The following is a 59,610-nucleotide window of genomic DNA, read 5'->3' as shown; positions in this document are numbered from 1 at the left end:
TAGTCTCTTTGAATTTTAGGATTTAGTATTTCAATATGCAAAACCAAAGCTGTCTTGGTGGAAATGGCACGGTTTCATTTTTTCCTAAGGTTTTTCTGCCTTGTGGAACTCTGATTAAATCTTTTTGGGAGGGGAGGCCTCTCCCTATGACTTGTGCTCTGGAATGTCAGCCAGTCAAGTGTTTCTCCATACTGTTTGCCTTGTATGTGTGTATAGGGACAACTTTTGTTTCCATAACTGGTCAAGATACACATGTATGAATGGATGTTCAGCTTTACACAAGAAATTCCTAATGCTTTTCATTAGGATGACATCTGAACTGTCTGCTGTGACCAGTATATTCCTGTATGAAGTTACTGTGTTTGAACAGTTAGTACACTAAGGAATACATGAAGACTGCAAGGTTGTCATCATTTCACCAATTCCTGTGATGTTGCTGTCTTTGGAGAGAAATTAAAACTGCAGTGGTCCTTGGGGAGGGAAAAAAAAAAAAAAACAACAACAACAACAAAAACAAACCCAAATAAAGCAAAAGAAACAAAAAAAAAACGGGAGTTCAGTTAGTTTTGCTCTAATTATCGGAGCTGGAATCTGTCTTGTGTGGGTAGAATGTGCTAGCAGCTCCACTGTCTGAGATGTCTGCTTTAGCTACTACTGGCTGCATATACATTTATGGAGGAAAATCTTAAATTAATCCCTGCCATTTTTTGCCTGAAGGTCAAGAGTATAGTTGAGCAAGCTGATTGAGAAAGCAGCTTGTCTTGAAGAAGCCTTTTAAGGGTCACATGTGAACTGAAACATTGCCAAAAAAAAAAGTCTTTCAAATCTAACATTTTTTCTGTTTAAATCTTGTAGGACGTTAAATGTCTGGGATTAGCACAGAAAGGGAGCAGAGCTGCAAGTCTTCCTGGAGTCAGGGTGTAAATAGCCTTTAACTGCAGCAAACCTAAATATTTGTATTGAAAATTACTTTAGTGGTGACATACACCATATGTGGATGACAAGATATCTTAAGCAGCAGTTAAATTTTTTTTTTTTATTATTCTGTTTTGGTAAGTCTGATGCAAATAATAATAAAAGTTTTGTTTGACTGCTGTTGCTGACCCAGGTACAAGCCTTTGCATAGATGTGGCTTCTGTTATTTTGAGAAGACTGTATTACTCTTTGAAGGACAGAAAACAGAACCTTGCTGACAAACATCTGCATTGTTACAATGTATTCATCTGTGGATGCTCAAAACTCTTGTGCAAGCGATGAGTCTTTACCGCTATGCTTTGATGTGTTTGTTTTTCCATTTCCATTGAACTGCAGTTGCCAAATTCTTTTCTTTAAAGGCATGGACAGATCAACTAGTCTGGTAGCAGATCTCATTGTACTCTACAATTAGTCACACAGAAATCAAGATTTTTCAGGTAATGACAACCAGATGGCACTAAAGCATTGAATTCATGTTAGGACTACATTGGGGAAAAAAAGCATGATATTGATTCCACAATAATTTGATTTTTGTGGTTTCATATTGGCTGATACACTTACAAACCAGTAACTTCTACTTCATGAAGGAAAGTGACCACTTTTCTATGAAAAAAAAATCAGTGGATTATCATTGTTCTGTTGTATGGAGTATCACTTGCAGCCCACAGTCAAGATTCTGTGCTCCGTTGAACCTACAGCCTGTGTAAACATGGAACAAGCTCTTTCTTCTTCTTTAATGAGAGGCATCAAAATTAAATGGTCATATATATCCTCCTAAAAAGCTTGACAAGTGCTGACTTCTAATGGAAAATGGGATTTAATTTGCTAATAGCTGCTTTTGGAGTGTAAAGTCTTTAAATGCACTGTAGTAAGAAATAATGCTTCTGAAGCCTTACAGGTTTTCTTACTGCATCTTTTGTGAGTTTTGTTTTTTGGGTTTTTTCTTCTTGGAGTGAAGAAAAATAGGGATAAATATCCAAGCCAAAACACTAAGGATACTTCTTGTAGAAGAACCTGCTAACTTTACTGTGGCTAAGAAGTCCCAGAACTTCAGCTTGATCCAGAGGCACTACTGAGATCTGTCATAATGAAGCAAACTTGCAGCTCTAGCGTGAACTGTTCAAATGGGTTTCCACAATATACAATATGATTGCTGCACAGTTTGCAGGAGGTACTTCATAGTTAGGGAGGAATGTGAATATTTTTTTCCAAGAAGTTTACAATCTACATGTTCCTTTATTAAGAATATAACCATTTATATCTCCTTTCCCTTCTCCCAATATGCAGAGAAAGTCTGCTCTAAGGCTGAAGGGATGGCCCTGAAGTTGACTTGGGTATAAACGTCCTCATTTTTACTTCAAAGCCTGTCTGTTATGGTCTCATTGTAGTGTATATGGTTCAGATGTAGTTTGAGAAGAATATTAAGGTGCCTTTTAAGCTATTCTTCTAGTAATCTTTTGGAAGAGGCACTAAATTGGTGAGTATGCTGCATTGCTAGCAGTATGCTAACAGTGCATGTGTGTTATGTTCTGCTTGAAGACAAACTTGGAGCAAAATAAAAATTAACTCAAAAGCTAGATTTACCTCAGTAAAACCAGAAATGACTGTTTGACTTCGGTTCAGTTTTGGGGAACTGTTGAGACCTGTGACCTTCAGTGATAAATATTTCTTCATCGCCTTCTTTATCAGTTTTATCCAGTGCTGGCTTGTAGAAGGTTGTCTGAGTCCTGCAGACTTCCGTCCTTCTCTTGTTCCTCAGCTAGACTTAGCAATGTGCTGTGTTGAAGGAAAGGAGTTTCTAGAAGTTAAAACTGGCACGATTTATGTTTTGCTTATGCAAAAATGCTGATCGTATCATGTCATTTTGCACTCTGCTTTGATAGTTTTTTGGATTCTACGTAGAAGTAATTCCATTTGAAAAGCTACAGTTGTTCAGAGAATATCTCTCTCAAAGGCTATTCTTTACTACATCCTCTGATGCAACAGCAGCCAGTGCAGTCAGAGTTCTGGAGATGAGTTCCTCAACAGTGTCTGTTACTGCTGAACAATCTCATACCAGTTGTCTTTCTCAAGGAATATTGCAACATTTCTCTCTTCATTCAGGTGTTTCTTCTTAGCGTATGAAGTTTTTGGTGTTAAGTTCTGTACACAGAAAATATGGGTGCTGTGTTCTTGTGCATGGACAGTTGTTTATCATTCCTAGTGAAACAAAACTTCACACTACTTACAAGTCTGCATGAGGTACAGGGTTAGTAATGAGAGGACTGCATTCTTGCAGGAGTGTAGTTTATTTAAGTTTTTCATCTGGGTGTTTTTATTGACAGAGTGATTGATTTCAAATGTCATTGCCTGCCAAAGACTCTTCTTGCAGCAGCTCCTTATCAGTCTCTTTATCTAGATGAATGCTTTAGGTTAAAACCTTGGTATATTAGCTCCTTCAGTTTAGGAAACTTGGCTTTCTAAGACACAAATGTATAGCTTATCTCCTGTAGTACTCATTGGTTTTCCTTTTCTGGACTCTTGTAGCATTTCCTTTTATCTTAACTTGTCCTTGGCTATGTGCATCAAGATGAGGGACATCTTTTTTCTACAGTGAAAGCTACTTGTTAGCCTTGAGGTACAGGAGAGACAAAGAACTTCTGTCTTGTGATAATTAACCTACTTGGGCATCATTTTTTAATGCATTTTCTAGCACAGGTCATGAACAAATGTGTAATGCACCTCGTGTATTACATAAAACTTAAATGTGTGGTGATGATGAAATTAATTTCCTTTACATTCAGTTCTCCAGCTGGATTAGTCCTATGCAGCAGAGATTGAAGACCTGTACATGGCCTTCAGAGCCTGCTGCGCTGCTATTTTTGAAGTTTCAGACTTTGCTGTAATTTCTTTTTTCTCAGTGTCAAGTTGCATACACCTGGCAATAGAGTTCAGTGTAGCTGAATGTGCACATGGAGTCTGTATGTAGTAGAAACATTATTAACTTTCTGCAATATGGAGGTTGCTTTTTTTTTTTTTACTAGTTTCACTGTTCCCAATCTTTGATACACAAGCAATAATGGAAATAACTAGTTTAAAATAATTAACATTATTGAAATACTTTACAAATATGCATATGGTTGGCATCTTCCCTGGCAAAAAGAGTATAATTAGCCGCAAAATCAAGACTGGACAATATTCTAGGGAATTTTGGGAAGTGTAGAAGGGTAGGAATACATTGTGAAAAAATTAGAATTGAATTCAGCATTCAGTGTCAGATTCCTCTCTTTTTGCTGATTTTCTACCTGTGATAAAAGATGAAGGTTCTGAAAATAGCATAGTGTGTAAAATACTGCTTTTAAAATAGGATAATATGTAAAATACTGCTTTTGTAATTAGGCACCACAGTTTTTTGACTTACACTGTTACCAGCTGGTATTTTTTTGTTTGGCTGTGGTTTTTTGCTGATGTCATTGTCACAGAATTTGGTTTCTTTTAAGAGCAGTTTTGCTTTTGGAAGCAGCATCCTATCTCTGGCAGTCACTGACATGTTGCCCTTGAGCCCTATGCACACAGGGATTCCATCCTGCCCCCAGGATGCATCTGAGCCAAGCTCTGAACAGTTAATGTGGAGCAGATAAGCCCCGTTACCTGAGCAGGAATGGCACAAAGATGCATGTCTTCAGGGATGCTTCTCAGAAATCACCTTGTAACTCCTCATAGAGTAATTAAGTTGATTTTTATTTAGGGGTTTATCCTGTCGAGTTAGTCCTCTTCCATTCTGCATTTGGGGGAATGCTACATCTTCGTGTGGGATAGTGGATGAATCTCTTGTAATTTGGAACTTTGTATGGTGTGGATTCATGTCCTGAGGCACACCGAATGTCTGAAGCCATGTTACAGTTGTATGTATTGATAACATAACTGTGTGCTCAATCTTAACAGTGCAGAACTGAGTTGTCATGGCAGGACACTTTCCCAATGCTTATAGTTCTGTTTAAATGTCTTACTGGGAAAAACAGACATTGGAGAGGCAACTGCATAAAACCTTCCTCCTTATTAATTCTCTGTGCTCCTTTATTTGTACCACGATTTAGAGCTATCATATGTAGAGCTTTCCCATGTAGGACCTGATTTTTTGGAATGCCATATTTACCTTGTCATTACTCCATTACTTCTGCAGATTTCTGTTTTACACCTGCATGATATCTGAGTTACATCTACAGTACTTGCATTTCTCTATCCTCTCTACCTCCCTCTGCCCCAACTTTCTTAATTATTATTTTTTATGTCTGAGAATCGTTTCTTGACTTTAGCTTCCAGTGTGCTAAAGATGTGTTTTGGATGTGGACTTTTAATTCTGTGGTTTATTGCCAGTGGAAAAAGCCACTGAATGCTTGCAAACATATGGCCATTCAATAATAGACTGAATAAAGACAATTGAACTGGCACCAGAAGGCTTATAGGAGCAGCTTTGTGAAATGATGAACTGAGTTTTGCAAACTGCTGAAGCAGCAAGATCCTTGGATCATGACTATGTCTCAGGGATGATGCAAGGGACAGTAAACTTTTCTGAAAAGGTCTTCGGGGCACTACACACTGCTTTCAGGTGATGTCAGTGCTGTGCTCCCAAGGAACACCTCCCACACTGGTTCCAGCATTCTTTACAATGAGAAGCTGATCTGCAAAGGACTGCTACTGCCAGCAGTTGCAAGAGAAGCAGTTGGATGGCCCTGAGGTTGATGGTTGGCTGTGGCTGACATAACAGACCACACAGTAATATCAAGAGAGGGAAGATCTTGTGATGGTTAACTGCAAGTCTACTGACTGACTGAGGTCTTCATACTCATTATTGTCAGAGTATTCCCACATAAATGTTGGCCTATGATTCATGACACAGTCAAGAGCTAAACTTGCTTTTTATTACCAATAAATTTGGGGGCAAATGGTCAGAGATGGTGGTGTGGTGTTTGGAGTATATCAATACCACTATACTTGTTACCAGGGAATGGGATAGTCGTTGGCATTGCTGAGGGTGTAAAGGAAAGAAATTGCTATTTTTTTGCTTGAAATACCCGAAGCAGTTTTATAGAGACAACCTTGCAGCATCTCAGGACAAAGACAATTCTGTAGTTTTGTCTTAGCTACTCAAGAGTTCACACAGCAACAATTTCTTCTGCACCAAACACATGCTCCTTGCCACTGCACTCTTCTCCACAGTAGCTGCTCAAGAAATGCTGGTCCAAAGATAATTCCTCCCAGCATGAGGTGGCCCCTTCTGAAAAATGACATGCAGTCATCTTTATGAGTAAGCCCAGGATCTGCAAGGATTTTGTTTCCCTGGTCAGGATGACCATTCAAATGCAGAAAACGTTGCCAGCAGCGTGCTGGTTACATTGCAGGTTGGAAGATGCTTACACAAGAAATCATACAGGGTTAATGGACATGTCTGCAGTTAAGTGCTGACATATGGGTGAGTATAGTATTGTCGCTTCTTTACATTTCAATAAATAATCAAAGCTCCATGAATTCTTGAAACAGAACATTTGTCACCAGATCACTCCCACCTTGGCCTAGTTTGTTACAGCTTTGTTACAGCCAAGAACCTCTGCCATGAATGCTTTCACTGACTAGACCATTACTGAGATGGTGTTTCGGTGTTTCTTACTTCCTGATGCTTCCAGTTCCTGCAAAAATTGCCCTGGTCTTTCGGATAACATTGCTTATTAAAAGTTTAGTCAGAAATGAAGGTGATTGCTTTGAAGCTCAGGGGCTAGATAGCTGCAGAATAAATGGTTTGAAGTCACGGAACAAAACGCAGTGAAGCTCTGTCAGCAGCAGTGACTGGGTGCTGCACTGGAGCTTTTGCTTTCCCAAGAGGTCATTTGAAGAGTCCACTGCCGAGTAAAAAGCACCTGGTGTTCTGTGCTCAGAAGGAAATGCCATTGTATGGGTACGGCCTTCCCCCAAAGAAGAAACAAACTGAAAAATCTGTGGGCTCACAGCTGCAGCCTGGGACATTGCGAAACATGAACAGATGATAGTTCTGCTTTAAAATGATTGCCCAAGAGGGGCAAGCACTCTGGCTTTTAAAAATACCATTTTACAGCATTACCTTTTTGTAACTGTAGGTACTATTCCAAAAGTGTTTTCTCTAAAACCAGCCTTTGTGTTTGTTTTTATTTGAACACAGGTTGCATTGCCAACCATAGGGACTCAGTACATGCAGAGATGCATAGGGCTGGCCTCACTTTTCCCTTGAGCATGAATTCTTGGTGGTTATTATTTTTCTCCTTATGGTTACTTTTTCTTAGAGACCTGGAAACTAGAAATGAAAAACAACTACTTAAGCTGTTGAATATTCTGTGCTTGCTCTCTGAGAACCAAATGAGGAGAGATTTTATATTGGGATGTATAGAGGTTTATATGCATACATGTTAGATATTTAGCTTATTTTTTTTAAATAATACAAATTATTTTTTATTATTTTTTTGTGTAAAGCTATGGATGACACAAATGTGCTTTGGCAAATCCAGTAAAATACCTTCCTTGAAGTTTCAGGGCTTTTCCTCTATTTGTATTTTTCATGTTCTCAGCTTTTCACTTCGCCACTTAGTTTTAGCTGCTTATTTTCCATGATTGCAATAAGACAAAAAGATTGACGCTTTTGGGTACAGGCTGGCACTTTTAAAAATGATCCTTTTAAATCTAGTAGAACAGCTAGTGAGAAAGCAGTAAACACCAGGAGGGAAGCTGCCACTTTCAGCTCATGCCAGTTGGACTTTATGCTGTGTCATTAAGAGTTGCTTGGTAGGTAATCTGTAGTGCCTGTTTTATTGGATTAGCAAAAACAAGAACAGTGTTTAACCCTTGTACATAAAATAAAAATTACCCTCTGAACTTTTAATCTAAAGCCTAGTGCTAAATAACATGACTAAACTTGGGAAGCCTGTAGAAATACTGCAGAAGATGATGATAGGTGGGATTGCTTGCTGTAAAAATGCTAAAAGCCATCTCAAAAGGAGAAAATAAGACATTTTCTCAAATTTTAAGTCTCTCTAATGTTTTATGTTACCAGGAAAAAGAAAAATGTTGATCATGGGACTTAGTGACATGGGACTTCACCTGCCACTCAGCAGCCTGTACAGTTCAATGAGAGGGAATTAGTATATGAATATGAACTGGATCCACACACATGCTGAGTGCTGACCTATATCTGCTTTTCCTTGAGATCTGTGCATAGCTCTCCCTGGCTTTACTTGAATAGCCATTCTCAAGCATTCTTTATCAGGCCTGCTTTTAAAAATGGATTTATTGGTTTGGTGTTTATGTATGCATGGATATGTGTGCTTTTTCTCTGGCAGCCTGCCTGTCATCTTCTCCCACCTCAGCCACCCCCTCTCCAAGATGAGCACCAACCTGTGGGGTTTGAGTGGTGGAGACAGCTTCCAGCAGAGGCTGACTGTGCTCTCTCTCCTGTGTGTCCCCTTGATCAGAGTACCTCCCTCAAAAGCCCCTGGGCTACACAATGGCCTCCCTGTCATGGTGCGCCAGCCTGTGCTGTCTTGTCTGGGCACAGCTCCCTTTTCCACCGTGCTCATCTCTGCACCTGAGCTTTCACAGCAGGCTCATGAGCCAGGGCACCCTGGAAGTGGGGGCGCAGCCCTGGCTGTGTGGCTCCATTCCCCCATCTCATCAAAACAGGGCTTTTCATTGAGTAAGTCAGGGGAGACCAGCTCTCCTGGCTGCTGCTATGAAGCTGGCACCTGGCACAGCCCCAGTTCCCATCTCCTGGTCCATGGTTCATGCTAATACAGTATTTCTTGGTGTGCAAAAGGAAAAAGCTTTTGCTATCAGCTAGACATACCAGTCTGTCCTGGGTGACCCCATGGCCTGTTTTATCCTTGAGACTGCTCTCCACAGTCTCTCTGTGCATCGCTTCACCTTCTTCCCAAGTGGTGCTGGGTCTGCAGCACAGGGCAGGTCTGCAGCACAGGGCAGCTCTGCGCACAAGAGGCAGAGGAAGGGCTGCCTTCTCCAGAGCAAAAGTGATGTCGGATCTCTCAAATGTGGTAATTGTACTGTAACCTGGATTAATCTGTCCTTTCAATGCATATAATGGGGCAGCAAATACTGAGTTTTCATGAACATGGGCCACTGGCTCACCAAGGGGTACTTACATGGAGAGCTGCCCTGATGTCAAATAAGTGTCTGAGATGTGTATTTGAGGGAAGGACCCTTTCAAGAACATTAGTTTGAGCTGGGAACTTCTAGGCCTGGTTCAGTTACTGTAGACAGGTGCAAGTCATTAAAAGAAGAAAAGAAAAACCAAATATGTTTTATTGTCAGTTTCTCCCAAGCTATTTTGGCACACAGGACAAACATTCACTAGGAACTTCTTCAAGCTCTGATTAGCTACACATGAGTAATAAGGGCTCTTATGGTAAGTATTAACATAGAGGAGTACATAAGGGCTCTCAGGCCCTTGCCAGCTTAGTCAGTGTGGCCACACCTCCCTCTTTTGGCAGCCACAGCCTGGAGGCAGGAATCAGTGATTCTAAATATTTAGCAGCCTTTGCTGCTGTGTAGCTGTATGGACTGAGTGGGTTGTTGTGAATGGGCTAGGAATGTGATTGGAAATGTAAAAGGATAGCCCTGAGGAACTGTTCCAAGAGGAGATAGTTACGGGTGCCTGTGGGTTTTTTGCATATACCACAGAAATTTGGATAGGGAGAACGAAAGGATTTTTTATTTCAAGATGAGACTCAGTCACCAGTAGTGACTGCACTACCCAAATTGCTTCCTTGGCTAATTAGTGGGAAATGGTGAAGCAAGAGCCCACCCAAGCCTGGGAGTCATGACCATAGTCTCTGTGTGTGCAGCTGCTCTCCCTTCTCCCCCCAGCCCTGCAAGCAGACCCACTTTTTCAGTAGAAATCTCTCTGTGATGGGCACCCATTAGGCTTTGTTTGAAAACTAACTTCTGTGTCTGGGTACAGCTAGAATGTAAATGAAATTCCACACCATACCCTGCACAGCACAAGTAGTGAAACCTTAATTTCATAGAATCATAGAATATGCTGAGTTGGAAAGGACTCATCAGGGTCATCAGCATTCAACTCCTCTCTCTGCACAGGACGCCCCAAGAGTGTCTGAGAGCATCTTTCAAATAATTCTTGAACACTGTCAGGCTTGGTGCTGTGACCATGTCCCTGGGGAGCCTGTTCCAGTACTCAACCACCCTCTGGGTGAAAAACCTTTTCCTGATATCTAAACTAAACCTCCCCTGACTCAGCTTCATGCCATTTCCTTGAGTCCTGTCACTGGTCACCAGAGAGAAGAAATCCGTGCCTGCCCCTCCACCTTTTGAGGATGTTGAAGACACACAGCCAGGGTTGTCCCATCCCAGGTGCAGAGTCCGGCACTTGCCCTTGTTCAGCTTCATAGAGTTGGTGATTCCCCATCTGTCTGACTTGTCAAGGTCTCTCTGCAGGACCTCTCTGCCCTCAAGGGAATTGACAAATTTACTTAGTATTTTTTCAACTCCTGAATTGAAGTCATTAATGAAGATGTTGAAGAGAACTGGAGCCCTGTAGAACCCCACTATTGACTGGGCAGTGTGGAATTCACACCCTGTTTTTTTTCCCCTCACGCTTCAGGCTGCATTGCCCCTAGAGTAACTCCAGCTCTCCCCACCTCCCAGCAGATGTACTGCCTTCTCCATATCAGTACTTCTGTGACCTAGATAGGAGGGAAGGCAGTGTGAGCTCCTTCTTTATCAGCTGGCTGCTGCTTTCCAAGGCTCTCACAGGAGCACAAGACTTTTTGACTCAGCTCACTCGACTTCAGCAGCAGAGTTGTGCCTGAGTGCAACCCCCTTGCGTCCAAGCAGACAAGTGGTCCTGGAGGAGGCAGCTGCACCCCAGACTCCCCAGACAGGATCTCTGCTTGCAGGAGGACCATAGGGTGACAAAAAGGTGGGTAGATTCTACCTGTGCATTTCTGTCACTTCTGTGGCCTCTGTCACACTTGGCTGAAGGTAGACAGGGATTAAAAAGCTGCCAGAGAAGACGCCAGCCAATACAAGTGCCCTGTGATCTTGGGTCCTTTGCAGAGTCTCTGTAGCCATGCGGGGGTATTACAGCTGGAGAGGGGGCTCAGCGGCTCTGACCCAGGAAGAGATGACCGGTCCGGGGAGATGGTCCCGAAAGGAATCGCCTTCCCGAGGTCCAGTGTCTTCCCTCAGCTGCTGGCAGGAGGGCCCTTGCAGAGACTGTCAGCTCTTTAGTGATTATCAGCTCGTGATTCCAGCTCAGCTCTGCAGGGCAGCCTCCAGGCAAAGCCAGACCAGAGAGAGACACGAGAAGGTTCGTGTGGCTGGTTCCGCACGGTGGTAGCTTTATTGTGGGTCCCCTCCGGCGAAGGGGGGAGCCAGGGACGGGAACCCTCTCTGGGAGGGGCCCCAGAGAGCTTGCTTTTATAGGGATACAGGGGATCGGTAGGGGACCAATGGATTACAGAGGGTCTGGGATGGGTACAGACCGATGGGTTACGAAGAAATCTGCATAGTGTCTCCCAAAGGATTGTGGGTTTGTCTTTCCTCGCCGTGACCAGAGTGGTTGCTTTTCCAGGGAGTCGTGCTGGGAGATTGCTCAATCTCCTTATCTCAGCAGACGTCCCTCCAGGGCAGTGGCTGGGCATTCCCCACACCGGGAGGCTCTGGGGGGTTTGGTTTGGTTTTTGGGAGGTTTTTTTTTGTTTTGGTTTTGTTGTTGTTGTTTGGGGTTTTTTTGGGGGTTGTGGGGGTTTTTTGTCTATTTTGGGGTTTCTTGGGTTTGGTTTTTTGTGTTTTCTTTGTTAGATGGAAAATCTACATGGGCAGAATTGAACCCATGTATACAACTAGTGAGGCCTCATCACAGGCAAAGGATAACTGATGCCAGATGTTGTTTGTCGTGGTCATACTGGCACACATTTCACAAAAACCACTGTAATACACAGCTCTCTAGTTCCCACTTGTACTTACATGGCAACCACTGGAGCAAAAATACTCCTGTAAATACCCAGTCCAATCCTGTTAAATGTCTTCATTAATGATCAGATTGTAGAGTCCCTCCTTACCTGAAGATACAAAAAACCCCTCTGACATGGTCCTGGGCAACCATCTCTCAGTGGCCCTGCTTGAGCAGAGGGTTGGACAAGATGACCTCCAGACATCCCCTACAATCTCAGCCACTGCATGACCGTGATCTGGGGCACTGCCTTGTCCTCAGTCCCCCACCTGCTGTTTTACTGACACTCAAGTACTTGCACATTACCACAGGAGGCAAGAAACTGCTACCCCCACCAGGAACTTTGTGTAAAAAGGCTTTGTTTCAGCAGGATGCCTCCAGTAAACCTGTACCTTATGTTCCCTAATTATTTAGCTACCGACAGGTGAATTTGCTGACCCTTCCCCAAGCCAGGCCATCATTTCCCTTTCCAGCAGCTTTGGTTTTGCCTACCCAAAGCATTACTTAAGTTCTGAGGTTGTTATTGCCTGCAGGAATGGCACTTTCATGGTACCACCAGCAGCATTTATCCAGTGTTGTACATTTGAATCCAGCACCCGTAAGCTTTGGGATATGTCTCTGTCTGCCTCCAGCCCCCCTCTTCCTGATCCTCACAAGTTGCACTTCAGACTAACCTTGAGGCGTTGAGGTGAGGGGATGGGTTTAAAGGAACTGATGTTGGCTAGTGGGGCCCGCTTGGCCCCACAGAGATGCTGGCAGAAGGACTGCCCTTTTGCTGCAGTGTTATTTTTCCCCAACAAAAAGCAAGAAATTCCTAGGATAACTCTTTAGAACAGAGGTTATCAAATAGATCTATAGGGATGTAAAGGGGTAACTTAAGCAATGTGTTTATTTAAAGAGGAGTCAAGTAAATTTGGTGTTGGGGTTGTAAAATATACAAACTTGGAGAAAGAAACATACAAACAGAGCAGAAAATCTGGGTGGCCACACTCGTGATGGGGGGAACCACTGTCAAACTGCCCCTATTTCAGAGCTCCCCATTGTGTCCTGATGTTACCACATGCTTCCTTAACTCCTGCAGATGCATTGCCTGTGGATCACCCCATGCACTCATCTGATGCTGGAACTGTGATTTTCCTCTCAGGAGTCACTTGCTGCACTCTAGTACCAACTGACATCTTACAGCACATTCAAAATCATCTTGGCCTTCTCCCAGTCTTCTTCTCCAGAGGGTTTTGCATGGGTATGTTGTTGCTTGTCACTGCCCTCCCAGTGCCCTCCTGCCATGCCTCTGTCAGGACTCTCTCCTCTTCCCAGCCTTTTCCTCTCCACTGCCACCTCTGTCAGGATTAGAGAGACCTTAACACAAAACACTTCACCATGCTCCATCAGCTAGAAAAGCAGCCACTGAGTCTTGGTCAGGGGGTGAAGAAACCTCCTTGAGTTTAGAATCCTTACAGCAATGGGGCAGTAGAGATCAGGGCCCAGCTCTTCCCCAGCTTGTGTTAAACCCACAGGGACTCATGAATCCCAAATAACGTGCTCCTCTTTCACCAGGGATGCAGAACAGAGATGCTTGGGGCAGTTTTGCCAGCAGGAAGATGGTATGAGGGGACATGGTGGATGTTTAACGTGGAGCTGTCCTCCCAGGTGATGGGCTGACGGAGGCTGTTTGGAGTGCCAAGCAGTGCTGGCTGTGCACGCTGCTCTCCTCCAGCATCCCAGATAACACTGCTGGGGAGCACACACCTGCTTGGCCACAGCACACAGCTGCATGGAGGATCTTGTCTAACAGCACAGGGGAGGCAGAGGAGAGTGGTATTCTTGCTGGCTACAACAAACACAGTTTTTACATATCCCAGACAGGAACAACTATCCCCACGGGGTGCTTGAAATGCTGTGATTTACCAGCTGTTTTCTTTGGACACTGGTGTGTTGTATCTGGACAGAAACTGAGTCATGCTTTTGGACTGGGCACATTCGCTACTCTGCTGTGCCAAGGAAACTTTGCCCACTACTAGGACCTTTTCCTGTTTCATAAATAGCAAGGCTGTTTGCCCTGGTTTGTGACCCTCTGGAAGAGAGAATGAAGGCAGCTCAGCCAGGGTCATGGGGAGAGCTGGGGATGGGCAACTTCTCAGGCTCCAACCTGATGGCTTCATCTCTGTCCCTCCCTTCTGAGGGTCCCCACCAGTTCTGAGCAGCAGAAAAAACTACACAGCATAAAATCCCAGCACATAAGTCAAGTGATAGGCCTCACCCAAGGAGCTGTCTTACAGAGAGTGCATGGCCCTCAGAGAGAGAACACCCCAACTAACAAGTGCTGTAGAGAGTGCCCCTGAGGTGCTTAGCACATGGTGGCTGCACGCATGACCCAGGGCTGCTTTCACAGAGACTCAGCTGTGGAGCAGTTCCTGGGAGCAGCCAGCAGCTTTGAACCCTTCTGGGATGTCACTGTCCAGTTTGGAAATGATTTTGTAAATGGGTTTCTTCCAGGAGGGGTCGGCATCCTTGCCTGCCCTGACAGCGCTGAAGAACTCCTGCAGTGTCAGGCTGGCCACCTCCAGGAACCGCCCCGGCACCTGCAGTAAGACAGGAATCAGCCAATGACACGAGCATGTCGCCGCTGCCTCCTTACCCCAGCAAATGCCACCACCCCCTTCATCCAGATCCCCTCCTCACCTCAAAGTCATTCCCCTTGTTATAGTGCATGTTGAGGGCACGGAAGAGCTCAGAGTCCCGGGAGACCTGGAGAGTGCAAGCGTCCACAACACCCTCCAGCAGGGCCTGCCGGGCAAATTTCTCCACCTGGATGTAGTAAAACTCACGGAAGTTGCTGAACCACTTGATGAGCTGGGAGGTGATGCAGCGGCTGAACTGGCAGGGGGAGAGCCAGAGGATGGTGTTATGCCAGCTTGGATCCTCCCTACCCACGAGCCCCTGCAAACCCAGCCATGCTCTGCTGGACTCGCCCAAACCCAGCCCTGGCCCAAGGCTGCAAAAGCACCAGCTGGGGCAACAACATCAGGGTGTCCGAGGTGCTCTCCACACCGAGATTCGGATCCCAGCCACCCTGCAATGGGGAGGCACATTTAATCTGAATACCTTGATTGCACAGAGTGAAGACGTGACAACCAAGGTCTGCCTGTGCACCTGCTCCTGGGCAGCCCATGCTGAAATGGGTGCTGTCCCCTATCTCCTGCCAGCAAGGCAGGGGGACACAAGAGCAGCCCTTTCCTCAAGGTTCCCCAGGGAGGCAGGCTAGGTGCCACACCACATGGGAGCCCTGCCCAGCCCCAGCTCTGGCTGCTGCTGTTTTACCTGCACATCGAGGAAGTAGGTCTTCAGCAGAGTGGAGCTGGGGTAGCGGGTGAAGAAAAACATCAGCTTGGCCTTCTTCAGGTGCCCGGGGGTCAGCGCCTCCTGCATCTGCCTTGGGGTCAAGGAAAGCCTACACATAGCAAATCCTGAGCTTGGCATGTCCCTGAGCACCAGCCCTAACACACACATGCCCAGTGCCCACAATAGCCCCTCATGGCCTGTCAGTAGGGCAGAGGAGGTTCATCCTTGACTGGACAGCTACTGGTTTTTCCCTTCAGAATCTCTGAGGAAGCTAACGCTCTCCACAGCACTTCACAGTCTCATGAGGACTGGAATTTCCATGAGACAGCTGTTCATGGTTTAGGGTGACAGGACCCCCAGTATGGCCCAAGAACAGGCTTGGCAGCTCCTGACCTATACCCACAACTACGGTTCAGCATCTAACCAACCCTGAGGAGTGGCAGTGCCCCTCCATGGCTTAGGACTCCTTTCCTGCCCATACCTTTTTAGCACCCTACAGAGCAGCAGGGGCCTTGGCCTTGCAGAGATCGGCAAGCTGTGGCCCCAGAGGACAAGGGGAGCACATTCCCCAGGGACCTCTAGCTGCCCCCAAAGGATATATGGGTTGAGGCAAAGGGCACTCCGTCATTTGCAGCTGGTAGCTCACTGCAGCCATCTCTGCCAGCTGGCTGTAGTGCCAGGCTCTCCCTGTTGGCAGGGCTCAGGGGCAGGGGATGGTGCTGCTGCTGTCTCACAGTCGATGACCTCAGTTTAACAGTTCCCCAGTGCAAGTTGAGGGGCTCTGGACAGCCCCTCTCCAGAGATGGGCTCTCATGAGAGTCACTGCCCCAGAGGCTGTGCTGGCCATATCCCAACAGCTGGCTCAGCAGCTGGCTGTCCTGGACAGGGGTGGCTGAGCCCAGTGAATAACCCACAGTGGGTATCCGAGAGGATTTTCTGACCCCCCTTGAACTGAAGGAGCCAGCATAAGAGCCCAGGCTCTTCCCCAAAGCACCTGTCAGGACCCCAGCCTGGGGTGACCCCAGCGAGCCTGGTGCATTCATGGGAGATGGCTTAGCAAGTGGTTTTCTGCATTTCCCACCAGCAGAATACTCTCTCCTGACATCTGGCCCCAGCATCAGAAGGCTGTGGTGCTGCTTCTGGCTGTGGCTGTCTGCCTTCGGCCAGACAGTCTTCAGGACAGAATCCACTACCTGGGATGTCACCACAGCCAGCTCGTGCTTCAGTGCCTGTGAGAGGACGCTCACTGCCGAGGGCAGGCCACCTGTGTCACCTCTGTCCTCAGCCTCCTCCAGCCCATGCACCTCCAGGACGCTCCCCCTGAGAGGTGCTTTGCGTGGGTTGCTGGTGGCAGTGGCACTGTCCTTGTTCAGTCTGTCTTTAGGCTTTCCAGGCAGTGGCTGCACTTTCTCAGTATCTTCCTGGGTTTGGGCAGCATCCTCAGAGTCACAGACCTGGTAGAACTTCTCCTGAAGCCACCTCAGCTGCTGCTCTAAAAAGCAGAGCTGCTCTTTCAGCTGCTGGCAACCCTTGGCATGGGAGCTGCCCCCTGTGGGAGCCACTCGTCCAACTGCCCCCACACCCTGCTGGGGCACCCTTGGCTTCCTCTTGCTCTCCTGGGGCATCTCAGCACCCCTTTCCCTCTCATGCCTAAGAGCTGCCTCCAGGTTCGTGTCAAATGCCTGCGGGGTTGGTGGGAGGCTCATGCCCTGGATGATGCTCTCCACCCTGGCCCGCTTGGCTCGTACGTGCTGGTCGGAGAGCTGGTCCCGTGGGTGCTGGTTGGAGAGCTGGTCCCGTGGGTGCTGGTTGGAGAGCTGGTCCCCATCACCAGCACAGGGCACAGGACCCAGGGCACAGGTCCTGGGGAAAGCTGGGGCTTGCACTTCTTCTCCAGGACATGCACCGCATTTGTAGTCATGAGGCAGGGCCACTGCCTGAGAGGAAGGGAAAAGGATGGTGGGATCCAGGTTTCTGCCAATCACTGTGTGGCTGAGGAACTGTGGTATCAGGGATGCATTGGAGGAAGGCAAGAGAGAGTCAGTCTGGAAACAGGGCTCCAGTTTCAGCCCCTCGCCATGCCCTGAAGTGGCACAGTCTCTGTCCTGCTCAAAGCCAGTCCTGCTGTCCATCGTATCTTCTTCCTGCCTGGACAGACTGGGAGGCTTCCCTGATGTTTGATGTTTCAGCCTGCTAGCAGTGTGGAACTGGAGAAAGAGCAAGAAACAGGACCTCATACAGCAGTTTTCCAAGCACATGGCCAGAGAGTTTTCCTCCCAGATTTCCATGGCATCCCTGCTCCCCTGCAAAAACTATTTCACAAGGGAGTGACCCAGGCAGAAACCTCCAGGCACTGCAAAACCTGTAAGTAGACTGTCAGGTGTCACACAACAGCAGCAATGCCCTGGGCACTGCCACAGCTCCCACCTAGCAGCCAGACATTCATCGTGCCCAGAGTACATTTCAACTACTTTGGGCCCCAGATGTGCCTGGCGGCACAAACTTCCCACACCACCAGCTGCGTCTGCACCAGAGGCATTTGGGGAAACTGCTCTCTGGGCTTGTGGACTCAGGTACAAGGGCAGGGAGCACCAGGCAGAGCCCTCTGCCACATACACCTGGGCAAAGGGGTGGGTTTGGGTGCTCCTGGGTGTTGGCAGAGCACAGAACAGCAGCTGCATTCCTGGTGAAGGTATTCACGGCACACAGATGGGTAGGCCATGGGTGCTGACAGCTTCTGCCAGCCCCAGCACCCACCAGCAGAGTCCCCAGGGCACAGGGATGGGTGGCAGCACTTGGGGGCTGGGCCAGCACAAGCAGGCTGGTGGAAGGGCACAGACAGGGTAAAAGGGCAGTGTGACCTGCTGCAAGCAGGACACACTGAGATGTTCAGGCTAACACAACACGGGGTTCCTAAGTGCTTGGCAAAACACTGAATAAAAGAAATGAGGATGGGGATTATCAGGGAAGAGAAAAAATACTGAGCCAGCAGCCCGAGGCTTAAAATTGTCATGCTGACTCCAAGCGGGGATCCACCCCCTCCACTCATTCCTCGCTTGGACAGCTTTGCAAAAGAAGGTGTAAAACATTGTATCCTGGGCAATTCCACAGTAACCGGCCCTGTGGGTTGCTTCTTCCTTACCCACATTAATTAGCAGTAGCTTTGCACCACTAAATTAGTTCAGCTCTTGTCTTTTCCAGGCACCTTGAAAGTCTGGGATTCTTTTGCTGTTCTCAGAAATACCTTATCATTTTCAACACCATCAGTCTCCTGTCCCTGTAACTGCTCCACGCCAAATCCTCCAGGCAGTGTAGAAAATGGGTTTCTTCTCAGTGTTTTTTGCCAGGTTGCCTTTCTTGAAACACCCCTGAATTCTAGGCAGGTGTTTGGGAGAGCTCTGCCTTTTGCAGAGCTATAGTCTTGACAAACCAAGCATTTTCTGGGTTATCTGACACCACTTGTTGATCTCCTGTGTTGTCTCCTCACCCTGCCTGACCATCAGGGTTTCATTTTCCTAACAGTCTGCTGTAGGGTCTTTCAAACTGCTCAGTTTATCCACAGCCAGCACAACGCTGGGGTGCCGGCAGCTCTCAACACCACACCTTGCCCTTGTGTTACAAGCTTCCCCATTGCCTGCAGCTGCCTCTTAGCCTGCCATCTGCATCCAACAAAGTCACACAGCAAACACACTGCACTCATAGATTCCATCCACCCTTAATCCTTTCCGCAATGGCGTGGTCCTGTAACCTCACTCATTTTTTTTACAGAAGCACCTTCTTTGACACTTGCTCACAATTTCTCTCACCTGCTGTGCTCAACAGCAAGGTCGGGAGCTTACCTGCCCCCTGTGCTGAGGCTTCCCAGCCCCCCAGAACCTGGATGATACACCCTTTGTAAGCAGATCAACTCGGAGCTGGCAAGGCGACCTCCACTTGCTTAAGGTTTCTAGCACCACCATCTTTCTTCTGGAGATTTGGAGGGAGGGAGCAGACCCTGCGGTCCCAGGCCGTGGCAGCTCGCTGTGGGTGGCCTTGGCTCCCCCTCGCAGCGTCCCCGGCATCGCAGGACCAGGAGGTGCTGCCCTAAGCAAACCCCTCCTGCTGATGCAGCCCTTTCCGCACAAAGTTAACAGGTGCGTGCTTTGGTTCCTACTCTTACTGCCAGCTTTCATTAGTGTCACCTTCCAGAACACTAAAAAGCAGCCGAGACTCCTCTTACCTTAAGAAAGAGACAGGAACGAAATGAAGAAGATGTTCAGAAGAGCAGGGCAGTGTGCCTTCTCCAAAACCGAAGCCACCCCACATGGGCTCCTCGGGTGCTCCTCGGTGGGGCAGCCGTGCACGGAGCAGCGTGCCGTCCCTCCAGACGGCAATTCCCCCCAGAGCCTTCCCCAGCTGCCGCATCCCTCTGTTCTGTGGCAGCTCCCGGGGCCGGGGAGCGCGGGTTGCCGCGGAGGCAGCGCCAGCGCGTCCTCCCGCTGCGCTCAGGGCCTTTAAAGAGGGAGTAGGGAGGCCGGAGGCAGCCAACCAGCTGGGAACGACTTCTGAATATGCAGATGGACATCCAGGAGGTCAGGTCCAACCCCGGCGTCCAGCCACCTTCCCTGCCGTCTCCCACACTTACAGCCCCTGGAGCCAGACAGACAAGGGCTGTCAGGTGCCGAGTTGCTGGCTGCCCAAGTGGGCAGAGGCCCAGAAGAGCAATTTTCCCCTGGAATTTGGCCTGGAAGCCCAATTCAGGACCCAGGGTGGTGAACTGTTGGTGAGACGATGGAAATACACCAAGCTGACAAGCAGTGCCACAGCCAAGGAAGGAGGTGGCCCAGATCCCACCAGCTACCCATCTTCCATGGAAAGTGCCCAGGCATTTCCAGCATCCATGGGGGCACGAAGGCATTTTGGCTGGCCTGGAGGTCTGCAGCATAGGACATGGCCAAGAAATGGGACAACACGGGAAAAGCAGCAACACAGAGTCTCTTGCTCATTGCAGGGTGCTTTGGAGACAGCACCAGCAGAGCTGGCATCACTCCCAGCTGAGCACATCCTGGCCTCAGCCCCAGGACAAACCTGCCTGCCCCAGCAGCACATGTGGTTGTCAGACACTTCTCCTCACACAGGAGCTGTAGATAGGTGGGCAAAGTCTAGCCATGCTTGCCTGGGGCAACTCCTGGGGCTTCATCTGCTTTGCTTCCACATGCCTACTGAGCATGGCACTGTTTAGTGTATTCATTGTGTAGGCAGGAGACTGTGGTTAAAAGTAGATGACACCAGGTGGTCAACACTGTTCAAGGACATTAGCCTTCGAAAGACAGATCACAGAGAAATCCCTGGCAGAGCCTTTCTGGCTCAGTTACCTTTTATTAGAGCAGTCAGCTCATCCTCAAAACCTCAGAGACTATCCCCTGTTGATTTTTATTCAACCTCTTTCCTTTGAAAATGATCTCATATTTTGCAGCTTGCAGTTTACCGTTCATGTATTATTAAGCTGTGGCTAAATTAAGCACATGTGCGTAACCCAGGCTCCTTGAAAGATGCCTGGCTGCCAGACAGCGTTTTATAACTATCCCAGGCTGATTCTGAGAGTCTGTAAATAGGTTCCTTGGGTTTTCTTCCACCTGTGGTTCCCCGCCTGGAAGCAGGCGGAAAACAGAAGCTAGCTGGGGAATTCTCAAATATTTTCAATATACAGAGCACATCTGAGGAACAGGGCTTACTTATGGACTCATTTTCCTGTTTGCCATGGTGAGATGACCTCATTGCCCATTTCTAACCATGCAACATCCCACTGGGTGATGCTTGCGGCAATATCATTCCACACGAGCTCAGCCGCACGGTTTGCCAAGGCAAGCAGGAAAACCATGGGTACAGCTGCCCTGCAGCAACCTGGGGCTGCTTCAAAGACGAGCGTCATGAAACGGCACTCTTTGTAATACATAGGGTTATTTATTACACATATACATATATTATTACGTATAATAACATCTATATATACAGATGCATGTGTTTATATAAATATATGTAACACACAGATATTTTATATGTGTGTAATCCATACATAAAAATATGTAATATAACATATGACATATTATATTATGTAGAATGTGATCACACATGTATTATTACATGTACGGTACTACACAGGAATATTACTAGTAGCCCCGCGTCCCCGGCCTGCCCTGCCCCACAGCCCCGCCCCCCGCTGGCGATGGTCCCGCCCCCGGCTGCTCCCCTCGGTCTGAGGAGGTTGGTCCGGCCCCGCGCGCTTCCGGCTCGCGCTGGGCCTGGTTCCGGTGTCCGCCCTGCGGCCCCTCCCGCCGCCGCCGCCGCCGCGATGGTGCCGCTGTGGCGGTCCCGCTGCCTCGGCCGCGCGCTGGGCCGCTCGCTGCGCGCCCTCCGACAGGTACGGCCCGCGGGCACCGGCCGCGGGGAGCGGGGCAGCGAGGGAGAGCGGCGGCTGGGCGGGCGAGGTCGGCGGCGCCAAGGGCACCGGGACGCGTCCCCTGCTGCCTGGCGCTCGGCACCGCCGCCCCGGGGACACGGCAGAGCCGGGCACGGGGAGGGGCGGCGAGGCTGCCCCTCAGCAGGGGCCGCGGTGAGCGCGGCGCTGCCCCTTCCCAGCGGGTGCCGCTGCCCCGCTGCCGCCCGGCCCGGCCCGGCCCGGCCAGGCCCGGCGGGAAGGGCGGCGGCGCAGCGGCACCGGGCAGCGCTGAGCGGCGGGAAGGGCTTCCGAGCGCCGCCGCTCTCGGCTCCGCTGTCCCCGCCTGTCAGTGGCTGTAGCGTTTGGGGCCCTCGCTGTTGGCAGCCACCGGCTGCGCTGGCAGAGACCCCCACGGCCGGGGTGCGCCCGGTGCGGGAACGGCAGCAAACCGGTATCTGGTTTGTTGTTTGAATTCTGTGCTCGCTTTTCAGGGCAGTCATTGAACCGCTGCAAACGGCGGTAACCTCTGCTGGCTGCAGCGTGGGCTGACAGAGCCCAATAGCTACTTAACCCTGGGGCTGCCCTTGGCCAGCTGGGTCCTGTCGTTCAGTGACTGCTGGACACATCTTCCATTTAAATAGCAAACATGCACAGCTTCATGTGCACACACATATATGTGCATACCGACAGGATGAGAAAGATCAGTTCTCTTCCAGTGACCAGCTGGAGCCTTAGAACATGAGACTTGATTTTAGACATCTGTAAATGTAGGCAAGCAAGTGTTGACAACTGATTGTAAGGTAGTGACAGGTTTGTGTTTATAAATATGTGTGTATACATGTAAAACTGCATTATGAACAACTTACAAGTAACTGTATAGTTACAGTGTGCTATACATATCTGTAGAGACAAATTGATTATAATGCAGTTTAAACAAGCTTATTAAAATGTCATTTTAGCAATATTTACACTTTGTCAGCTCTTAGTGGTGCTGTGTAATTGTACAGACCAGGGAGAAGTCAGATGGAGTATTCAGACCTTTTACAAAACTAGTCTGAAAATAGGAGGTTTTAGGTTGAATGCTAGTTAACCTGTTAGATGTACTGGAAAAGTTGTAGTAGTAGTTTAATTTCCATTTGAGCAGCAATATGGGAAGTAAATTTTGATTGTGGTGTACTACATGCTTTTTGGAGAGACAGAAAGAAATTTCAGAACTTGGCAAACCTCTGATGGCAGAAGTGGGAACAGTAGACATGTACAAAATTCAGAAGTGGAGGATTGAATGGGAGAAGAGTGGAGTCAATGAGGGTGAGGAAGGTTTGACTGCCTATAAAAGAAGAAAAGGTCCTGAATTCATACATCAAGGAGAAACCATGAATGTGCATCAAAAGCCTGTAGCACGTAAGACTCAAGGCAGGGGCAGACAAACACTTAAGGATGACATGAAGAAGTCCAGAGAAGAGCTAGTCTGGGAAAGATTGGTTTGGTCAGGAGCTGCATGCAATGCTTTGAGAATCAAATCCTTCTGTTTATCTGGGGAGGAGCTCGTAAAGAACTTTTGTCCTCTCTGTTTGATCCTCCCCTCATGCTGGAGGAGTTTTCATCCTGTTGTCTTAGTAACAGTATCCTTCACCACTCGGCATTGTTATCTCCATCCCATCTTGGCATCTGCCCTCCCATGCTATATATAATTCTGTTGATATCCATGAAAGCCACGCAGTGGGGTTTTTGTGTGTAGCAGTGGTTTGTGCTCATCCTTGTCGAAGCAGCAGCTGCTTTGCTTTGAAGAAGCTATGGCTGGAGAACCATTTGCTGCTTTGCCTGTTGTTGGAGCTGCACAGCACTGGCCTTCTGGTTTGCCTCTGTTGAAACGAGCTGCACTGTCAAGTTCATCAGATTCCGTACCTGAACTGGTCCCTCACTGCTGGTATACAGGCTGTTCCTTAGTTAATGTAGTCCATCATTTATTTCAGTGCGTAGTGGCCTGCTGGAAGGTGATGGCTCCTTGAAAGGTGTGGCCTGGGGCGGTGTGTGCCAGGGTCACTTTGACGTAATAACAGTTAGAAAAACGATTCTGAAAAGTCACGTGAAACGAGAGGGAAAAATTAATCACTTGGTACATGAGTCACTGGCTAATTAGACCAAGATTTCTTTCCCCACTTTTTAAAGTGGCCCAAAGTGCTAATGCCAGGTAGCAAAACCAAAATACTTCCATTCTTGCTGAAAAAGTCCCAATGGAAGGCAGAGGGCAGATTTAGCCCGGTGCTCCAGAAACGGGTGCAGTCAGAATGATTCCTTCAGGGAAAAAATGGAACAGGAAGTAGCCCTGTCATGTGTCTCCTGAAGCTGCATGTCCGTCTCTGAGGTACTGTGGTTAAGGGAGAGACACACAACAGTTCTGCAGAATATCTCAATATCTTTTATCAGTGGCTTCCTCCTCACTTTAAGCTCTTTCCCTAATTTCTTAACCTAAAAGATGAAGAGTAGAGTGATAGCAATTTTTCCCTTAATTTGCTGCAGTTGTAGAACACAGACTTGCCACCACTGATGGAAGAGAGCTGCAGATGTGTTTTCTCACAGTGATTTATTTTAGGACAGGCCTTCTGAACTTTTTGTTTGTTTGTTTTAACTCCACGGTAAACTGGTCCTGGGCAAATAAAATTGTCTGGTTTTGCTTCAGTCTGAGGCTGTTCCTTTCTTAATAATTTATTGTCTGGCATGCTAGGAAAGCCTTTAACCACTTGTATTAAAAAAGCACCAGGGAAAACATTAATAGGTAGAGGGGAACTCAAGTCACTTGATACTCTATTTGTGATTGACCCCATGTTATCTGGGACACTACAGAAGGTGAGAAAAATATGATCAATACAGAGTGCTGAGGATTGTGGTGCTCTAGACAGCTGACCCAGTGGAGTTAAGTTGGCGTTTGTCTTACTGATCCTGGCTTAGAACTGGCTCTTCACAAACCAGATCTGAATTAGCAGGGGCCAGTGCTGCACCAAGATTAGGCATTGTAGCATTCAAGATGACTCTACAAAGTCTGCACAGTACTTCCTGCTTCCCCTTACCCAGCCAGACTTGGGGCAGGGGTTCCAGCAGGCCCTGCCTGAAGCTGGTTTTGCAGGACTGTTGGTTCAGGATCGTTGATCCCTGCAGTGAACTGGCAAGCAGGGTAGCTGCATGGTGTTGTACTGGAGCTTAGCAGTAAGTCAGACTGGCTGCCTGCATCCCTGGCACAGTTAATCATAACCCTGTTGAATTGTCCCATGGTCATCGAGTTGACTCTATGTTGTTATCCAAGAAGCCAAATCCATTTATACTTGGATAATTAAACCACCAAGGGCTTGATTCCAGGCCTGTTAGTAGTTTTGATACAAAGTGTTCATTGAACGTGGTTTTGTATGCTACAGCACTCAGTCCTGTAGGAGGTGTGCCAAGCTTAAATATATTGTCGGTCCTTGGTATCTGTGTTGTCTTGCCACACAGCTCCTCAAATTATTTTGATATTTAATGTCAGTTATATCCCATCCTGCTTGCTTTGCTGAAGCTGAAATCAGGGCTTGTATACAAACTTCACATGCTGATGGTGTGAAGGAAATCTTAACTTTTACATTAGCTGCTGGATAAGGGTGCTTTGAGCTCTTGAGCTGCTGTTGTTCTAAGCCAGTCGTGGTTACAGTGCTATTTTCCTACTACTTTTAAAGAGTTCTTAGCGTCTTCTGTCCTGCAGGTTTGATGTGAGAGAAATATGTAGTAACAGTAGGGGAAGTAATTGGAATATCTTGAAATATCTTCTGCTTTTTGAGCACTGTTATGCTGAGCTAGGAGTGCAGTCAATGATTACACAAGCGTGAAGTGAAACATCGAAGAATGTGGAATTCCTGGCTTACTGACAGCAGTAGAAATTTTGCCATTGAGAGGAACTCTGGCCTTCTGGAGTTCAAAGGCCCCATAGCTTTAGAAAAAAATTTTAAAAACTCTAGATGCTGCATTCATGACCGTAGGAGTAAACATCATGGGATGTTTTTTCATCATATCCGGTAGCTACCCTTCACCTTCTCATTCATAGCAAATTTTATTGGAAATCTTATTCCTTCTTAAAGAGGAAAGTGTGCATGAGAAGGTCAAAACTGCTGGAGCCAGAACTGAAAAACAAAAGCATCAAATTTAACATCACTGCATCGTAAAGCACCCTGGGAGGAGACAAAGGAAAGAGAAGGACATAGGTGCTCTCCTGCTTTAGCACACAGTGGGGAAGTGCCATGCCTGCAGACTGGAGCATGGAAATGGTGGGTCCTGTGTCTGATTCAGATCTCAGGGAAGAACCAAAGTCCTTCTAGGATGGATTTGTCTTCTTGCAATACTGATACATCCTCTTCTCTCTGACAGGGGAACTGTACTCTGGCAAGATGCCCTTTGTCTGGTGAGTCTTACACTTTTATTTCATTTCAGACAACCTAGAAAGAACAGAGCTGATGATGGAGGTTTGTAATAGGTCTGATTGGGGTTTATTTCTGTCAGTCATGTTGTGAAGAACAATGCAATGAGCTAAGTTTCCATGGGAGTGCCTCGCTTGCCTGATGTACATGCTGCTTGATCCATTTGGCTCTGGTGAAGATTTCACAGCAGCAGCACAATGTATTTCAAGCATTGCAGTGCTTGAAGCACATGCTGTTGCAGAGCCCTAGCTCTCTAATAAACTCTTTTGAAAATGATGGGTGAATATTAGGTAACATGTCAAATCTAGTATGCCTGTGAACTCCACTTCAGTGTTTAAACTGTTTTTCCTTAGAGCTCTGTTTTTCCTAGCTGTACTGTGTTTATATAGCATTATTTCACTCACTTCTGATTCCTCTTTGAGAAACCAGTTAAATCTGCTTATCTCTTGGTTTCTAGAGTTCCAATATAAACTCTTTAGTAGGGGATGGTGTAGAAATTGTATTGCTTTTTTAAAAAATCAAGTGGGGAAATGGTTCTTCCCTCTGCCATTGTGTAACTGAGATAATTATTTTCTCCAGTTACTACGCTGACTCTCTTTAAGATCAGTCTGGAAAACTGCTCAGTACCCTGTAAGAGACAAAGGAGTTCAGTTCGTAATAAAAATTGCAGTGTCAGGGCATATGAGCAGTGTGGGAAGGGGACAGTGGGGTATGTGAAACTGGGAAGCTGTGCAAGTATTTCCCTGTTGTGAGTTTTGGAAAACAATTTCTCTGGACAGGGAATGGGCAGAGAAGAGGGGTGATGGTGGCTCATTACTCTGCCCTACACCCTCTTTTCAGTCTTTTTTTCCTCCTTAGCTGTCTCTGTGACTGTGAGGCTTCCTGCGGGTGCCCCTTACAGGGCTGATACCTTGCTCCTACCCTTTGTATGGGTGTGAGTAACTCAGCAGTCCTGGAGGTGGTTCCTCATAGCTCTTTTCTGGTTTTGCTCTGAATGGGGTAGCTGCTGCTTTGTTTACCCTTTTCAAAGTTATTAGCTTTGTTGTCAAGCTATAACTGTTTTTCCCATCCCTGTAAATCTAGATGAAGACAAGACCACTGTTCTTGGCAAGCTCTGGGCAGGTTTGATGGCACTCAGGTGTCTCTGCATGGATGTATTCCCCACTTGGTCCCAAACTTCTTTCAGGGTGGGCAGTGGTGTCCTCTGCCTTCTTTTATCTGATGGGGATACTTGAGGGCTGGACAGCTGGATAGTATTCCTGTGGGTAACTCCTTTCTCATTCACAGGGGTGTCTGGGAGCCAAGGACTGGCTTACACAAACAGCAGGAAGCTTGTGTAAGTATCCCCAGGAAAACTGTCATGTGGGGAGACTGGGGCTCCTCTAGCCATTATAAGATTTGAGGTCTGAGAAACAGAACGTGGTTGGCTGTCATGAAATCCTTGTGCACATCATAGGAGCGTGGAGCTAGCCCTAACAAAATCTAGAAAACAAGCTTTGTCTGCAACCAGAAACTGAGGCAGGGAAGGGAGGAGAATGAGGAAACTAGCGATAAATGGATCTCTACTCTTTGATTATCTGACCAGAGGTGTTGTTTGCTCTGTGATGGTATCCTGGTAGGTTTTCTGTCAGGAGAAGTGGGGTCGTTCACAGAGCTGTTGTTCGGGGTTTGCATTACTGAGATGATCTTATAAAATATATTTGGGGAAATAACCATAAGAGTACATGCATAAAAGCCTGACATACCGGTCTGTTTGTACAAAGTAGCCTGTGCTAGAGGAAATGCTAAAGCACGTTTGTTTCGGTTTTCCAAATGTGATGTCAGTAGATACAAAAATCATCCTTTGGAATGCTTGGGATTGCTAGCTCCCTGTGAAGAAACATGGTGGAGGGAAATAGGTGGGTTTTGGATGCGTTGCCATAGGCAATTTATGATGCTTTTCTAATTTTTTTTTGGGCAATCTAACAACTTCTGTAGAGATGACAGTCCTGATCTGGAGGTAAAAAAATGGTTACTGCACTAGTCTTGGACATTATGTGGGCTGGCCAGGTCACCCTTTAATTAGTATTTAAACCATGAAGGTTCTCTTGGGTTGCCTGTCTAAATTAAAATTCCATACATGTCAGTTCTCACTAAATTTCTGAGAGCACTAGTGATGGTAGGATGTAATGTTTCCTTTCTTACTGGGTTGTTGCAGCTTGAACAGTAAGTAGGAGTCCTTTGGAACAAATACATCAGAATAGCCAAGCAGCCTTTCACATCAGAGCTTGGTGCTGGCAGCCTGCAGAGGAATGTTCTTCTGTGTTCATACTTTTCTCTCTTTCTGCAGAGTAAATAGCTCCAGTGTCTTCACTGTCCGCTACTTCAGAACCACTGCGGTCCATAGTAAGTAAAAAGTCAGGAATTAGTGTGATGCTTCTTTTGCTACCTCTTGCTGTCCTGCCAACAGCCCAAGCTACCTTCTGTCCTTGGTCAAGGCTCACTGCTGTCCTGCCTGCATGGGTGACTCAGGGTTTATATCCCCAGGGCCCTAAAGATTTTGTCTGGCATTCATGTCACAATGTGGCTTTCAGTCAAATGTGAATTTCTCTGGTGTTTAAATGTTGATCAGTGTTGAAGCAAGGAGACGGATAGCAATTGATGTCTGATGGCCTACCCCCTTTAGCAGAGTTGTGATAACAAGAATGAAGCAATGAAGAAATTTTTAGCTCTAAATGCAGTCAAGTCTGTTTGTCTCTCTCACAGGGGATGACGTGGTTACGGTGAACACACCAGCCTTTGCAGAGTCAGTCACAGAAGGAGATGTCAGGTGGGAGAAAGGTAAGCAATTGCCTCTTCCCTGAAATTCTTATCACTTACTGCTGTGTTGGACACCTTGGGGGTGCATTACAGTTCACTGGCTGACATCCTGCTCTGTGCCTTGCAGTCTGTGACAAATGAGGCATTTAATTGCAGCTCTCCTAAGGGGTAAGGATTGCAGTTACTGCCTCATCACCTCTCTGTCAGGGGTGATTGTGATGTTGGATGAAGGAAGATACCTAAGCTGGAATCAGACTCTTAACTGTGCAGTAGATTGTTTGAGCTAGTCTTTTCTTTGTGGAGAAGTTGTGGAGAACTGGGGTGATAAAGTTATGGGTTAGTGTGGGAAGCTGCTGTGGGTAAAGAGGGGAGGCCAGAGCACACCTGCCTCCTCACAGTGGTCTTCATATCTGTTATTCAGCTGTTGGAGACACAGTGGCAGAAGATGAAGTGGTGTGTGAGATTGAAACAGACAAGGTAGGAGTTTCTGGACCAAAACTTTTTCTAGTTCTGTAGCAGGTACCCTGTATGGCTTCTCTCCTGCTAAGAGCTGCTAGAGCCTGCAGGGCCCTGACTGTGTCTCCTGCTCTCTTCATGGAAAAAAGCTTTTCTCATCTAGTATGAAAACTTGCTGTGCCTTAAGTGAGAATTCTTGATAACCCTTACTCATCCATTTGATTAATCATCACTGGTGTTGATGTTTGTTGGAGTTGTAATTCTACTTCTCCTTCCAATCTGAGTGCTCTAAGTTTTGAAACCTATTTGCATTTAAACAAAGGAGAAATCTGCAAGCCATAGGTTGTCTTCAAATTGTTTTAAATTTAGGCTTTAAGTTTATCCACCCCTTAAAGTACTCTTAAGCCTTGAAGCTCTTGCTGAATTCTCTGCCAAGTTCTGTTTTCAGCCTTGCTGTCAGGAAGATGCTGGCAGTGGGTCAGTACCCTTGACTGTACCCTGGAGATCAGGCTATACGTTCCGCTGCCAGCATCTCCTAAAACTTCTAACTATTGGCACAAAATCCCGGTGGAGGGTGTGAAAGCTGGTGCAAATAGTGTGAGACATAGCTGCTGTCTGTGCCAAATACAATGTGTGTCTGCACATATTGGCATCTTCTCTTGGGCACTTGTTCTCCAACCAGTGTTTGGGAAAATTTCACTGATGTTCTTTTTTTTCAGACATCAGTGCAAGTTCCAGCCCCAGCAGCTGGTGTGATTGAAGCCCTTCTGGTACCCGATGGTGGCAAAGTGGAAGGGGGGACACCTCTATTCAAACTCAGGAAAACTGGAGGTAAGTCAGGCATGTGTAACTTGCATAGGCCTTTGTGTTTCCACCAATTTTTTCTGCAGATGAAAGCAAAGCATTTAGAGGGATCCTGAGAGAGGTTAAATAATTCCTCCATCTGCTTCTGTAACTGGAAGAAAATACTCCTATTCTGTTGTCCATTAGAAAAGTATAATTTTAGTCCTTCTGAGGGGGATCTTCTCTTTTGTTCCCTCTGGAGGAGATTGAGCTCTTAGCTGTAACTAGTTGAGAATTCCCCTAACTCCCTTCTGTGCCCACATCTCTGTAGCATCCAGTCTTCTGCTCAAGTGAGGTCAAGGGTGTCAATGAGTAGAACACTTTCGCAATGACTTTCTCTCCTGTTGACTTCAGTCAGCTCAGTAGTGCTGAGCACATAAAGGCACTCTGCCTGAGGGTTTACTTTTGTTAGGTTGGTTGGATTCACAGATCTCTGCCAGTGGAAGTTGGTGCCCTTACCATGGTTCTTCCTTTTCTTTCAGCTGCTCCTGCCAAGGCTAAACCAGCAGCAGCCCCTCCTCCTCCTGCAGCCCCTGAACCTGTAGCTGCACCTGCTCCTCCCCCCCCCGCTGCAGCAGCAATTCCCACTACAATGCCACCAGTGCCGCCTGTGTCAACTCAGCCCATCGACAGTAAACCAGGTGAGGCAACAGCCATTTGTTCCTGTTCTCGAGCCTCTCTTCTTTGGGGGAGAGTGTGTAAAATTAAAGACAGCAAATAGAGGCATTTGTGGTGAAGGCCTCCCGCAGTATTGCCCTGCATGCTCTAGACTGGATTGCTCAGCTATGCCTGGAACGTTCCCAGCCTAATTCAAGGCTGTTGCCACACTGTGTTGCTTAAGCAAGAAGCTCAAATGTGCTTTCTACCTCAGGGCTTTTTCTACCTGGCTTCCGTTTTTGACTGATGTGTTTTTCACCCTCAGTGTCTGCTGTGAAGCCGGCTGCAGCCCCAGCGGCAGCCCCTCCTGGGGAGGCAGTGCCCACCAAAGGTGCCAGATCAGAGCATAGGGTAAGCTGTGGGAACAGGGCCTTGCCAGCACTTCTTCGGCTAGGTGATAATCTGTTCTGGCATAAGCCTTGAGTTTTCCGGATGTGTCCATATCTACCTGTGCACACCCAGCTCAGTAGAGCTGTGACAGATGGGAAAATTCTCTACATGAGGGAACCACTAATGAGTGGTGTAGAGGAAGAGCTTGGACCAATCTGGCACAGGTCTTTTCTAGGCAAAAGTCTTGTCTTGAGCTCTGCTGACTGAGGACAGAAGGACTCAGTGTGATCCACTTGGTCTGTCCACAAGCCCTCAGCAAAGGGTTGAGGCTGCTGAAGCTGCCGTGTGCATTCTTAAGAGAGCATGGTTGAGCAACCTGCTTTTTTAGCAGTCTTGCTCTTTTCATGTTAGCCACATGGAAAGCTATGCATGCTTGGAGGTCTTGAGGAATGTAGAGGTCAGAAGTAGCTATGCTGTGATGCATTTCAGCACTGCTTTTCAAGTGCATGTTGAGCTGAGCAGTGAAATAAACTCCTCAGCCCATCATGCTCCTTACCTGGAGTGAAAACCTTGGCCCTAGGCATCTGTTAGTAGTCAGTCAGATGGCAAGAGAAGGGCCTTTTGAGTTTCTTGTGCATTTTGCCCTTGGATGAGCTTGAGGCAGCTTCTGCTTATACCTTTTTAATTTGCAGGTGAAAATGAATAGGATGCGTCAGCGTATTGCTCAGCGACTGAAAGAGGCTCAGAATACTTGTGCCATGCTGACTACTTTCAATGAGATTGATATGAGGTGAGGAGCAAACCTCTTTTTCCCTGTATGAGTAGAAACAGGTGAAGACAGTCACCTTTAAACAGCAGTCAAAACCTTGCAGGTTCTCTTTGGAGAGATTGGCAACTTGTCTTTTAGGACCTCTTTCTTAGGTGTGTACCACAGTCTGCGCAGCTTCTTCAGGACCATGTTGGTGTTGTGGTATGAGGGGATGCATAGCTTCCTAATGGCCCGTCATTCCTTGGGAGTCATCTGCTGCTTGTAATAGGGGTAGTCTCTGGTTCCTTTTCTGTGGGCTTTTTGGTGGAAGACTGGTAAATGTTGAGCAGAAGACCAGGAGGGGTTAGTATCACTTGCATATAGTGGCTGTTAGAAGACAGCAAGATGTAGCATCTGCTTTCTGCCACTCCACCAGGTTACTGCTTTTGGAGGTATTTAACTTCCAGTGAGTTGGCCAGGGCTCATCAGCCTTTCACGTGAGCATTGCATAGGTGTGAGGCCTTTGCTGTCAGATGGTACAGCTTTCCAGAGACAGAGTAGCACCCTTCCCCATCCCCTCAAGCAGGTGGGGGGCTCCTGACTCAAGCGCTTGCGTGGACTGTGCACACTAATGTCTTTGGAGGGCGGGCAGCTTATGTTACAGTGCATTAAGGGGAAATTGTGCCCAAATCAAATTGCCTTGTGAAATCCTATGCTACTCCTTAAGACAAAACATGTAAATATTTGGGTCTCAGAACAATAAGTCTGGCAAAATAGTCTTGATTGGAGGGAAGTGCTGCAGCTTTATCTCCTCTCAGAGGCTCACTGAGGTGTCGCTTTACGCCAGCCTGGGACTCTCATTGCATCTGTTAATGTGGTTTGGATTGATTACTGTGAAGTTGATTCGTGAAGACCTGTGCTGGGGCCTCCTGCTTCCCATGGGGGTCAGTGTCTGAAAGGAGGAGGCTATAATGAGCCAGTTCCATAGCAAGCTGCCTCCTCATTGCTGCGGTCCTTGTGTCTTGGGAGGCACTAATGTCTTTGGGCGGTAATCCTAACCCTAAACAAGGTTAGGCACAGGAAAACAAACACTCTAAACCATGGAAAACCCTGCTCCTTGGTGAAACTGTCTCTTCAAAGACTCAAGGTCTCTGAAGGGGGAAGGGATGAACCATGCGATTCCACAGCATCTGGTGTTAGCCTGGAATAGGCAGCGCTTGCAGCCACAGGTTGGTTGATGTTTTGTAAATGGCCTCAATTTTGATTAATAGAAGCAGTGGGGAAACATGATGTGTCTGCTTAAGGGCTGTGGGTGGACTGGCACCCAGTACTGTAGCACCTGGGAAAATTCTTTTCATATTCACTCAACTCCCACAGCCAGAGAGTTGGGTACAGAGGTGATGGTGTGCTGCCTGGTGCTGAACTTGCAGAGTGATTGAGGTATTTTCCTTTGATCACTTTGATTTCCTTTCCTGCATGTTTTCTGCTGTTGGTATTTCCCAGTTTTTCACCCTTTTATGTCAGCCCAGCCACACCTGTATTTGCTGTCTGTGGTGCCACGCTGGTATGAGCCCTGGTGTCTCCAGAGGATAGGTGGCAACATCAGGCTTAAACAGGAAATATGCCATGCCCCATCTTGCTTCTGTGCCTGGCAGTGTGGGCCATGCAGGTTTACCCTGTCCTGTGGAATTCGTGGTCCAGGACCAGTTTCTGTTTGATCCTTTGGCAGGAACCTTAGAGCCATGTTCAGTACCTATGATATGTGAAGGGTTTTTCAGCAGACTGGAGGTTGCTTATTTGGTGGAGCAGATTTGTATCCTTGGGCTGTTACAAATCTGTTACAGAGTGAGGGAACAGTGTTTTCTTGGACTCCCTGTTTGCCAGTGTTACCGTGTGTTTTGCAGCAACATCCGGGAGATGAGAACTGTACACAAGGATACCTTCCTGAAAAAGCACAACCTGAAGCTAGGTTTCATGTCAGCTTTTGTGAAAGCTGCAGCCTTTGCTCTGCAGGACCAGCCTGTTGTGAATGCAGGTGAGTGGGGACCCTTGCTGATGACTTGCATGTCTAGGGAATGTGGCAGAATGTGGGAAAGTAAATGGCCAAGTCCATGGCAGGAGTAGTAGCTTGGAGAAGCAAGACAAATACACAGGAAAAAGGGGGACAGTCCTGCATGCTGCAGCTGATTTTGCTAAAGCCACTTACGTAGGTAGAGGACAGCTTGCCAAGAGGTACTCTGTTAGGAAAGGGTGACCAGGAGTGGGGCTGGGGCCATGCATAGGCAGCCTGCAGAGGGCAGAGCCTGCTGTTTGGTGTACAGGTGGTGTACGGCTGTAGGCACAGTGCAGTTCCTGGGGGTGTCAGAGGTGCTTGCTGAAATCCAGAGGAGCAGAATAACCAAGGGGAGAATAACTGCGGGGAACTAAGCTGTGTGGACTGTTTCCTTTCTGTCTGTCCTGGTGCTTCTCCCACAGGTACAGCAACGGCTCCTTCTTCTCTGGAGTTAGTTAAAGCTAGACATGAGCAAGTTTTTATGATTTGTAGCCTGCCAAACCCTCGATCCTAGGTTCTGCATATGTAACACAAGGTTTTCTCTTTCTAGTGATTGATGACACGACCAAAGAGATTGTGTACAGGGACTATGTGGACATCAGTGTTGCTGTAGCAACTCCCCGGGTAGGTACCCTTGGATGCTTTGTCCGTGCTTCCTGCAGCCTTTGGTATGGGATGGTCATACACTTTGAGCCAACTCAGCTTTGTGCTCTGGTGCAGCAGAAATTAACTGATAAGACTTATTGTATAAATGAGACATCTGATACATTATGGACTGCTGAGATAGGTTTTGAGAGAAGATGGAGGACAGAGAATATTCTGCCACTATATTCATCTTGATAAGAGATGTGGTAACAGGGTCAATATAGATCTCAGTTGTTAATCAGTCGGGCCAAATTAGGGAAACCCTCTTTTGTCATAAATCCATGACATAGGCAGTAAAGGCTTTGAACGTCGTGTCCTTTGGCTAACTTCGCTGTGCTGTTCCACAGACATCTTTCTGTCCAGGGAGAGTGTGGGATGGAGTTACAGATGTTGAATTAGTGAGTAACCATCTTGATTAGAAGGTTCTGCTATGAGGCAGAGGTTTGACAAGGACTGAAGTTCTGTCACTGCTCCCAAAGTCTAGGGGATGCCCAGCATAAAGAGGTGAGAGAAAGAGGTTCCAGCTGAAATATCCCAGTGCGTCACCCAGGAATTAATGTGGAGCTGGATGCAGACAGACCTGGTTGATTTTATGATACAGGCTAAAAAAGGCAAAGATGATGACTCAGTTTAAGGTGTCAGCCCTTGATGTGTGTCATGTCAGGTTTCCTGTCAGGCTGCCAGGGTGTGAGGCAGCTCTGCCAACCACTGCTGTGGGCTGAGGGGGAGGCAAGAGCTCTCCAGGGCTGTGTCCAGGTTCCTGCCCCATAACAGCTATCTGTGTGTCACTGCACTGAATTTACTATTCATGGACTTTGCTTCTCCCCAGGGTCTGGTGGTCCCTGTGGTTAGGAATGTAGAAAACATGAACTTTGCTGACATAGAGCGTGCTATCTACGAGTTGGGGGAGAAGGTAAGGAAAGTTTTCTGAAGAGGGTTGGGAGGAATGGAAAGAATTGGGAGTGCTGGATCGGCATGTATTGATTTGGTCTCTCTGTGTCATCATCTCTGACCTCTAACACACTGAGTTGTGCTGTGGGGAGTGATCCAGTTATATGTCTGGCTGTGCCTCTGCCTTCTAGGACAGCTCTACTTGTTGCCTTTCCAGAAGACTGCAGTCTATGCATTAGTGATGTTGTGTGTCTTCACCTTTGTCTTTAGAGGCCAAGGCTGAACTGCCCTGGTGTAGAAGTCCCTGTGTCTGTCTCCTGCAAAAGCATGAGTTGAGAGCCGAGGCGAGAGAATCCTTCCCCAAAGCCACTACATGTTCAGCTCTAAAGACAGGATGCATTTTCGAGCAATTTGTGCTGATTTTCAGCCGAGCAAATCAATAAGCAAAACTCTTGCAAACAGTATTTATTCCTAGAGAGAGTGAATGTCCAAACCCTTGTTCTTTGGTCTCTGTGATCTGTGTGGCTTTCTAAGACCTCACTTTTTCTTCTAGGCACGGAAGAATGAACTGGCCATTGAAGACATGGATGGTGGCACTTTCACAATCAGCAACGGTGGGGTTTTTGGGTCACTCTTTGGAACACCTATCATTAACCCACCCCAGTCTGCCATCTTAGGCATGCATGCCATCTTTGACAGGCCTGTGGCTGTGGGAGGCAAGGTAGGTGGACCTGCACAGGGAGTTTTACTGAACCAAGGAGAGGGCTCAGCAGATTGAGGACCTTTTTCTAAGGGATTGGTGTCACTTCTAAAACGCTTTACTGTGAAGGAGGAGCAGAGACTAATGGCTATAGGGCACCTTTGCCTGGCCCTCCTACTTGCCTCAGCTGTTGCAGGGGACTTTGTCCTATCTGTGTGGGGGCAAACTGGTTATAATCTGCTGAGGTGTGGGAAGGAGGAGGTTGTAGCCTTTGTGATAAGGAACAGTTCCAGGAAGGGACCTAATCTTGTGTGTGGCATGGACCCAGCCTGGGTGGGTGGGTAGATAACCTTGCCAGGCAGAACACATCCAGGAGGGCCTGAACCGTGGATTCAGGGCAGGAAAAAGCCAGGTCTTCCCTGAATTGAGAGGAGGGGATCATGCAGGCAGGAGCGCTGAGCTCACTAATCCCGTGTCCCTCCTCAGATCGAGGTGCGACCTATGATGTACGTGGCACTGACCTACGATCACCGGCTCATCGACGGCAGAGAGGCTGTGACCTTCCTGCGCAAGATCAAGGCAGCGGTGGAGGATCCCCGCGTGCTGCTGCTCGACCTGTAGGGCAGCCACACCCCCACACAACCCACCCAGGACAGGGCTGCAGCACCAGCAGGGACAATGCAGGGCATTCAGGAACTGGCAGGAGTCATTCCAGTCTTTCTCCCTCCGCTGTGATTGGAGCTGTCCCAGAGGGAATTACGGGGATAGCTCCTACCTCCTTTCCTATTTTGTTTAATGAAGGTTTAGTATCTCACAAGAGCTGCCATGTAGTGGGCCAACCACTGAATGGCACTGCCTTTCCAGAGCCATCTGTGTGGCATCCTCTCCCTCTCAGCACCAAACTCACCTCTAGCTTGTCCTATACCACTGGAAGCTGCTTGCTGCTGCTGTGCTAGGGTACCCTTCCCTGCCCCTCCATGGCGGGTTCAGCTTTATTGCCTAGCACTAAGGTTTCTGGGAGGGAGAGGAGAGGAAAGGCTACTGTCCTGTCCATGTTTTGCTTGAAAATATTTCACACTCATCTGCCTTGCAAGGGTGGTCTGACCCTGAGGCCACTTGCAGGAAAAGTTTTGGTCAGAGCAGGGCTTGAGGTAGGTGTCATGCTTCTGGCAGTGCCCTAGTTACACTCCCTCCACAGACAGTAACACGGGGTGGCATCTCCCCTGCTTTCCCTTGGAGATTGTCTTTCACTAGCCCGGTCACTGTGGCATGAATGTTCCTGTGAGGGTGGGCAGAGCCCGTGACCTCTGTGGAGGTAGCACTTCCTGGGGACAACCCTTTCACATGGGGGTGAGAACCAGCCCCCAGCAACTCTCCTTGACTCACAGCTCACTGGCGGTGGATCTGACTGCTGGCTTCCTGCGTGCGGGGGCTTGGCCTGCTCCCAGCGGACACACAGCTGGGGGGGCCAGGCCTTTCACTGTAATGTGTATCCCAGCCCACGGGTGCTGGTTTTGGGGGGAGGGGGGCAGTTCTTAATCTGATAGCGCACACATGAATTGAGGGGTGAGGGGGTTGCTAGTGCCTGCAGAGTCTATTACTCTTACCCCCTACACAGAACTTGTAACAAAAATATTTAACACAGCAGATTTTAAATGAAATAAAACTGTGCAACGACTGCAAGGTGGGGTGTGTTTGAGGGGGCCAGGACTCTGGCATCAGCAGCATCCTGTGTGCAGTTACAGGAGGCCTGTTACGTGGTGGTGAGAGAAAAGAGGCAGTAGGAGCTGAGCCCATCACTGGTGGTACTAAATTGAGGCTTCTCTGCCTGTGAACACAGCTGTCCTCAAATTCTCTGCCAAAGAATTGGCTCTTCCCAGGAAAGAGGAGCTTTTTAGGGCTGGAAATCATCCTTTTCTTGGTCTAGCAACAGAACCGTTACAGAGGGTGAGGAATTCCCAGTGTTTGCTAAAGGGTACGATGGCCAAGAGGGAGACCTGGGACAGGCTCATAAAGTACAGGTATGGAGCTGGATGGAGTTTTTACTGCTGCAACGGGAGAATTGTAATTCATGCAAGTGAGGAAAAGGCTGAGGGAGAAAGGAAGCAAGAATGAGGAACAGCAGAAACTGTCTGTGGTGCTGCACATTTCCCCAAGGAGCTGCCCTTGTTGGAACAATACAAAATCATTCCTGGATCATGGCAGGGTTTTCCCGGCTCTGACATCAACTTCAGAGAATAGTTTGCTCTTCCCAGCTACGGGTGAAGAGGGCAGCCCTTTCTAATAGAAAACGATTGCACCCACAGCTGCCATGTGGATGAAAGGGAGAGCAGTTCCTAGTCCTGGTGCCTGCATTTTCCTGGCAGCTAGGGACAAAACCAGAGCACGGAGTCAGCTGTTTTGCCTGGCCCTGGCTGAGGTAGGTTAGGGGAAGAGGAAAAAACCCTTCCTTGTTCTGGGAAGGGTGGAGAGTCTAGTTCTTGCACAGATAAACCGAGTGAAAGAGAAGGTTTTGATTAAAAAATGCTGCTTGCACCCAGCCTCGGTGCTGGATACAGAGGGTCCACCTTGACTTTGTACATGAGCCTGGAGAAGCCTTGATTCTGTGTGGAGCTGCAATAAATGAGGCCTTTGAACCATCCAGGAAGTGAATATACAGTCAAGCTCTTGAAATTATGTAGCCTAGCAAACTGCTTTATTTAATCTGCCCTGTCAAGGCTTGCTGTAAGAGTTGTGCTTGAAACTTCATTTTGTTTGATTCTCATGTCTGACACTATGGCGCTGAGTTGTAAGATGCCATGCTGTGGCTTTGGCCACAGGGTCCTTCCTCCTGAACCTCCCCTGAATCACAGGGCTAGGAGGCTGGTGGACAGGGGTGCAAGCCTGCAGCTGGAGGATTCAGCCAGTGCAGGCTGCCATGGAGAGGAAAAGCCCCAGGCTCAGCTGCTCCTGCTCTCTGGCCTTCTGTGACATTAGTGGTCAGCTCCGTGCTTAGTCCTCCGGTTTCTGCACAGCCATTGAGGTGTCCGTACCTTCGCCGCTGCAGGAGATGGGTTTCTCCAGGGCTCTGCTTCCCTCTGGTGGACGAGCGCTCCTGCTGCTGCTGCCAGGGAGGGTGTCTTCTTGCCGCTGCGGGCAAGCGGGAGCTGGAACCAGCTAGCCACAGAGACCTGGCACTGGTAGCAGTAATTCCTTACTAAGGGAGATAAGTGAGCAGTGTGAGGGAGTGCTGGGAGAGGGGGGTCAGAACTGCACCGCTGCCACTTCGTGCTCATCCTCCAGCCTGAGGCTTTGACTTGCACAGCTGAGCATGGCAGCCTCTGCCTTGGGCTGTCAGCAGACACATGTGCTTGTGCTGCTTTTTCTTTGATCCTGAATGTATGTACACTCGGCCTCCTTCCCTCTGTGCTGGCTGTCAGAGTTCACTCCTTTCAATCCTCACTGGTCTACCAGGGCTGACCATGCCCAAAGCATGGCAGCGAGGGCTGCTGTCCTGCCAGAGGAAAGGAGTACCCAGGCATGCAAGGCTGGAGCCACAACAAGTAACAATGCCAAAAGGGTGGAAGAAAACCTAGGCACTCTGTGCATTTCTCCCACATCTGAGCTGCAGCCATACAGCTGTGCAGCCCTGAGAGGCTGTGAGGCAGGCAGGAGCAGAAGGGCAAAAGGCCAGGCACTCAGTGCCACCTTCTGGGTTTTGGCTGCTGATGGCTGGGGGTGACACCAACCAAGGGCTCCTAGACAGGTTTCAGAAACAGATTTGGGGCTCGCCATCACTGAGCATGCTTGGCCTACACCTGGCTGGTGCAGCTCAGAAACAAAAGGACACTTCTCCAAGCAATATGGAGTAATTTATTTTTTTCAGAGGGCGAGGGAGAGAAGAGCAGAGGGCTCCTTGTTGTCTCACCACCACAGCAAGGGATGACCCACACACATACATGCAGTCAGGGAGGGGCAGAGACCCCGGGCTTGGGCTCCAGCCAGCAGGGCCTGGAGGGGCTGCATTTGAAAGCCACAAAAAGTAACAGAGCAGGGGGGCCACTGTGGGAGCAGCAGAGATAAAAAACACAGGGAGAGCATTCCAGGGCGAGGTGCTGAGCTGAGGAAGGGATGCCCCAAGAAGGGGACCACCACCGCTTCCTGGGGTTGGGCACCCAGGTTCCTTTTGCCACCAGGGAGGACCTGGAGGAGAAGACAGCCTGGCCCAGCCTGCTGCCTCCTCTTTGGAGATGCCAACAAACAGAAGCAGACAGAAGAACATGTAAGGCTGCAAAACCTTGTGTGCCCCACCTCGGGGCAGCCCTTGAGGCAAACCTTCCTCAGCAGGCAGACTTGCCAGTGCCACCTGGGGTCACAAGTGCCAGGGAAGCAGCCCAGGGCCCAGCTCCCTGGGGGAAGGACAGCCTGCTTAGCCCACCAGCTTGTTCCACGGGACTGTGCTGAAGAAGGAGTGAGACTTCAGCTTTGCTATGCCACCTCCTCCAGAGCCCAAGCGCTGTTTTGGATTGTACTGCAGGAGCTGCAGAGAAAAGCAATGGGACAGGAGGATGGGAAGATGGGGACACTGGAAAAGGTACCCAGGCTGGACCCTGCGTTTCCCCAGCCTCTAGTCCCATTCTCCCTCCCATCGAGCCAAGTCCCTCACCTCGGTGAGCAGTGATGTAGCAGCCAGGCTGAGGCCCTCTGGCAGATGCAGCTGGGTGTGAGGCTGAATCCCTGATGGATGGTTTTGGGAGAGTGGCTGCAGGAAGCAGAGGGTGATGGTAAGCAGAGGCACCAAGGAGGGTAGGAGCACCCTGTTGAGTCTTCATTGCCACATAACCCCAGCCCTACACAGCAGGATTTAAAAGCCAGGGCCCTTAACACATAGAGACCATACACAGGCACCGGGAATCACACATCTAAAGCAACCTGGCCAAGAACTGAGGTGCCAGCAGGGCAAGGCACCCTCCCAGCCCTACACAGCAGGCAGCCCTTGAGCCTCCTCCTCCCCTCTCCTCCTTGCACAGCTCCTCAGCCTCTTACCACTCCTGTCAGCAACTCATACAAGAGAGAGCCAAAGCTCCAGCAGTCAGCTGCTTCAGTGGGCTCCATGATCCCCCCCACTTCTGCAGAAAGAGACAGAGAGGGGTTAGGGCTGGAGGCAGCAAGCACCAGTGGTCACATTGTGCTGGGCACATCTCACTGCCTGCAGAATTCCTTTCTCTCCAATTGGTGCCACTGGGCAGAGAGCTGGAGAAGCCAGGGGACACATCCCTTACCTGGAGCACTGTAGAGCTCTTCCCGTGCCTGGCTGCAGTATTGGGGCTCCACCTCTGTCCACTGGCCAAAGAAGGTGAGACGGACATGACCTGCAGAGCAGCACCAGAGTCAAAAGCAGGGAGGTCAGGGACTTTGGTCATAGCGTGAAGCCAAGCCATATCCCTGCCACTGGGAACGCCAGACACTGGGCCCCTGTCACACCCTGAACACAGAGGCACTGAGCATCCCCTGGCACCACACATCCCCCCGCTGGCCTCCCAGTGCTTGCCTGAGGTGCCCAACAGGCACTCAGAGCTGGTGAGCCTGCTTAGGTGGGCTCCGAGCTCACAGATCTCAGTGCAGGCTGTGGTGAGGAAAGAAGTAGATTTTAAAGGGGAAGGGGGGAGAAGGTTAGCTTTCACCTTGTAAAACTCTGCATTTTCATTTTCTTAAGCAATTTGTAGCTCTCCAATTCATCCCAGATGTTGCTAGCTGAGCAGGGACTTGCACTGACAGCAATGTCCATGGCTCAGAGGGATGGGACAGCTCCAGAACACCCCCAGCAGGCAGTTACTATAACTAGGGGAAAACTAACCCACTAGTCCCCCTAACCTCAGGCACAGTTCAGTTGGTCCCAGCTTCCCCATGCTGGGATTTCCCAGGCAGCCAACCCCCATGTGGGAGCAGGGGCAATGCATTTCTGTGGCTATGGCCCTTGATGCTCCAGCTGCAGAGCCATTTCTTGTAATAACTACTTGGAAAACCTAAGTGAGATCACACTTCCAATTTCAGAAATATCCAAACCTTCCCAGACTCCCACCCCCCCCCTTAAAGTAACCTCAAGAAAGTCCACATTTTCTGGAAATGGGGCAAGCAGCAGTCACTCAGCTGAGAGACCAATTTCCTTCTCCTTGGGGCAGCAGTATGGGATATTACCTACCAGCTACATCAAGCAGCAGGTTCCTGGGGTTGAGATCCCGGCAAAATATACCCTGTTGGTGAAGTCCCTCTAAGGCCAGGAGGATTTCTGCTGCCCACAGCTGCACCTGCTCCTCCTTTACAGCCCACGCTCTCTGGTTGTGCCCATGGGAAGCCAAAGCCCTGCATTGTCCTGATGGTGGCTGTTTGCTGAGCTGGCCACGGGTCTGGCTTGCTCCCCACGAGGGCTCCCACACAGCTGAGTCAGGCACAGACGGTTTGCCAGAGCTGGACAAGGCAGCTCCTGAAGGAAGCTGCCTCTCACCGAGGGTCAGGAGGGGCTGAGCCTGGGAGGCCTCAGACACTTTCTGAGTTGGCAGTTGCCCTACCCCTGGCTGGCCCCCTCTCACAGTCTTTGGTACAGGGACAAGCCCCTGGGGAAGCCTGGGGCCTTGTTGGGAGGCTGTCCTCTCTGATATGCAGCCTGTGCCACTAGTTAGATCATTCTGTCGGTAGACAACCAGGCCCTGGCTGGCAAGGTGGTCAGGACATTTGGCTGACGCTGCTGGAAAATGGTCCACAACACCAGACACAGTCTGTGTCATGCTTAGATCCTGTCCTCCATGTGCAGCCCTCATGCTGCTGGCAGGAGCCAGGAGAAGCTGGCAGTGGTTCCCTGAGCCAGAGTCTGTGGGGTCAGGGGACTGCTCCTGAGGGAGTGAGGCATCAGTGTTTCCCAATACCCGGTAGTTCACAGAGCCTGGGAGGCCACTGCCTATCCAAACAGGGAAGATGGATAGTTGGCTGCCACCCTGGGAGTTTCCCACACCATCCTCTGTGTCACGGTCCCTGAGGGCTTGCATGGTGTTTGAATATGCAGAGTCCTGCTGGACACAGTACTTAGAGCGGAGGTGAGACCACAGTGTCTCCCCTGGAAAGCAGAAAGAGAACAAGTGATGAGGCAGAAAGTATCCATGGTTCCCCCACTGTGGACATGGCCCATTCAGGCCCAGGTTAGTGGGGATGTGATTGAGCATCATTTATGTCCCCAGCAGCAAAGCTCAAGTCCATGCAGAATACACTCCTGCCCTACAGGCACACCATGCCCAATGCCACACCTTCCCCAGGACCTGGCACACCAAAGTCCCATTCTCTCCTCCTTTGGCAGCCCTCTCCCCATTCTGCACAGTCTTCTTGATCCCAGCTCTGCCACTTCCATATCACAGACAATCCACATATTTACAGATGCTCCTGATCCCACTGCCACCCCCACTTTCCTCTGAAAGCCTTTCCTTCCTGTGTGACAGAGATGCCAGAGACCTCCCACAGCATGGCACGAGCCCATGGATCAGCAGTGAGCCAGTGCAGCAAGCTCCGGAGCCCACAGCATGCTACCAGGCCTTCCCAGCCTCACTACATTAAGTGCTGGCTGCTTTCTGCAAACTTATTCTATAGCAATGCCCAAGGAGTAGAGCCTGTTCTCCAACACACCTTAGCCTCCATTTGTCATTACTGGACTCCAGCCGCTGTTCCCTATACATCCATTCAACCAGCAGAGAGTAAATAAGCTCCTTGGGACAAGCCTCCACCTTGTCATACTTCTTCACCAGGATCTGGGACAAGCCTCAAGGATGCCTCCTTGTTGTACCCAAATCCCAGTATGCTCACTGCCCCTTACGCCCTGATATTCCATCTCCTCTCTTTGATATGATCTCAAAATCCAGTGTGACCTTTTGTAAACAAAAAAATGCTTTATAAATGTCTTGTCAGAAGATTGTTTTGTTCTACAACATTCAAGCGAACTACCTCATTTCATTTTCCTTCTCCATCACCTTCCTGTTATGGTCAATGCCAGTAAAATGAAGAGGTTTTTCTTTTCAAGATGGTGGATCACATCATTACCTAAAGGCATCACCGCTCCCTCCCATGAGGCCCAGTGGCTCATCTCTCTAAAGACTAAGGCTAGTTTCCATATAACACCCCCACACACACAACCTCTTTTCCTTGTAGGTCTCCATAGGCCCATTTCTAGGTTACATCCCCAGTCAGTTCTTATCAAACTCCTGGAATTCACAGCTGAGCAGCTCTGTCCATGGAGTGTCCAAGCCCTGGTACTCACCACCCTTCTATGAAGAAGACAGCTTACACTATCACTATAAAAAACAGTCCGAAAACAGTAGGAGAAACATTTCAGATTTTAAAGGAAGGATGGTTAGGGATAAACCAGGATGCTTCACAGATGGGAGGCAAGGCTGTCCTCACTCACCCTGCACGTGCTCCAGATGGAGGAAGATGGAGTCCTCACTCACATAGTAGCACAACAGCTTGACCATGAAGGGGACCCCATGAGGGATGATGGTCTGTCGCTCACGGGTCTCAACGTGGGATTTGGGGAGGCTCTGAGGAGGTACAGGTAGATGGGTGTTACAGCAGGACTTGTGTGTCCTTGGATGTAACTTGGGTGTTACAGGTGGGGACTTGGACTCCATGCAGCCTAGCTCCTGGCAGGGCTGGAGGCCAGCCAGAAGGGAGTGCGCCTTCTGCCAAGCCCCATGGCTGCTCCCTTGTCAGCTGCAATGGAGCTCCCCATCTGTTCAAACCTGCAGCTCATACGGAGTCTGCCAGGCCCCAGCACCCAGCTGTGATAAAGCAGCGCTCTGCAAAGCTCTGCCAAGGTAGGGCACTCTCCATCTGCACTGTGGGGCCCAGAGGGCACAGCTGGTCAAGCAGTGACTCCTCTGTAACCGCCCTGCTCCCTTCAGGCAGGAACCTACCATCCCAGCCCTTTCTCTGCTTCGCCTGGAAATGCTGCTTCTCCCTCTCCTGCCAGATCCTCCTTGTCCAGTTACTGAAGCCCTTCATTGTTAGTTCCAAGGGCACTGAAAAATACTCTAGGACTTGTGCTGAGCACACCTCACCCACAATCTGTTTCAGAGGTTGACCCAGATTAACACAGGCTTGAAGCGTTACAAGTCAAGAGAAACGGATGACCAAGGAGAACCACTTCCCTTCTGATCACAGAGGATGGCTGAGGCAGCCAAAAGAAGGTTTTTGAACCATGAACATCATCCAGCCTCTAAGAGCTGCTGGTTTTTGTTCCTCTGCTTGGACAAGGTGGCCCCAGCCTGAGAAGGAGAAGCAGGCAGACAAAACTGAAAACACCCACCTTGAGTATAAAGGTCTCACCAGTGGCTGGATCCTGGACAATCTGCACCTGGGACAGTATACACAGTACTGGTCAGAAGCGGTGACCCAACACACAGCCTACAGGAATGACCCAAGGGACTCAACTCTGGAACTGAAACAAGCTCCCACCCAACTGGAAGAGTTTGGTGGGGCTCAGACCCCTAGACTTGAAAGACAAAACACAGGTTATTGGCAAGGAGATAGCCATGCAGCCAAGCAGCAGGAAATTAATTAAACCAAGAAGTGGCTCCCATTCCAGTTTTGCTTCCTCCACACTCAAGGGTTTCACAGTGCTCTTTCTGGGCTGGGGGGGGGGGGGGGGGGGATTCGCTGGGCTCAAACCTGGGCCTCAGCAGGACAGGAGGATCGCATCAGTCCTGACAAACTGAGATGTGTGAACATCAGTGGAGAGCAATGTGCAGTGCGTGTGTGGATACAGTAAGTCTGGCATCTTCACTCCAAGATAATGAACTTCTAATTAGTTTATTCATCCAGATAGCTCAGCTTCTGCTGAAGCCTAGATTATCCACAGGAGCCCACCATCATGGCACCTGGGCATCAAGCACAATCCCATATGTGGGAAAGAACCAGATGCATAAACCTGCCTGTAAGTATCTTGGGAGCTCTGGTAAGAAAAAGTAATGGGGACATTAACAGATTTCCCAAATAACTCCTTAAGGGGTCTTGAGTCCTCTCCTGTGAATTTTTCTGGGTGGGAATGGTCTGGATGGATACCCCAATGTTGCTTGATGGATGTGCTGAGGGCTGGCACCCCCATTCCAACTGCTAGAACCCTCCAGCTTATGCTCCCTTTGGTCCAGCCCCAGCCTCATCCCCCATCTCCAGGTCAAGTCATTACCTTATCAATCACTCCCACAACCTTACACCGTCTCAGGTTCTCCACTGCCGAGCTCAGTGTCCTGATTGGCCGGAAGCGCAGGCTGCTGTAGCCCTGCAAGGTGATAAGAGAAGAGGATGAAGGACCCTGAAATGCTGCTGTCCATTACAGTGAGTGAAAAAAGTCCCCGCATTTTCCAGAGCGGGCAGCAATACTGCCTAGCTGGTCAACACTCCATGGTTCATTTCTAACATCAGCTGGACCATTTTCTTGGCCACCCCCTGGATTTCTACATTTTTTAGGGAAAGCTTGCACTTGCAGCAGAGGTAAAAATCACACCAAAATTTGTAGCTAGACCTGGACTGTTTCAACACTAAGGGGATCTGTGTGGAAGGTAGTTGTCTTTCTCCCCGTATTCTTCCCACTAGGCTCTGACCTCACCCTACCTCGCCCTCTTCTCCCTTCTTTAACTACCTCCTTCCCACAGTACAGAAAGCAGCCATTGTTTTTGGTTTCCATACAGATGGGAATGATGACAGGGAATAGGACATTTTTAACATTTAACAGGGTGGTTCCCTGCAGTGGCTTCAGTCTCCACAAAAATGTCCATACCCACTATGGTATGGTGGCAGCAAGCTAAGCACACACGCTTTGGAGGGTGGCATCCTAGAAGCACCCTCGGCAACCTGGGCCCACCTCAGCTCCTTGATCCAGGCAGGGCGAAGAGCTGCCAGCTCCCTTGCAGCCACTGGCAGGCCAGGACACTCTGCAGCTTGATGCACCTGCCGTTTTCTCTACACCATCTTAGTGTGGCATCTAGCAGACAGACAAGGAGGCCCACTGGGGCTGCTTTACCTGCGTGTCCACACCCCCACCCCCGTTTGCCAGCGCCACAGAACCGCTGCCAGGCCGCCCACGCGGCCCCACGCCGGCCCCTCACCGCGGCGGTGCTGCTGCCCCCGCCCGCCCGCTGCAGGTGGCAATTGAAGATTTCCTCAGCGCGCCGCAGGTACTGGGTGATCTTCCGCTTCACAGCCTCCCGACGCTCCTTGTTGGGGTCAACTGCGGTCGGAGCAAAGGGTGGGTGTGAGGGGCCTGGCACGGTCCCGGAGGACTGGCCACAGCCCCCAGGCGGATGCCCCAGCCCCCTCACCCTTCTCCCGGTAGGAATGCACTCCCTGGACAGACGCCCCAGTGCCCTCACGACAATCCCTAGAGGGATTTCTCCCCCCTCCTCTTGTCATTCTCCCTGTAGGGATACCTTGGCCCCCCAGGGGACTCCCGATATGAATACCCCGGTCCCCTGGCTGGCGTCCCCGGAGGGATGCCCCGGTCCTCTGCCCCCGGGAGGCCGCACACACCCTGCACGCCGCGGAGCAGCACGTCCACGCCGTTCTGGTAGTGGTTGAAGGCCTCCTCGTAGTCCTCGCTGACGTCCCGCTCCAGCGCCAGCCGCAGCTGCCGCGCCGCCTCCACCAGGTAGTCCCGGCGCCCGCCGCCCTCGGGCCCCGCCGGGACGACGCGGCCCCGCAGCTGCCCCAGGTAGACGCGGGCCTGCGCCAGCGCCCGGGAGCAGGGCTCGGCCTCCGCCCGGCTCATGGCCCCGCGCCGCCGGGACACCGGGAGCGGGGCTGCGGGGTCCGCCGGGGAGCGACGCACGCCCCGGCCCCTTCGCTTACCGGCACGGCCCCGCCGGCACGGCCCCCGGCCCCACGCCCCCGCCGCCCCGCGGTCCCGCACCTGGGCAGCGCGGGCGCCAGCATCCCCCGGCGCCGCCGGGCGGGGCGGCAGGGGCGCGGCAGGGGCGGGAGGCGCTGATTGGCCGCGGATGAGATCATCATCATCACCATCATCATCATCATCATCACCATCATCATCACCATCATCATCACCATCATCACCATCGCCCCCCGCGGGGTCCGTGCCCGGGTCCCCCCGCCGGGGTCCCGCCCCCGCCCGAGGCAGGCGCTCCATCGCTCGGTTAATGCGCGGTGAGCGCCCGTCGCTCCACTTGCTTTATTGTCATCCTTATTCACCATTAATTGCCCTTAATTAACCAAGCTCCCGTTCATTAAAAGCTGCTTTTGCCGCCGCGTTTTCTTCCTCCCACAACGCATAATTAGCTGTGTTTTAATTAGCCTTTTTCTCTGCCGGCCACCCGACAGGTGCACCCATTCCAGCAGCTCCCCACTGCCACAGTTAAGGTGGTGGGTGTCTTGCCACTTCATCATGGCCAGCCCAGGGTGCCCGTGGCTCTTCCCGATTTCATCTCTCAAGTGGGTGCCGTTGGCCCTGACACTGGGCTCTCAGCCAACCCTTCCACCAGCTCTTGCAGACTCATAGGGTTTTACAAAATTGGGTTTTATTCCAAATGTACAGCAGAGGGAACATCAGCACAAATGCATTAAGGTGCAGTAAAGTAACAGCATAGTCGAGATCCCAGATGGTGCTTAACGAATGCTTTGCATGTGGAAAATATCAGTCTTTGGCTTATCCTAGAAACATGTATTCCTGCCCTCCTGGCCTGGCTTTTTCTTGGAAGGCCAGGAGTCCTTGAAGGGCCTGCTAGATCACTACAGTTATTAGCGAAGGAGATTTGCTGAACCAGGAGTGAGCTGGTTACTGCCAACTGTCCTGCTGGTTTGCTGTGTCTGTGCAATGGTTGGTCCCAGATTAAACAACTGCCTAACCACAGGAGTGGCAGGGGACCTGCAAAGGCAGAAGGGCTGGAATGAAATCTAAGGGATACCCTTAGAAAAACTGTGCTAGGATTGTTTGGGAAAATGGAGGCCCCTGCATCTTTGTCCATCCCTTGCTAGCCTATGGGCATGTCCCATTGCAACAAGAAATTATCCTAAGATTGGGGTTTTAATTTTGTCAGGAGCTGGCCCTGTGCTGTGCCATCACAGCCACACCAGCCTGGTTGCTCATTGTGTTCAGCCCCTGCTGGAGCTGGTACTTGCTGTGGGACTGGCAGAGAGGGCACCCATTTGTGGCTGACCTGTGGTTACTTCATACCTGTGGTTACTGCACACACTTGCAGGGGATCTCCCCAGGCTCAGGTCCCTTGGGCAGCTCTTTTGCACAGCCCAGTCTGTCAGCAACAGAACAGGACAGTAGAGCCTGTGCCCACAGCTCAGCTCAGCATCCACCGACCAAATACCATCTCTCTTACAAAGACCATTTCTTTGGGAATATGAAAGTATTAACTGTGCCTCAGGGGGCAGGTCTAGGAGGAAGCAAAGCCATCTGCTTCGTAAGACAACTCCCTGCCCAAATATAATATGGGTGCTTGCTTCTTTGGTTTCTCCTCAAAATGCTCCCAGGTTCCTTTTTCAACCTCTTCCTAACAGAGACCATTTTTTTCTGCCTGGCCCATTTATACCCCACAGTCTCTGGGGCCTTTTAATTCCCACCAGAACCTGGAGGCTCATCCTTCAAGTGAAAAGTCTGAGCAGGCAAGAAATGAAGCAGTCAGGGATGACAGCAGGGGTGCTGCTGGCACAACTCACCTGCCTGACTTCAGGAGATCTGTGTGGGTCTGAAGAGGACAGAGAGGACAGGTAAACTACAAATGCAGCACAATGTATCTGTAGAGTGTTTTAGGTATTGGGGTGATGGTGGCAGAGAGATGTCTGAAGAGGAGTTGCTGGGAGGATACAAAACTTGATTAAGTTCATCATCAAACACCTCTGAAGTGGCCAGAAGAGAGTGAGCCAAAGGCATCAGCAGGAAGTACCCCAGGGATATTTCTGTGAGGAAAAGCCTTGCAAGGGAGGAAGATTTGTACCAGCTCTGAGGCACAACTGCCTTTACCTATGGGCTTCCAAGTTTGTATGTCAGTGCTGGACTGAGGACATTAAATTTGGGGGATTACTTTTAGATTAACCTGTTGAAGAGCTTGTGGTCCTTGTTGGGAAGTGGGAACTGCCAAAGGAAAACCAGCACAAATAACAGGGACAAGAGTGAGAGCTGCCTTTTTTCTCACAGGCTAAAATTGATGCTTGAGAGCTGGCAAAAGCTTAAAATATGCTGAAACTGCAAAGATCACTGGCTGCAGCAGGCAGGATTATGCCAAACTTTGTGAGGATGCCAAAGACTTGTAAGTCACAATCGAGAAGTTAGGACCTCAGTGCTTCTTTATTTGCATGGAGGCGTGGGAGACCTGCACCGGCATGGCCGTGAGAGGCTGTGGGTGGCATCTGATGGCATGCTACAATCAGGGAGACCAGAGGTAACCAGTGATGGTTTAATGTCAGGGCTTCATCAGCTACAATGCCACATCTCTGGGCCAATCTCCACTTCACCTTCAGTTACTTCCCAAAAAACGTAATATTTTGTTCCTGGTGTGTAAGGCCGCTTTATGTTTTGTCTCCCTATAACTATCCTCCTAAACCATCTTACTGCAGCTCTGGCTCATAAAGCCTTATTAAACAAACCTTTGCCCTGTAAGGCTGGAAGACACAGGGAGCCCAGGAATGCTGATAACCCAGTGGTGTGATGCTCCTGTGGGACAGCTGCCTGTCTGCAAGGGGTACACCAGTAGGGACAGGATGAGGGATTTGGGGGCACTGGGGCTGGAGCAGGTTTTCTGCCTGTCCATGGAGAATGCTGCTGGCTTTGGAGCTGGGGTCTGTCAGGGTCCCTTTACAAGGGCACCAGTTTCCTCCTACAGCCCTGCTCTGCAGTGCCTGGGGGTATGGGGTTCTGCAGATGAAGCTGACCTTGCCAGAGTGCTCACACATCTGCTGTGCCCAAGGAAGGCTGCCAGCAGCTAGTGGTATAAAAAAGCTACAGCTGGGAGCACACAGAGCAGGGACAGGCAGTGGGGACAGTGGTTGGTCCCCTTGAGAGGAAACATGGGTGTTAGACACAAGCCCTGAAGCCAGGAGCCCTGCTCTCCCCTTCAGAGCAGCAGTCCCCACCCTCATACCTCCATTGGGTGTGATGTCCTGTTCAAGTCCCTGCCACCCTCCCCTCTGGCAGGGATAGGGAATGGAGTTAACACTTCGGTTGGGCATGTGATGCCTGCAGTAGTCATGGTAACTTCATGCTAGGGCTCACTGGGTTCCTTTTACCTCCGTGGAGCTGGAGGGAGCCCTGACAGCTGGAGATGCAGCTCGCAAACCTCTTGTGTGATACTTTCCCCTTCTCCTGCCCTGCCCCCACTATTCTGCTCATCACTGCTGCAGTGGGACAGCCACATCCCTCCCAGCACCCACATTCCTGCTATCCAACACCCCATGCCACAAGAGGAGCAGGGGACAAGGCCACACACACTACCCAGGCGGCTTGGGTGATGCAGGGCAAGAAGCAACAGAGGGGGGCTGTGCAAGGCAGATGCCTGGCCCTGCCACATCTGATGGGCAGAGCTGCCTGGAATATCTCAGTGCCAGGCAGCCACCAAAGAGATGACACCAGACACCAGGAATTGTTTGGAAAAGCCACTGTGTGTTCGTGTGTTTGAATTTGGTTTAATCCTAATCATCAGTCTTGATAAACTTACTTTTATTAATTAACATACTTGGATTTATGTAACGTCCTTTTTTAAAGGTTTAACACTACTGGGGTATTAAAAACAATGCAGAAACCATCACATACATCCTCAAGTGCTGCACATGGTTCTCCTTGGCCTCAGAGCACAACCAGCCAGGCAGAAATGACACACAGTGATAGGGAAAGCCTGTGTGGACCAGGACAGGACACCACATGTTCCACACAGACTCTGAGTGATGTGGGAAGGGGAGCAGCGAGTTCCCCTCATCCATGAGGTAGTGAAGGAGGAACTTCATGGGCCATTTTCAAGGCAAAGCCCATGTAGGCTGTGCTCCAGGATACTGTGGATGCCAGAACTGGAAATGGGATCCAAAAGGGATCCAGCAAGCTCCTGAAGGATATGCCCAGCTGCACAGGTGCAAGTCACCTGGTCCATTCCCTGCTACATGGTGGCAGTGTGGAGGTTCACATCACCTCAACACCCACCGCCAGCTCTCCCTGACAGGGATCTGCCCTGTGCCCATCTCCTTGTGCCAGCCTCAGGCAACACCAGCATTATGGCTTAGAGAGTTGCAATGTAACCCCTGTTACAGGCAGCCCTGTTGGATGTGGGAAGGAGCCGCCTCGGACCCCAACTCCTGCTACGTTAGGCTCCACCTTGTTCCTCAGAGCAGAATAAACCACAGGTTCCATCATTTAAGGATAACCTTGAGGCATTTGCAGATCTTGCCCTTCAGTCTTTTGTTTGAAGCTTTCAAGAATGACCCTTGATTTTGTTTTAACCCAGTGCCAGGGGTGCCCCACAAACATGTGGGTGCCCAAGTCTACCCTAGGGTTTCCAGCTATACACACTGCTCCAGGATATGGCTTGCACAGACCAGCATGGGATGCATTTGGCAGGCAGCCCCAGACCCCCTGCAGCAGGATGAGGAGGACAGGAAGAGTCCTGGAGAAGTGCTTAAAGCATGGAAAAATGGGGGCCGTGGCTTCCCCCTGGACCCGGGCAGAGAGTTGGCTGAGTGAGGAAAGCAGGAAACAGCAGTACCCACAGCCACCTTGATGAGGGCACCAGCTCCTTATACCCTGAGGGTATTCCCAGTAAGGGATGGGAGCCCCAGGCCAGCCTGTCCCGATGTCAGGTAAATGACCCCTGGTGGGGCATTTCCTGAGTGGGAAGGCCCATGGGCAGCCTACCCTCCACTGCCCTAAACTTTGCATCAGCCCTGCCAGGGAGGACAGGACACTGAGCCAGACATTTGGACTGGGGTGAGAACAGGATGGGGATGGTGAACAGGGAGAGGTACCAGTCCCACACTGTGGTGCGGAGGGGAAGGGCAGTTCCCCCAAGGGTCTCCCAGTACCCACCTGACCTCCAGCACATGGATAGCCCCCAGCACAGGGAGCAACCTGCTGGTTGCCCATCTCCAGCATCACACCAAGGCCAGTCCCTTGGGTGCTGGAGGATTGGTGATGGGAACATGCTCTGGGTCACTGCCCTCCTCCAGCCTGAGTCGGTGCCCATGGGGAAGTTCCCTGCCTGCAGTTGCTGGAAAGCAGACAGGAGCTGCCAGCTCCCATGTCTGACCAGCTTTTACTGAGCAGGGCAAAGCTGGGATGTGGCTGTGAATACACGAGGAGCCCAGTTCCCTTCTGTTCCCCACCAGAATAGCTTCCCAGGCAAGCTCCCTGGCATCTGCCTGGGTTGCCCTGTGCCAAAGCTGGGACGGATGCAGCCCTACAGCCTTGCCTGCCCCAGATTTCCTTCCTCCCCAGCTGCAGAGTGCTGGCAGGACAGAGAGGTTTTGCAGGTGCAGCCCTGTGAGCCATCTCCATCCCACATCATGCTGTCCTCCCCAGCCGGTTCCAGCAGCACATCCACCCGCTCTGCTCCTCACTGCCCCCAGGATGTCCTCAAACACCAACACACTGCTTGAGCTCCTCATCTTCAGCCCCAGGCCTGGTCACGAGTCCTTTTTTCTTGGTGCCAGTGGGGCAGATGGGGCAAGGGAGTCCTTGGTTCCAGGCTGTGTTCCCACCAGGGCCAACCAAGAGTACAGTCAGCTCTTCCGTGCCGGAGTCCTGCTCCCCACTGCAGCTTGGAGGGACATGACTCCACAAGTCCCCTATGTTGGGGGAAAGGCAGCTGGCTCAAACCCAGGTGGCGGGAGTGAGGCTGGGGGCAGGGCAGAGGCTACCTGCGTGGTGTGCCACATCTGCAAAGAGAGCATGGCACGGGGTGAGCACTGCCAGGATGGAAGGGACACTTGGACCTCCAGGCTCACCTGCCCTGCCCTGGATCCCCTTCTTTGTGCCTGGTCCCTCTGACACGGAACTGCAGGGGCAGGGACTGCAGGCAGCCTCTTCATGGGGAGGAGTGAGGGCGGTGGGGCTGGTGCAGGCTGAGCCCCCTACAGCAGGCTCCAGACAAAAGAGGGAAATGCTAGGAGGAAAGTGCTAGCCACAGGTGTCATACCTCAAAAGTGCCCACAATGAGTCCAGCCTGTGCTGTTACAGCAAGCAGTTTGAGAAAGTGAGATAAAGGACGGAAAGAGTAGAGTAACCCAAACAACAATCAGTCAAGGACAGCAGTAAGGACAGCAGCTGGCAGCAAGAGGAGGCTGAAACTGGAAATTCATGGATCCAGGAAACCCAGCATGGTCTGTGATGGCAATAGAGCTAAGCACCATCAAGTCATCCAGCCCATCCATCCCCATTCTGCCCAGCTTTGAGCTGCTGAGCCTGGAGACTACTGAGTCTTCAGTAAAAGGTGTGTTTCCCCACAGCCGCCCACTGTCCCCTCCTGCTTTCTTCTGTGTCTGCTCTGCACAAACCCTTCACTTCTTACAGTGTCAGTAAAGATCTAAATGCTTAATGAAGACTCTCATCCCCAGGAAATTAACCCAGAAGACACCACCCATACCTGCCCCTGCTCACTTACAGTTCACAGTCTTTCCGTCCCTTCTTGTCTTGTCTTCTCTTACCTCGGCCCTTGGACCTCCTCCTTCAAAAGGAAAGTACCACAAGAAGTGCTGATGTGTGGGAGATGAGACCCACAATCCCAGTCAGTAACAATGCCCCTGATTTCACTTACCTTCCCAACCTCATCAGGTCCTGCCGAGGCCTGCAGAGTGGGAAAAAGACAGAGTGAAGTGGTTATTGGGCAGTGCTGCACGTTGAGCTGCAGGAGGTGGTCCATTAACACGCCCCAGTGCACAGCCCAATCTACCTGTTATCATTCACGTCTAAAACAGACCCAATATCTCTTCTCTTGACCTTATCAACCCCTCAGTCAGGAGCTGATTGCAGCAGGCTGAGAGAAGGCAGAGACAGTAAAGGGGCTGGTCAGCTTGGGTGACAACCCTGGGGATATGGCATTTTGTCAATGAGGCTGGGGAGGGCAAGTTCAGTCTTAGCTGCTCTCTGTGACAGAGCTTGTAATTAAACAAGATGCAACATCCTGGGTAACAAACATGGGGGATCTGCTGCAAAGTCTCAGCAGTGGCTCTCAGCCATGACACACCCCCCCCGTAGGGGTCACAGCCAGGACATTACCACGCCTGCACTAAACTACAAAAGGGAGCGATGTACAGGTGTGGAAAGCGGTTTAGAAAGAAGCCAAAAACTGCTGCAGAAGGCAGCCTGCACACATGCTCATTGGAGATCCCCTGGGAGTTACCGTAGGTAGGGAAACCACAAAAGGATTAGGAAATTCCCTGCATGGAAAATAGCTGGAAGCAGAGAAGGAGGCAAGTAACACATCTGCTTCTTCCCACTCCCCCTTCTGCATCCACTGACAGATGCTCCAGACAGAGACAGTGTGGAGCTGGGTCTGCTCCAGTACAGCTGCTCATACAGCTGCAGGGGAATACCAATCCAGGGATCCTCAGGATCTTCTTCCAGGCAAGGATCATGTCTACTGGCTGCCCAGCAGCACACTCATCCCCCAGTTTTCGCAATACTAAATCACCCTTGCACCATGACGAAGAGTGATTACCAGGACCCCTCATGCAGGCAATGCTGGAGTCTACTGCAAGGACCAGCTGCAGGCAGCACTGGAGCTGCTCCCACAGCATTGCAGTCCTGCTCCCACAGCACTGCACAGGCCCCATCTTGCGCAGGCATTCACCACTTTTGGGACATGGTGAGCACCCCAAGGGGCTGACTAGGTGCTAGAAGTCTGTGGCAGGTTGGTGCTGGACATCCATTCCAGGCCAGCTCTGCGTATCCGGGCCAGGTTGGCACTGCATGTTTTAAGCTTTCATTTGTTGGCTTGGATGTAAACCTCTGCTTCCCAGGTCTTTATGGGGCATCTTCCCTTAAATGGTTGCCCAAGACCCAGCTGTCTAGCTTTCTCTTCGGGCCACAGTCACACTCAGGCATGCTAAGCCACGGAGATCCCCACTGAGCCACCACCTTGGACATGCTGTCACACACCGAACACCTGCCTCAGAGCCACCAGCCTTCCTTCACTAGCCACAGGCAGATTCTCTGGCTAAAGGAGCATATGCCAGGCATGCCAAGGCAGCTGCAGGGATGGGGAGCACAGCCCTGCAGATGGTGCATGGTGCCTGACCCGTCTTCACAATGCCACACAATCCCTTGGCTGTGGGGAGGAGGTACAGATGTGGTGCAGCCTCCAGCTGAACAAGGGTTATAAGCACCAGCAAACCTTAGTGCAAAGACAGCAAGAAGGGGTCCCAGCACAGTCAGGGTGCCTACAGGGCATCCCTGTTCCACACACAGGGTGATCTGGCAGGGTTACTCTTGCTGGAGCCCAGGAGTCCCTACCTGCACTCGCACTGCTTGTGCTCGGTGAACGCCATCTCCACATAGGGTGCCTCCCCGTTTGGCTTTATCTTCAGGAGCTGAAAGAGGAGCAAAGGTTACTTCCCAGGCAGCAGCAGGAGGGGGCTGGAAGGGCTCCTGCGCCACTGCCTTGCCACCCCAGCCTCTTGGGAAGACGCATGTCTAACCTGTTCCTCAGGACCTCCAACAACAGAGATTCCACCTCCACACGTAGGCAGCACTGGCCAGGCCCAGCTGCCCCGGCTGGTGCTGCCCCATGTCTTCAGGGCTTTAATTTAAGTCCCATGGTCTTGGGATTTCCCAGCCTTAGAAAAGATTTTTCAGCCTCTGCCTTTCTGGAGAGCTTTCACATATTTGACCCCTTTGCACATCTCCCTTCTCTGACAGAAATATCCCCCCAGTCATATTTTCCAGACCAATCCCATTGCTGATGCCTCCTCCTGGATCCCTTTTCTACAGCACTGAGTTGGAATTGACTGGAGTCAGTACCTCAGTGCCTCCCCAGTCCAGGGGTACAGGATTTGCCCTGTCACATGTCACTCCACAGCCCAGCCTGAAGTTCAGGTTGGACATTCAAAGGCCTTACAGAGTATGTTCATCGTTGGTGATCCACACTAGCCCCTGCAGAAGTGTCTGGCATTGCCACCCTGTACACAGCAGCAGGATCCCTCCCATACAGGGAGACCTGTGCTTGGGGAGCTGCCTCCTGTTCATGCCAGGCTTTAATCCACCTCAGCCAAGAGCTTTTGGAAAATGCCATCCTGCCTTCCAACACACTTTCAACTCCGGAGAGACCAAAATCACTGCTGATTTATTGCAGGCACTCCCTAGTCCATCATCCATGACAAAGCAGAGCTTTTCCCTGGTCCCTGCAGCATCAGCAGGTTGATCAAACACCCCCCAGCCCCTCTGCAGGACAGGGAAGGTCCGAAAGATGACAGCAATGAGCAAGAGAGACCACACAGAGGGAAGTCCGGGAAGCAGGGAGTGAGGCCAGTACCACCAGGGGTGACACCTGGCCTCAGGGGCAAGCTGAGAGAGCAGGCAGAGGGACCCTACTGGCTTGGCATGCATTTGAGCAGTTGTGACTCCTCTCCTTTGCTAGCCACACTGCTACAATATCTAGAGGATGCAAAGCTGCAAGTTCACCTTCCCGGCGCTTGGTGAGCAGCCCACCACCTCTCTGGCACAGCCACGGCCCCGCAGCAGCAGCACGTACCTGCATGGTGACCGTGCTTGTCTCCACGGGGACGCAGCGGAGACCCTCGTCCCCACAACAGCCTCCACAGCGCTGCAGGGAGACGCAGGAGGGTCTGAAAATGTACTCCACCTCGTTGGGGAACTCGGTAATGACGTCCACTAGCTGCTCCAGAGGCCGGCAGAAGCTACGATTCCAGATCTCCCGAAAGGTCAGGACTGCAAGAGACAGGGACAGGGACTATAAGGAGGCGCCCAGAGAGGCAGAGCCCAGCCGGGCCGCTGCCGGGGCAGGTGCAGCAGCTGCGGTGGGGTCCCGCAGCCACCACAGGGCACAGAGACGCAAGGGACCCCCTTGTGTTCCCAGTAAGTCCGTCACCCTACTGTGCACATCACTGCTTAGGGGCTCACACAGCCACCCCGATAGGCACTTTCTCCCTCTATCCGCCAGCTCCGTCTCCCGCCCAGGCACTCTACTCATCCCCTGCCGCGCCGCGAAGGGGCTCACCCGCTCCTCGAACCCCCCTCGGCCAGACAGCCGTCCCCTGCGGCTTTCCAGCAGGCAGAGCTGGAGCGGAGTGCTCCCACCCGGGACCCCGCACGCTGGCACCGGAGGGGCGGCAGTCTAGGGATAGGGCTGCGCTCCACTCCTGCCCGCGGCGGTGCCCGCTGCGCCAGGCGGGCTGGGGGAATCAGGTTGCTCGGAGCCTCGGCACAGCTCCCCGCTGTCTCCCCGGTTGTCACTGCGGGACTCCGGAGGTAACACAGTGCCGGGTGCTACCGAGCGCGCCCCGGCCTTGCGCAAAGCCTTCCCTGGGTTGCTGCCCCCTCCCAGCCGGGGCACCGGCAGCCGCCCCCTGCCAACTCACCGGGCGACTCCGTGCTGGCAGTCCCCCGCTCCTCTAGGGCCTGCAGGGAGGGAAAGGCGAGCGCTGGCGGGGCGGCACAGGGCGACCTGTCGCCGCCCCCCACCCAGCGCCGGGAGGAGCTGTCCCGGCCACCCCGGGCAGCGGCACCGGGAGACCGGGCTACCCCCGCTCCGACCCCCCTTCCACCCCTCGGCTCTCACCGGGGCGGGCGGTGCCCCCAGCGTCCCGGCCACCAGCAACCGCAGGAAGGCGCCGAGCAGCCGCATCGCCGCTCCCGCCTCCCCGGCACCGACTCGGCGCCGCCACTACCGACGTGCCGCTCCCGGCATGCCGCCTCGCCGCCGGGCCACCGGCCCCGCCGTGCCGCCTCCGCCGCCGCCGGGCCATGGGAGCGCGCCCCGCTCCGCCGCCGTATTTCACCGCCACCGCCCCGCCGCTGCTCCGCCCCGGCCCCGCCGCGGGGCGGGAGCAGGTGCCCGGCCCCGGCGGCCGCGGGATGGCCGGTGCTCCCGGACACAGCGGAGCCCCCTCCTCCAGCGCCCCCGCACCGCCTCCGGCCATTTCTCCATCGGGCTGCCCCGGCGCTTCTATTCACCGGCCCGTGCCCGGTGAACCCCCGGCCGGCGGGAACCACCGGGGCTGTGGTGGGCTTCTCGGCTTGCTGTTTTCGCTGCCCCACGCCCATCCAGCCATTCTGTGCCCACTCGGCTCCCCTGCACCCATACAACAGCCCCTTTCCCACCCATCCTCTCCATTCCCCTACTGATTCCCCC

At 50.5% G+C, this 59,610-nt stretch overlaps 5 protein-coding genes across 7 annotated transcripts; 1 reads left to right on the top strand and 4 right to left on the bottom strand.

Annotated features, from left to right (window-relative positions):
* Positions 1-12,818: 12,818 nt before the first annotated feature.
* On the bottom strand, positions 12,819-19,773 carry LOC104688575 (prospero homeobox protein 2). Its single transcript, XM_039553440.1, has 4 exons — positions 19,527-19,773; positions 15,287-15,398; positions 14,648-14,842; positions 12,819-14,547 (listed from the first exon to the last, which is right to left on the bottom strand). The coding sequence occupies exons 1-4, from the start codon at positions 19,709-19,711 to the stop codon at positions 14,362-14,364; spliced, it is 678 nt and encodes a 225-aa protein (XP_039409374.1). The 5' UTR covers positions 19,712-19,773; the 3' UTR covers positions 12,819-14,361.
* Positions 15,340-17,586, bottom strand: PROX2 (prospero homeobox 2). The gene has a single exon (XM_039553439.1). The coding sequence runs from the start codon at positions 17,563-17,565 to the stop codon at positions 15,886-15,888; it is 1,680 nt and encodes a 559-aa protein (XP_039409373.1). The 5' UTR covers positions 17,566-17,586; the 3' UTR covers positions 15,340-15,885.
* A 1,816-nt stretch (positions 19,774-21,589) lies between the features above and the next one.
* DLST (dihydrolipoamide S-succinyltransferase) lies at positions 21,590-37,969 on the top strand. Its single transcript, XM_039552355.1, has 15 exons — positions 21,590-21,707; positions 26,115-26,148; positions 27,452-27,500; positions 28,494-28,549; positions 28,910-28,984; positions 29,385-29,440; positions 30,139-30,250; positions 30,745-30,903; positions 31,185-31,270; positions 31,942-32,039; positions 33,902-34,032; positions 34,601-34,674; positions 35,525-35,608; positions 36,140-36,307; positions 36,773-37,969. Exons 1-15 carry the CDS (start codon positions 21,639-21,641, stop codon positions 36,905-36,907), a joined length of 1,386 nt encoding a protein of 461 aa, XP_039408289.1. The 5' UTR covers positions 21,590-21,638; the 3' UTR covers positions 36,908-37,969.
* A 990-nt stretch (positions 37,970-38,959) lies between these two features.
* Positions 38,960-48,143, bottom strand: RPS6KL1 (ribosomal protein S6 kinase like 1). 2 transcript variants are annotated; one of them, XM_039552353.1, is made up of 10 exons: positions 47,831-48,140; positions 47,410-47,531; positions 46,491-46,583; positions 45,612-45,659; positions 44,712-44,844; positions 42,468-43,376; positions 41,548-41,637; positions 41,312-41,394; positions 40,932-41,027; positions 38,960-40,805 (listed from the first exon to the last, which is right to left on the bottom strand). In XM_039552353.1, exons 1-10 carry the CDS (start codon positions 48,066-48,068, stop codon positions 40,695-40,697), a joined length of 1,923 nt encoding a protein of 640 aa, XP_039408287.1. In that variant the 5' UTR covers positions 48,069-48,140; the 3' UTR covers positions 38,960-40,694. The 2 variants fall into 2 exon arrangements, with proteins under 2 accessions (XP_039408287.1, XP_039408288.1); XM_039552354.1 differs by lacking the exon at positions 42,468-43,376 and having other exon boundaries at positions 47,831-48,143.
* Positions 48,144-48,812: 669 nt separating this feature from the next.
* On the bottom strand, positions 48,813-59,189 carry PGF (placental growth factor). 2 transcript variants are annotated; one of them, XM_039553156.1, is made up of 7 exons: positions 59,038-59,189; positions 58,838-58,877; positions 57,991-58,187; positions 56,754-56,830; positions 55,057-55,086; positions 54,904-54,966; positions 48,813-54,178 (listed from the first exon to the last, which is right to left on the bottom strand). In XM_039553156.1, exons 1-7 carry the CDS (start codon positions 59,101-59,103, stop codon positions 54,157-54,159), a joined length of 495 nt encoding a protein of 164 aa, XP_039409090.1. In that variant the 5' UTR covers positions 59,104-59,189; the 3' UTR covers positions 48,813-54,156. The 2 variants fall into 2 exon arrangements, with proteins under 2 accessions (XP_039409090.1, XP_039409091.1); XM_039553157.1 differs by having other exon boundaries at positions 54,947-54,966.
* Positions 59,190-59,610: the final 421 nt, after the last annotated feature.

This window comes from Corvus cornix, chromosome 5 (genome assembly GCF_000738735.6).
Source record: "Corvus cornix cornix isolate S_Up_H32 chromosome 5, ASM73873v5, whole genome shotgun sequence".
Classification (NCBI taxonomy): domain Eukaryota; kingdom Metazoa; phylum Chordata; class Aves; order Passeriformes; family Corvidae; genus Corvus; species Corvus cornix.
Note: the sequence above shows the minus strand (reverse complement) of the source record. Positions and strands in the feature narration are given on the sequence as shown.

What these genes read in the sequence shown, in the direction of transcription:
- DLST (XM_039552355.1), top strand. Translation starts at nt 21,639, where the DNA reads ATGGTGCCGCTGTGGCGGTCCCGCTGCCTCGGCCGCGCGCTGGGCCGC. An exon ending in GCCCATCGACAGTAAACCAG is followed by an intron (nt 30,904 to 31,184) that starts GTGAGGCAACAG and finishes TTTCACCCTCAG; the next exon opens with TGTCTGCTGTGAAGCCGGCT. An exon ending in CTGTGGCTGTGGGAGGCAAG is followed by an intron (nt 36,308 to 36,772) that starts GTAGGTGGACCT and finishes GTCCCTCCTCAG; the next exon opens with ATCGAGGTGCGACCTATGAT.
- PGF (XM_039553156.1), bottom strand. Translation starts at nt 59,103, where the DNA reads ATGCGGCTGCTCGGCGCCTTCCTGCGGTTGCTGGTGGCCGGGACGCTG. An exon ending in TGCCAGCACGGAGTCGCCCG is followed by an intron (nt 58,188 to 58,837) that starts GTGAGTTGGCAG and finishes TGTCTCTTGCAG; the next exon opens with TCCTGACCTTTCGGGAGATC. An exon ending in CAAGCACGGTCACCATGCAG is followed by an intron (nt 56,831 to 57,990) that starts GTACGTGCTGCT and finishes CTCCTCTTTCAG; the next exon opens with CTCCTGAAGATAAAGCCAAA.
- LOC104688575 (XM_039553440.1), bottom strand. Translation starts at nt 19,711, where the DNA reads ATGCGGCAGCTGGGGAAGGCTCTGGGGGGAATTGCCGTCTGGAGGGAC. An exon ending in GTTCCTGTCTCTTTCTTAAG is followed by an intron (nt 15,399 to 19,526) that starts GTAAGAGGAGTC and finishes CTTGACCCCAAG; the next exon opens with GCAGATGCAGGAGGCGCTGA. An exon ending in ACAAGGGGAATGACTTTGAG is followed by an intron (nt 14,548 to 14,647) that starts GTGAGGAGGGGA and finishes GTCTTACTGCAG; the next exon opens with GTGCCGGGGCGGTTCCTGGA.
- PROX2 (XM_039553439.1), bottom strand. Translation starts at nt 17,565, where the DNA reads ATGTGCTTGGAAAACTGCTGTATGAGGTCCTGTTTCTTGCTCTTTCTC.
- RPS6KL1 (XM_039552353.1), bottom strand. Translation starts at nt 48,068, where the DNA reads ATGAGCCGGGCGGAGGCCGAGCCCTGCTCCCGGGCGCTGGCGCAGGCC. An exon ending in CCATCTGGAGCACGTGCAGG is followed by an intron (nt 43,377 to 44,711) that starts GTGAGTGAGGAC and finishes TCTGCTTTCCAG; the next exon opens with GGGAGACACTGTGGTCTCAC. An exon ending in CCTGCTGCTTGATGTAGCTG is followed by an intron (nt 41,638 to 42,467) that starts GTAGGTAATATC and finishes GCTGCTCTGCAG; the next exon opens with GTCATGTCCGTCTCACCTTC.